At 47.3% G+C, this 70036-nt stretch overlaps 3 protein-coding genes and 1 long non-coding RNA gene across 4 annotated transcripts; 3 read left to right on the forward strand and 1 right to left on the reverse strand.

Moving 5' to 3' along the window:
- Positions 1–1304: 1304 nt before the first annotated feature.
- On the forward strand, positions 1305–24708 carry Lsm12 (LSM12 homolog). Its single transcript, XM_029484068.2, has 5 exons — positions 1305–1533; positions 3575–3708; positions 20002–20111; positions 21712–21838; positions 23029–24708. Exons 1-5 carry the CDS (start codon positions 1410–1412, stop codon positions 23119–23121), a joined length of 588 nt encoding a protein of 195 aa, XP_029339928.2. The 5' UTR covers positions 1305–1409; the 3' UTR covers positions 23122–24708.
- An 11784-nt stretch (positions 24709–36492) lies between these two features.
- Tmem101 (transmembrane protein 101) lies at positions 36493–40588 on the forward strand. The gene is made up of 4 exons (XM_021177312.2): positions 36493–36703; positions 37018–37198; positions 38235–38381; positions 39552–40588. Exons 1-4 carry the CDS (start codon positions 36567–36569, stop codon positions 39858–39860), a joined length of 774 nt encoding a protein of 257 aa, XP_021032971.1. The 5' UTR covers positions 36493–36566; the 3' UTR covers positions 39861–40588.
- A 3119-nt stretch (positions 40589–43707) lies between these two features.
- On the reverse strand, positions 43708–47581 carry Nags (N-acetylglutamate synthase). Its single transcript, XM_021177878.3, has 7 exons — positions 47177–47581; positions 46404–46678; positions 46092–46305; positions 45631–45811; positions 45195–45366; positions 44902–45084; positions 43708–44257 (listed from the first exon to the last, which is right to left on the reverse strand). The coding sequence occupies exons 1-7, from the start codon at positions 47579–47581 to the stop codon at positions 44104–44106; spliced, it is 1584 nt and encodes a 527-aa protein (XP_021033537.1). The 3' UTR covers positions 43708–44103.
- Positions 46890–58333, forward strand: LOC115032498 (uncharacterized). The gene is made up of 3 exons (XR_003838163.2): positions 46890–46954; positions 47087–47617; positions 56428–58333. It is a non-coding gene; the product is annotated as an uncharacterized LOC115032498 (long non-coding RNA).
- Positions 58334–70036: the final 11703 nt, after the last annotated feature.

Consider the following 70036-nt stretch of genomic DNA (forward strand, 5'->3'; position numbering starts at 1 on the left):
GTCCAGAATGACACAACATTCCTCTGAAACAGACAAAAGCATGGAGAAGAATTTTTATTCCCATTATAACGATTGCACCAATGCCCCCAACACAAGGAAGTTTTTGCCTGTTGGAGCACAAGGAAACACTTTTGAACTTTGTTCAGGCTCACTCAGTGCCAGAGCTGGCCCTTTGCCTCTCTGTAAACTAGAGAAAGGTCAACCTGTTTCTCCGATGATTTTTATATTGTGGGGAGGGGTGGGTGAAAGGATGGCAGCTGGTGCTGGGAGGTTTAAAAGTGCATGTGCACAGTTCCTTCCATAAGGTTAGTGAGTATTGTAATATCAAATGGATATCATTGGGATGGGACTTTGTCATTATTACCATTCCCTGTTCCTGGCTTCCCACCTCTCCCATGTATGTATGTGTGTATGTATGTATGTATGTTTCTACTGGTGCTGAGACTTGAACCCTATGTATGTATGTATGTATGTATGTATGTATGTATGTTTCTACTGGTGCTGAGACTTGAACCCAGGCCTTGAGAATGGATATGTGCTCTGTGACTAAGCAACATCCCCGAGCTGTTCTTCCTTTTACTCAGCTTTCTGAGATCACAGGGTTACTATTATTTACTTAGATACTATATGTCATGCATGTACTCATTACCTCACTTAAGCCTCCTTACTGCCTTAGGAGGCAAACGTTATTATCTGATAAAGGCCAGTAAGTAGTACCTTTGTTACAATCAAAACCATGGCTTTGCCAGTTTTGTGACCCTGACAATTTTAAGACTTCCTTTCTTTGTCTGTAAAATGAGGATATTGATTCCTTCCTTGAGGGGATGCCAGATGCTCACTAAGTAGTCTTTAGATCCCACCAAGGAAACATAAGTTTGCTAATTTGCTTAAGGTATTTGGTAAATGGCCTCAGATTCTAATTTGCCTAGCCCTACAGCTAACGTATTTTGTTCGACTACTTTATAATTGGTTATAATCATTTTGAGTGAGTCCTGGTAAGTCTTGTGAGCTTCTGGTTCTTCCTATGCAAATGAGGATAATATTTTATAGAGTTCATTCATTAAACGTTTTTGTGTAAGGTGTGGGCTTCAGCAAGACTCCAGTTGCTTTCCCTTTCTCCATCTTGTCCTACGTAAGTCATTTAGCCTTTATATTTATCTATTTCCTTAGCTTCCAACAGGGCTTTGCAGGCACTTGGCCGAGCAGACCCGCAGCCGCACATTTTTTACTGTATTCAAGATTCCTCTTTTATTTCCTCTTCTACCTAGGCTCCCGCCCCACCCAGCGCCAGGCCACGCCCCTGCGCATGACGTCAGCACGCCTCGCGCGTCGCGTCGCGGCGCTTGCTGGGGGCCCGGCTTTCGCCCGCTGCTGCCGCCGCCGCCGCCGGCCGCGGCTGCTCTCCCAAGATGGCGGCTCCTCCGGGCGAGTACTTCAGCGTTGGGAGCCAGGTGTCGTGCCGGACGTGCCAGGAGCAGCGGCTGCAGGGCGAGGTGGTAGCCTTCGACTACCAGTCCAAAATGCTGGCTCTAAGTATCCTTCTCTGCGTGGACCCCGAGGCCGGGCCGGCGTGTAGGTGCGGTGGTGGGGGGGCGGGGGACGGCGGCGGCAGCTAGGGCCCTCTCCCGGCCTAGGGGCGACCGGCTACCGCGGTGCCCCGGGCGCATGCGCATGGCCCTGAGTTTCCCATCCCCCTCCCGCGGGCCTTTTCGGTCCACTTTGGGGACCCTTGTCTCCCACCCCTTGTGGGAGCTGGGCCCCAACTGAGGGTTGGTGGGTGGAGCGGGGCTTGACACGCGGGTGTCTTTTCGGGAGGGGACGACGTCTTAAGGGGACTCCGTGATTGAGGGGAGGGGGTCGTGGTGGGGAGAGGGCTGGAGATTGGAGCCCGGATGGAGTCGGGAGGGGTGTGTAGGGTCAGGAACTGCTAGTAGGGTAAGGGTATGGACTTTACGAGTGGACTGTCTGCTGATGAGATTTGATTCAAGAAAGGGCGGTGGTGGGATGGTGGCCTTGCCGGTTTGGAGATGGGAAGTGCGGAACAGTTTGTATCTGAACTGGTGGCGAATTTTGCTGGGGTGGTGTATGCTTGGTGTCAGTGTGTGTGCTGACTTTGAAGGTTCTCAGTCATTTGAAAATTGCAGCTTAGGAGGTGTTGGAATTAGAAGCCTGGTCTAGAGAGGACTTGCCACGTTTTTCAGGGGCTTATGTATGACAGACAGTGTGGCCTTCGGTTTAGTTCAACACATTCCATAGAAACGTCCTCCTTTTTTCAAAGTACCAGTGTTAAACTGCATGGAAGAAGTGGCCCTGTTCCCTAATGGTTTCTGAATTACTTCACCAACTCACTGCTGGAAAACAAAACGCTTCCTGGTTGAAATAAATGAACCTCTGCCTCCCCCTTTATTTGAGCTACAGGTGGGTTTACTAGGATTATTTTTAGAAGGTAGCCTCTGTCTTTAAAATGAAGTTTCTTATGGAAACTTGTGCTGCCTTTTAATTGTGAGTTGTTGATTTCCAGCTCAGAAAGACTTCTTCATAAACGGCATGTGTGTGTTATTTTAAAAAGAGGAGAACATACTTTGGCCTAAAACCTCTCTTCCTTTGGTGACTTACTTGGAAGAGTCTTTTCTTTCTTTTTTTTTTTTTTTTTTTTAATGGTTTTTTGAGACAGGGTTTCTCTGTATAGCTCTGGCTGTCCTGGAACTCACTTTGTAGACCAGGCTGGCCTTGAACTCAGAAATCCGCCTGCCTCTGCCTCCCGAGTGCTGGGATTAAAGGCGTACAGAGTCTTAAGGAAGACTTACTCTTTTTATGTGACAAGTAGCAGAGTCTTAGTAAATGGTTGGAAAATGAATGAATGAATGGATGGATGAATGAATGAATAAGGTCTCATCTTGGGTAGTTTCCATCCCAAAGGTTAGTTTTTGCCTCTAAAAAATGGGAAATTTCAAGTGTGAAAAAGAAACTGAAAAAAGAAAGAACTCGAAACCTGAATAAGTGAGAAGCACTCTCTAGACTCAGGGAGACTCTAGTGCTACCCCAAACCTGACAGCACTGGTGCTTCTGTGTGGTTCTTAAGTTTAAGACAAAGACTTTTGCATCTGGCATCAAGACTGCATTTCTTCCCATACAACTCATGGAGAAAGTGATAGGAACTCTGTTAAGGCTATTTCTGGCTATATACGTACAGCATTGACAAATTTGACACCCTTTGCTTATGCATTTGGGCAGGAGCAAGCTGATGGAGGTTTATTGAGAGCTAAGATTCCTATGAGGTTTGCTTGGGGATGCTTTTCCTGTAGGTTGGTATCGTTTCTCCTGTGTGTGTGTGTGTGTGTGTGTGTGTGTGTGTGGTTTTGGAGACAGGGTTTCTCTGTGTAGCCCTGGCTGTCCTTTAACTCCCTCTATAGAGCTGCTGGCCTCAAACTCACAGAGATCCAGTTGCCTTTGCCTCCCCTGAGTACTGGAATTAAAGGTGCTGGACACCCCCTCCCTGCCACCTGGATTGTTGTGTATGATATTTATGCAATGTACCTTTGTCCTGTTTTCCTTAACTTTATTTTCTCACCAGAATGTCCCTCTTCTAGTGGAAAACCCAACCATGCAGACATCTTGCTTATAAACTTACAGTATGTTTCAGAAGTGGAAATAATTAATGATCGGACAGAAACCCCTCCTCCCCTAGCTTCACTCAATGTTAGTAAGGTAAGGCCTCCAGGACAGCTGTAGCTGTCTGAAATGTCGGGAAGGAGGGGAGGGTGCTCTCCGGCTTTTGGTGATGGACATTGTTCTTTTCTGCTTTTTTTAAAAATTGATTTACCATTGTGGTATTCTGCTTTTTTTCCCCTCGGGGTGGGGCAGGGACTACTCTTCTTCCCTTTTGAGTCAGGTTCTTGTGTATTTTATGCTAACCTTGAACTTAATATATAGCTAAGGGTGTCTTTGAACTTCAGATTTTCCTGACTCTGCCTCCCAAATGCTAGGATTACAGGCATGCTACCACACAGTTTTTGGAATGATAGGATCAAACACAGACCCTTTTTCCTGCATGCTAGGCAGGCACTCTACCAACTTACTTCTTCCCCAGCCTTTTTTTGGTTTGTATGAGACAGGGTCTCATGCAGCCTAGGCTGGCCTTGAACTTTGCTATGTAAACTTTGTAATAATTACTTTGAACTGAGATCTCCCTGACTACATCTCCTAAATGGTAAAATTACAAGTGAGTGCTACTATACCTGGTTTGGTATCTTTTCTAAAGTATATTTGTGTAACTCCTTCACACCCTTTTATTTCTGAACATTTTTGTTGCACCTTAAGAAATACCTTCAAACCAGGCATGGTGGTACACACCTTTAATCCCAACACTTGGGAGGCTGAGAAATGCAGTTCAAGGACAGTCTGGGCTCTGAAACACAGAGAAACCTTGTCTTGAAAAGAACTTGAAAAATAGGAAGGAAGAAAGAAAGAAAAGAAAAGAATAGGAAAGGAAAGAAAAGAAAAGAGAAAAATGGTGGTACAAGCCTGCAATCTCAGCCCTTGACAGATACAGGAAGTTCAGAGGTTTAGTTAGTAATCCTCAGCTGCAGAATGAGTTTGAGGCCAGTTTGGAGTATGTGAGACCTGACAAAGGGGGAAAATACAAGTATCTTGAAAGTTGGGCATAGTGGTACATGTTTGTAGTCCTAGCATGCAGGACGCAGAGGTAAGAGGATTGCTGAAAATTCAAGGCTAGTCTGGTTTATGTAGCAGACTCTAGATTGGTACAGTATACAAATAATAATATACATTATTTTGAGACAGGGTCTCACTGTGTATTGCTGATTGGCTCAAAACTTGCTAATATAGACCAACCTGCCCCTGAACTCATGGAGAGTGACCTGCCAAGTGTTTGGATTAAAGGCATGTGTCATCATACCCAACCTGTGTATATCCTATGTGTATGTGTTCAAGTGCTGGAGGCCAGAAGAGGGCATCAGATCCTTTGGAGCTGGACTGATAGGCAGCTGTGAGCCACCTGATGCTCAGATCCTCTGAAGAGCATCAAATGCTCTTAGCCACTAAACCATCTCGCCACCAGCCTCTACTCAATCTAATCTATTCTCAGATAGAGTTTAGAGCTAGCTTTTGTCCTTTATAAAGAACACCTGTGTAGATACATTTGGAGGCTAGAGGTTGACATAGAATGTCTTCCTTTTTTACTTTCATTTTAGTTTTGAGACAGCTTATTGAACCTGGTGATCACTAGACTGGCTGGCCAGAAAACTCCAGAGTTCTGTTTGTCTCTTCCTTAGAGCAACCACCACACCCAGCCTTTTACATAGGTCCTAAGAGTTGAAATCTCGGCCTCCTGTTTGTGTGGCGAGCACTTCAACCGATTCACCCCCCCCCCCTTTTTTTTTTTTGGTCACCCCCCTTTTAAACCCAGACTCTGTGTTAATTTTTGGTGGCATTGCTAGTAAGGGGTGTTGCCTGTTGACCTGTAGTTATGTGATGTGGGTATTTGTATATAATGGGTGAAAATTCAGGGTGTTTCATATATTAGGAGATTTGTGATATAAAACCTTTGAAAGCTATAACTCATATGTGGTGGCTCATGCCTTTAGTCCCAGTATTCAGGAGCCAGTCAGGTAGATCTCTTTTGAGTTCAAGGTCAGCTTGGTCTATATAGTTAAGTTTCAGGGCAGCCAAGGCTACAAGGAGAAATTTTGTATCAAATATTTGGGATATTTTAATCATTTTCATCTTGCATGTCCAAGTTGGTTTATGGGAACTCCAAGTCACATCTGTTGATCAGTAGTGATACCCCCAACCTAGCCTAGGAATGCTCTTCTAAAATAGCTGGAAATTTAACTACCAGGACTCAATAAACAGCACTTCTTGCAAGAACTCTGCTCAATTGGCCTAAAGTAATCTGCAGCCATGATTTCTTCTTGGGATAGGGTGTCTTCCCATCTGATAACTTTTAGCACAGTTGGGGCAGGTTGTGAGAGCGAAGGACATGCTTTTATTTTGATGTGGACAACAGTAGAGTAATGTGTCCTGGGTAAACTGTGCCCCATAACTACCTTCTGTATAGCTTTTTGTAATTACATGTTGTTCGTTTATTTGTCTAATGTCTGTCTTGTCAAAATTAATGCATATCATAACTGTTAGGCTCACTTTTTTTCCCCCTGATACACTACTGCTGTTTATTTTAGTACTGGGGCCTTGTGTATGTTCGGCAAGCACTCCAGCATTGAGCACACCCCTAGGTTCACTTTTGAGTATATTGCACAGAGTAGGTGCTTAATGGACAACGTGTTGGATGTGTGTTAGGCCTTCAGTTTAGTAGCAGCTGTCTGGGATTAGCTTGGTCTGCCTGAAGTTGTTCCCTGTAGAGGAGTCTTGTAATAGTGTGTGCTTTCTTGCCTCTCTGGGGAGTGTGGTGTGTTTGCTGCAGTTGAGCAAAGCAAGGAAACACTTAGGGAGCTGCAGCAGTAGATAGAGGCCAGGGAGTGGAGATTCCAGGGAGGTGCCACATGCTTGGCTTTGCTTTGCTTGCTGTCTTTCTTTCTGTCTTTCTTTCCTTCCTTCTTTCTTTTTTTAGTCATGGCTAAGGATAGAGTTGGAAGGGTCTTCGGTTTCATCTCAAGGGTAGTTATATTCTGGCTGTCCCAGATTTTGACGCTTGTAGATGTTTAAAGCCTTGGCTCAGTTAGATGCCTCCTACTAGGATATTGGAGCTCTTTAGGTGGCCTCTGTTACAGCTCATGAAATTTTAAATGATTTGAATGAAGTGATTTATTCCCAGGGTGTTAGAACTGCAGGCCGTTACCCTCTGTATGAAAAGTCTCTGCCGTGGACCTTACTGAATAGTAGTGATTATCGGAAAGAGGATGATTTTCTCAAAAGATAATGAAAAATAATAAGAGATTCCTGTCCTTGAGACCAAGTACCACCATTTAGAAGGGTTGGATGGTGTGTGTGGTGCTGTTCTGTGGATACCGAGAAGTAAGTCTTCGAGCACATAAACACATGCGCCATTACAGTAGAAGTCTTGATATTTAACCTCAGAGCGTAGCAGCTCTCACTTAGGTTTGTTTGTAGATCACCTTTGCTTTCAGTGCAGGCTTGGTGCTATTTAGTGTTGTTGGTTTGTTTTTGTTTTAAGTTATTTTGATTTTTTGAGGCAGGTTTTCATGGATCCCAGGTTGGCCTCAAACCCACTCTAGCTCAGGCGACCTTGAATTTCTGAGCTTTAACCTCCAAAGGCATGCACCACTACTTGGCTTTGCTGGTTACTCTTAATTATTTATTAACGTTGTTGTAAACTGGTTGATTACTGACTTTCATTTTAAAAAAGCAGCAAGAAGCACTTACTAGCTTGGGGAACACCGGAACTCTATTTTTTCTTATACCTGTACAGCTCATTTGCCTATTCTGGAAAAGATTTACTGGGAAGAGAAGTGAGGAACCAAAAGTTGGGTTAAGGGGTTTGGTTGTCTCTGGCTTCATGTCATTCTTCATATGCAGAGGTGTTTATGAGTAAGCTGTCTGCTTTTCTTCCAGACCGACCTTTCAGGATACTCTCCCATTCTACCTTGGAAACTGATTCAGATGGATTGCCCGCTGGGCTCTTACTGAACATGATCTGAGTGGCTGTTACACATTGCTTGAGTAACATGAAAAGCTGTGAGACTGAGCATGGAGCTCAGTGGTAGTGTGCTTACCTACCATGCACAAGGCACTGCTATTCGTTTGTTTTTAAGACAGGGACTCTTACTCTATTGTGTGGCTGTGTTGGAGCTTGCTCAGCAGACGAAGCTGGCCTTGAACTCAGATCGTCTTGCCTCTGCCTCCCATTTACTGGAATTAAAGATGTGTGTGCCACTACAGCCCAGCTTGTCTCATGTCTAAGAACACAGGTTTGGAGTTTCCCAATGTTAAAGGGTGTTTAAGCATGTGGGAGGGAAGTAATATTCTCTGAGGGGCCTGGAAGAAAGCCGATACAGTGCAGGGGGTCAGGGATCTATAGTCTAGGAAGCAGGTGCTATTTTGCATTTAACGACGTTAGTGGGAGTTAGTGGGAGATTCGTGTATGCTGGTTTATCTTCCTGACATAGCGCTCTACCTAAGTAAGTGCTCTCTACTTAAGTAAGCCTGTTGATACAAACCAGATAGCTGTTAGCATCAGTTGAGCAGGAAATGGAAGAGATGAGCTTTGAAAGGACATAATAGCTCACCTAGAGAAGGTATTAACTTGTGACTTCTGGAAATGAGCCAATTTGCTTTAGATCAACAGGTTCCTAGACGAAGAAGTCTTATGTCCAACCCTAGCAGTAGTATGGAAGAGGAAGCTTTGAGGTGACAGTGGAATTGTAGAAAGAAGTCTTGAAGGTCTTTGGGGGCCAGGCTGGATGGAGTTTGAATTTAGGGCCCAGAGAATGCTGGGCAAATGCTGAATTGCTAAGTGAGTCCTCCTTGTTATCTTCTCGATGGTAACAGACCCTGTTACGGTGTTCAGCGTTTCCTGATAGACTTTCAAGGAAAAGAACAAGAACATATACAAGTAATCATTATTTGCATTATAGCTCATTCTATTTTTTTCTTTTTTTTTTTGGTTTTTTGAGACAGGGTTTCTCTGTGTAGCCCTGGCTGTCCTAGAACTCACTCTGTAGACCAGGCTGGGCCTGGGAACTCAGAGATCCGCCTGCCTCTGCCTCCCGAGTGCTGGGATTAAAGGCGTGCGCCACCACGCCTGGCTCTTTTTTTTGGTCAGGGTCTTAGGTAAATCTTGACTGGTCTCCAACTCACTATATAGTTGAGGATGACTCTAAAACTTTTGATCCTCTTGTCTCTGCTTTCCAAGGATTTCAGGTATGTGCCAAAATGCCTGATTTAGGAATAATGGAGAATCAAATCTAGAGCTTTGAGCATGCTTCCATTCCTAGTCTCCTCTTCTACCCTTGGTATGGTTTCTTGTGTAGCCTAAGGTGGTCTGGCTTGGATTCATAATCTTTCTGGCTCAGCCTCTTGAACGATGAGCTTACAGGCATGCATCACAGTGCCAGGTTTTGGTCTTCAAATTGATTATTTCTTGGATTAATTTTTGGGACCAAGCTTGGAAAGGGAACAGAGTAGCAAAGGGAAGACAGCTGAGGGCAATGGTGTCTTTGTCATTCAGCTGGAGACTGGGGTTTGCCAGTTCAAGATTGAAGAGTATCAAGTCTGTACTAGCTACCACAAATAGCGTATAAATGATGGAGACATTTGCCTTTGGTAACTAGAACTAACTGGGATTTCTAGGACAGTGTTCTCACTTGGCGTGATTTATCAAGCATGTGCCTGAGTACTGAAGAACAGAGAGATCACAGAACCTGGGTGGCTGTGCTTTGCCAAAAGCCTGTGGGGTTCTTAAGAGACTTGACCCAGCCAAAGCCAACACACATTTTGTCAGGTGTCCAACCTTTTGACAATGTGATATGACATTATCTCCATATGTATTGGGCCCAATTCATAGTTGTTCTGGAAGACATGTAGCCCATGGGCTGAACACTGAACATGCCTGGAAAATGAGGGCATACGTGTGATATAAATCTCTTATACATCCTTGTGTGTTAGAGAGAAGATGGAAATGCACGGGTAATAAAGAAGTTACGGATTCACTTCCCTTCCCAAACCCTTGACTGTTTTGTTAGCTTTTTCAGATCTATTTTCCATGACTAGTAATCAGTTAGTGACCAAATCGGATCAGAGCCATGCAGATTGCATATTGGCCCCTGGCAGTAACGGTGAAAGAATAAATCTAGAGAGGTCAGTGAAAGTCAGGTTTGTTTGTTTCTTTCTTTCTTTCTTATTTCTGTTTTGTTTTGTTTTGAGACAGTTTTTCTTTATTGTCTTGACTATTCTAGAACTTGAAGACAAGGCTGGCATCAAATTTAGATCCCCCTGCCTCTGCTCAGCCCAGATTTCTTTTTATATATATATATAAAAAAAACTTATGCTCACTTTTTTTGTTTTGTTTTTGTTTTTCGAGACAGGGTTTCTCTGTGTAGCCCTGGCTGTCCTGGAACTCACTTTGTAGACCAGGCTGGCCTCGAACTCAGAAATCCGCCTGCCTCTGCCTCCCAAGTGCTGGGATTAAAGGCTTGTGCCACCACGCCCGGCCCTAAATTCACTTTTTAAGTGTGGTGAAGGACATACTGACTTAATTGTTATTTGAATTTTTCTAGCTACATAGCTAAGAATCAACATAACCTTGTAATTTTCTGGTGATTTGATGATTAAACTGGCAGATTTGAATACATTACTGGGCAGTTGATAGTTACTAGATTGTGGTCTGTTTGTGAGCCTAGCCCATTACCCCTTTATTGTATCTCTTTTTAAACATATAATTTGTTTTTATTTTATGTTCATTGGTGTTTGTCTGCATGTATGTCTGTGTGAGGGTGTCTCAAGCCCTGGAACTAGAGTTGCAAACAGTTGTGAGCTGGCACGTAGGGTGCTGGGAATTGGGCCGGGTCCTCTGGAAGAGCAGCTGATTCTCTTAATCACTGAGCCGCCCCTCCCCCACCGTTTTGACAGTGATATATTAAGGTATGGTGTCAATATCAAGTAGGATTAGAAGTATCCCTGGTCACCTTCCAGTTAGTTATGAGTATATAATTTTATTCCACAGTATTAGGGATCAAAACCATGGGCATACATATACTATGCAAGCACTGCACCCTCATCTCTTTGGTATGTGTATTTGGTAAATGGGGGAAGGTATATAAATGAAGGATGGGAAAAAGCCACAGGTTTTGAGCAATAAATAGTTTTCCCTCCTTTGAGTGCTGGGCATTGAACTAGGGTCTTTCATATATGCCTAGCATTTGCTTTCCCCTAACTAAGGAAACGTTTTCTGTTGGCTATAACTTTTTCTGGCTCCTAGAGGCTATAATCTTAGGCTGTAGTTTAGTCTGCCAGTAGGGTGGGTACCTGGCTGTAGGCAGATACTGTCATGCGTGAGTCGTGAGATGCAGTTGAGGAGTGGAGAGGAAGAGCTCCGCGATGCTGGATGGCAAGGGTTATGCCAAGTGAATGGTGCCAGACAGGTCAGTTTCCTATCATTGAGACTTGAGGGTCAACCTGACAGAGCCCTGGTAGAAGAGCCATTGCTCCAGATCAGAGCTGTGACTTTACCAGCTGACTCCAGGGCCCTTCTTAGACCACTAATTACCAAGGCACCTTCTCAGTGTCATGGGTGTGTGTGAGATGAAGAACTACCGCCTGCAGGAAAGACAAATTGCAAGCCAGTGTAATTGACAGAATTGGGCCATAAAATTTTATGTCACCTCTTTGACCCAGAGGTGACAGTTGACAGTATGGACTTTATGGTGGGTCCAGTGGTGGTATTGCTGTCAGTGTTAAGAGGATGGTCTAATTGGCTTAGTTTTCTGGCTAAGGACAACTAGCAGTGGGAGCTGTAGGCTAGCTTAGGGAAATGCTGGCCATTGCCCTGGAGATGAACAGTGAAGGATCCACACACTGTACCAAAAGTATGGTGTGGTAGAATGAGGAATATGAGTCTCAAATATGAATGTAAAGCCCAAGCCATCCTCCAATTTGTCTTGCTTCCTCAGTCTCCTAGTGCTGGGCTCAGATGTGTGCACCATGCTCTGGAAGGACTTGTAAGGAATTGTGTGACCATATAAGTCATTTAACTGCTGGGAACTATTAGCTTTAATTGGTTGTGTCTACCTTCTCTTTTGTTCTCCCTCCTTTCCAGGTACTGGGAAATGTCCTTTCCCCAAGGAATCTCACATTGGTTGGGAGTATTGAGGGATGGCAGCATTTTCGAGATGTATTCTGGTAATTGAATCCAGACTTTTGTGCATGCTAAGTGCACTGTCCCTTGTAGGTACAGATCTATGGTTATAACAGCATAGGGAAGGAGGCAACAATCCTTTTCCTGTAAAGAGTCAGGCAGGCACTCTTCTAGACCTTGTAACCATCCTGTAATAGACAAAGCTAGTCAGTGTTTCCTTTGTAGACCAAATCATAGCCAAAAAGCTATGATTGTGCTCCAGTAAAGTCTATCTCAAGCCGGTAGTTGGCTGGATTTGGCTCCTAGTTGTGGTTCATCGACCCTTGGCATACCGAGCTTAAGTGAAGGCTTTCCATGTGTGACCTTGGAAAGTCAGTGGCATTACTTAGCTTGTCTGTCTTTTCTGTCGCTGAGCTAAATTAGAAGTGTTGGAGAAGAAACTGGTCAAAGCTTTGGGAAGAAGCACTGAACACTGTGGTCCTGGAGGGGATGTAGGGCTTCATGCATGCTAGGCAAGTGCTGTACTGCTGAGCTCTGTCTGCAGCCCAGCACTGCCACATTGGACAAGAGTCCATGTGCATCCTGTGCTTCCTTCCTTGTAATTTGTGCGCATTGCTGTGGGTACAGGCTATGTGAGCGTGTGTGTGTGTGTGTGTGTGTGAAGACCGGATGACAGCTATGATGAGCAGTTGTCATTCCGCCATGGAGTCCTGGAACCTGCACCCAGGTCCTCAGGCTTGGTGATGATTGCTTTTACTTGCCCAGGTATGTTGCCAGTTTGGTGGTGGTGGTGGTATTGTTAGTGAGATGTTCCACTGTGTAGATAAGGCTGGCCTTGAACTCAAGATTCTTGTGCTTCCTTCATCCTGGTCACTGAGATTACATGTGTATGCTACCTCACCTGGTAGCTTTTTGTTGTTACATTATTATTTATTGGGTACATATCACATACACAATAAGCAATAATGTAACATTATGCTAGCTTGTTTGCATGCATGTGGAATTCAGAGGGCAACTTAGGGGAGTCAGTTCTCTCTACCATGTGGGTCCCAGAGATAGAACTTTTATTTGTTTGTTTGTTTGTTTTTGTTTTTCTTTTCTTTTTTTTTTTTTTTGGTTTTTCGACACCTGTCTCTAATTTCAATCTTTTTTTTTTTTTCTCTTGGAGACAGGGTTTCTCTGTGTAGCCCTGGCTGTCCTGGAACTCACTTTGTAGACCAAGCTGGCCTTGAACTCAGAAATCTGCCTGCCTCTGCCTCCCGAGTGCTGGGATTAAAGGCGTGCGCCACCATGCCTGGCGGTGAGATAGAACTTTTTATATATGTATAAATATATATTTATTTTGTCAGGTTTGCCACTAAATACATTTAGGAGCTGAGACACCTCCCTAGTCTTATTTGTTTTTTAACTCAGATATTTTTGGTCATCTTCTTCTTACTGTACAATATTTAGGGATTTTTTTTTTTAGAAGATACATTAGTGAACAAAAATAGGAATAAAATTTTATTAAAATCCAGCCTGGTGTACATCTGTAATTCCAGCTACTCAGGCTAAGGCTGGAAGACTTAGAGTTCAAGGTCAGCCTTGGCAGCTATGGGTCACACCCTCCCTCACACATGCCCCCAAGTCACTTTGGAGCCAACACTGGCCTTGAACTCTTGATCCTCCTGCCTCTACTTCCTGAGTGCTGGAATTACAGGCTTGAGTTCTCCTTAGCAGTTCATTTAGCAGGTATAAAATGGGTTTCTAATAGAGTGATGGCCACATGGTGGGTAATGTTTGGGGATGATTTTGCTGTTTAGCCCACGCTGGCTTGGAACTCATAATTGCCCTGCTTCCACCTTCTAAGGGCCAAGGTTATAGCTGTGCACTAGTAACTCTGGTTTGGATATGGGAACTTAGCCACTAATAGTGATCCTTTTTTACTATAATAAAATTTATATGAAAAGGGGGAAGAAGCAGTAAGCTCATTGGCTACAGGAAGGATTAGATTATATTTTTGTTATTGTTGTTTTTTTTTTTTTTTTTTTTAAGATTTATTTATTATTATATCTAAGTACACTGTAGTTGTCTTCAGATGCACCAGAAGAGGGCGTCAGATCTCATTACGGATGGTTGTGAGCCACCATGTGGTTGCTGGGATTTGAACTCAAGACCTTGGGAAGAGCAGTCGGTGCTCTTAACCACTGAGCCATCTCTCCAGCCCTATTGTTGTTGTTTTTAAAACAACCCATAAGCTGCCTTTTCTGTACCCATAATGTTAAAACAATATCTGATATCTGTGAGTGCGTTATAGCTCACCTGGAGCTATCTCAACTTCCTCACAGAGCTTCTTTAATGGCTCTGTGTTGAGCATCTGTTCTCTGAGAGAAGTTGTTGAGGTCACTTTCAGCTTGCATTCCACTTGGGTTTCTCTCTGACAAGAGACAGGGTTTGACAACAAACCTTGATTTCAGAACCTTAAGACTGGTAAATCAAAGGGTGGTGGCGCACGCCTTTAATCCCAGCACTTGGGAGGCAGAGGCAGGCGGATCTCTGAGGCCAGCCTGGTCTACAGAGTGAGTTCCAGGACAGCCAGGGCTACACAGAGAAACCCTGTCTTGAAAAAAAAAAAACAAAAAAAACAAAACTAAAGACTGGGAAATCATTGTCATTAGTACTTAAGAGCTGAAGTGGTTTCTGTTTCTGTAACTGCCAATGATGTTGGCAGAACCTGTGGCTTTGCTGTCACATGTTTGTGTTTTAAACCAATTAAAGATAGAATTTTGCCTGTAATATATATATTGACCGACTGGGCTCTGGTTCCCTGGGATGATTAGCAGTATATGGACTTCTTATTTTACTACTGTTGTGTGCATGATACTTGCATATGAGATTGTAGGTGTAGAGATCAGAGCACAGTTTTTTTCTTTTTAAAAATTTATTATTTATTTTTGTATGTAAGTACACTGTAGCTGTCTTCAGACACACCAGAAGAGGGCATCAGATGTCACTAAGGATGGTTGTAAGCCACCATGTGGTTGCTGGGATTTGAACTCAGGACCTTCAGGAAGAGCTGTCAGTGTTTGTAACCTCTGAGTCATCTCTCCAGCCCCAGAGCACAGTTTTGGGGGCATTTTTTTCCATTGTGGGTTCCAGGGATCAACCTCGGGTCACCAGGCTTTTAGAGCAAGCACTGTTACTCTCTCAGCCATCTTGCTGGATTCCAGATCTCTTATGTATCCAAATTTATAACCATTTCCAACAGTGATTTAGACTTAAGGAAAAAAATGGTACATTTTAAGAATTTATTTTCAGGATGTGTGAGTACTCTTTGTGGAGGTGAACGGTTTTCTGTTCCCACCATGTTAGTCCTACAGATTGAAACTCTAGCCAGCCTTAGAAACTCTCTTGTTTCGTTTGTTTTTGAGACAGGATTTTACTCTGTAGCCAAGCCGGCTTGGAATGCAGAACACTCCTGCTTTAGCTCCCAAGTGCTGAGATTGCAAGCATGGTTAGATTTAACTTTTTTTCTTTGTTTTCCTTTTCCTTTTTCTGTTTTAAAATTAGGCTAGATTTCACTTTCCTTGTTAAAGATAAATGTAGTTGTGTTTATTTATTTGTATGAATGTATTGGGGCATCCACGTGCCACAGCACTTATATGGAACTCAGAGGACAACTCAAGGGAGTCACTCTCTTCTTCCACACAGATCATCAGGTTTGGTGACAAGTATTTTTACCCATGGAGCCATTTGTCTCACTAGGTTGGTGAAACTGGGAGATAGAGTCTAGTGGTCAAGACACTTGCTGTGGGGTCTGCGCCCTCTGATTCAGCGTTATATTATATTCTAGGACACAGCTTCACGTGGAGGGCTGCAGCTTTTAGTTTCCAGCTGTCCAAGATTGTAAAGAGACCTCTCTCCCTCCCTCCCTCTCTCCCTCCTTCTCTCCCCCCTCTTTCCCTCTCTCTCCCCTCCCCCTTTGTCTGTCTGTCTGTCTGTCTCTAGCTTGCACATGTTTAAATAGACTGGGTCTTGCCATGTTGTTTAGTGATGCCACTTGAGCCTTCCTCCCAACAAACTGCGTCCACAGGTACCTGGCCCAGAGCAGTGGTTTACTGGAACTTTCAGGCCAGGAGCTCTCAGCTAGGAAAGTGAGGCCTGGGAATATTGATTTTGAGAGCATGTTTGTTGCTAGCTAAGAATGAGGATTTTCCAGCAGCTGTAGTAGCACAAGTCTGTAATCCCACCACGGAAGCAGAAGCAAGCATGAGGATTGCAAGCTCTGGGCCACCCTGAGCTACAAGTAGTGAAACCCTGCATCAAAAGGGTTTGGGGAGGGGGGGCTGGGGTGGAGAAAAGATGGCTCAGCTGTTAAGAACATTGGCTGGTCTTCCAGAGGACTCAGGTTCAATTCCTAGCACCTACATGGCAGCTTACACCTGTCTCTAATTTCAATCTTTTTTTTTTTTTCTCTTGGAGACAGGGTTTCTCTGTGTAGCCCTGGCTGTCCTGGAACTCACTTTGTAGACCAGGCTGGCCTGGAACTCAGAAATCCACCTGCCTCTGCCTCCCAAGTGCTGGGATTAATGGCGTGCGCCATCACCGCCCGGCTTCTAACTTAAATCTCAAGTGATCTGACACCCTCTTCTGGCCTATGAACACTAGGCATGCTTCTTGTGCACAACATATACGTGCATGCAAAACATCCATACACATAAAGATCAGTTACATTGAAAGGAGGAGGGGGTCCTATGACTGACTCCCATCTGAAGCATCCAGGAGTGAGGTTTTTAGCTACTCTGGTCTGCCCTTCTCCCTCTCAGACTTGCAGGCAGCACCAGCCATTGCAGGTGGCAGCTGCATTGCTGCCTGATCACTGTGCAGTGAAGTCAGGAGGTCACAGCAGCAGGTATTTTCCTGGCCTCTGCTTCTCTTGTCCTGTCAGCTGTCTCAGGCTGTTCATGCTTACAGTAAGAGTCCCCACAGCACCTGTGCTTTGTTGGGTGCATGAGTAAAGAAAGCTCAGCTAGGCCGGGCGGTGGTGGCGCACGCCTTTAATCCCAGCACTCGGGAGGCAGAGGCAGGCGGATTTCTGAGTTCTAGGCCAGCCTGGTCTACAGAGTGAGTTCCAGGACAGCCAGGGCTATACAGAGAAACCCTGTCTCGAAAAAACAACAAAACAAGAAAGCTCAGCTAGCAGCAATATGAAGTACACATTGCTTGGATTTTCTTGTTGTGATTTTCCCTTTCCCCTACATATCACCACAGGGTGTACAGAAGGTTCTGTGAACATCCTGGTGTTCACTAAAATCCCACGTTAGGAGCTACTTAGTGTGTATTTTAATCTTTTACATATTTTGTATGTGTGTGGGTACATATGCATGATGTGGCAGTCAGGACAGTTTGCAGGAGCTGGTTCTCCTTCCACCCCATGGATTCTGGTTATTGAACTCAGGTCAGTGGGGTTAGCAGCAAACGCTTTTACCCACTGAACCGTCTCACCAGGCCAGAGCCACTTAATACTGATGTTCTTTGTTTTGGCATCACGTTCATGTGGTTTTTCCTTTGCCCACATCAAGATGCTATTTATTATGAAGTGGCATCAGAAGGAAGCTCTGGTTTGTAGAAGTTACTTTGTTTTCCATGGGACTAATACACAGTGAGGTGGGGGGCACATTCAGGTTGACAGGTACATCACTTCAATTAAGCCACACACTACTAGTGACATGTACTTATGGTTTATGCTTTAAATTTGCCTGAGCCTGGTGTGCTCTTAAACATGGTGCTTTCTTATTTTTTTGAGGTGCTGACCGGCTCTTGTTTTGATTGGTAGCAAAGCCAGCAGCTAGCACTGATAATAATAAGCATAGGGTAGGTGGTACTCAAATGAACATTTTAAAATATACCAAAAACCTTATCTAGCTCCAGATTGTCGCTGGGCACCGTTGCTACTGAAGATTAGGACTCTCTTTAGTCGTGAACCATAAGTTTGCTAATTTGGAATACCTGGAACATAACGGTTTATAGTAGTGTAGGCATGTATAGATTTATTTGTAAACAAAGGTGAAAGAATGGTGTCCATTTGCTCTACAGAGGACTCCTCTGTAACCTCTGTGAGTGCCTTCCTGATGTTTGAGGAGCAAGATCATGATGATGTCTTCCCCCAACCCAACACGAAGGTTGATTGTTTCTTGTAGGAATAATCTCTATGCCTGATTGGGTCTTTTTGAGACAGGATCTCACAGATAGATCCCAGCCCCTGGAAGTTGCTATATAGCTGAGAATGACCTGGAACTTCTGATCCTAGCCTTTGTCACCTTACCCTGGTTTCTTCAGTGCTAGGGATCAAACCCGGTGCTTCAACTTACCGGGCCATTGCTGTATCAACTAAGATGCAGCCTCAGCCTTGTTGGGGCATCTTGAGAGAAGCTGACCTCATTGTACAGCTCTCCAGTGAAGGTGAGAGTTAAAGGCCTTTTCACATTGCCAGGAAACGCAGGTAAACTGCTGGCTGAAGGTGACAGGCTCTGGAGTAAGTGGAGGGCTCGGCAGCCTAATTGTAGGTATTGCGTCATAGAGTAGTTGAGTCCGTTGTCCAGGAGGTGAGGCATAGCTCAGGGAAGGAGCTGTGGCACTCAGGGGCTCTGGGAGGGGCCACTGCCCTCTGGTTTATTCTCCTTTCCTTGGAGACTTCATTTTCTGAGACATTGTTTGAAAAGTGAGATTCAAGGAAACCCCTCGTGGTTTGTTACCAGGGTTTTCTTGGTTCCTGAAAAGGCGTTGATTGTTGCTTAAAATACACACCAGCAGTTCTCTTTCCATAGAAGCTCTGTTTCCAAGCTGCAGGCTTTCTCACTTGAGTTGGAATTGACTTGCTCAGAGTACATTGACTCCTGTGAAGCTATAGTCTGCTGGGCCAGAACAGCAGCCAAGCCTGCCAAATAATTACTACACTGCTGTCATATTTGTACCTGTCTATATCTGGAGACCAGGTGATCTCTGGCTTCAAATCACAGGACAGGTTTGTCATGTTTCTGCTTTTACCTGGAGAGGCTAAAAATGAGAGCATGTGTGAGCGAGCCCTCTGTGATGACTTAAGTGTTCACTGTTACTGTGTGTACGTGGTGCCCTGCAGCTCTCTGACCTTTATATTGTATGTATGGGCTGTGTTCACTCTTGGCTTTCGGGTGCATTATTTGCCTGTCTTTCTTTTGTTGTTGTTGGCTTGTTTTTTGTTTTGTTGTGGTTTTTTTGAAACAGGGTTTCTCTAGTCCAGGCTGACCTGGAACTTGCTCTGTAAACCAGGCTGGCCTCAAACTCACAGAGATCCACCTGCCTCTGCCTCCTGAGTGCTGGGGTAAAGGTGTGCTCCACAACGCCCCCAAGCTGTGCCTGTTTTCCTTAACTGCCTTGTATAACACGGTTGCTTTGTCTTACACTGAAAATCTTTCTAGCAAGTAATATAGTGTAAGGTGGGACAATATAGGTTGACAGGGCACCCACCCTTGCCAGAAGGAGTCTGACATTTTAGTAGAATACCAGATTTTTCTAGAATTTCCTTTGTTCAGTTTGAGATTGATCCACCAGGGGGTAGTGAAGCAGCAGGCACAAGGTAGAATTCACACCATTCCTTTTTGTGCAGAGCAGAGTGGGGCAGAGCTGCCCCCAGCTCAGGTGAAAGTGGGTTAGGTTTACTCCGTCTTGGGCTATTAGATGAGCATATGGTGCTGGAGAAGCTGAGCATTGATTGCCAAGAGCTGGGTCTCAGCTCTTGTCTGTTAAAGTGCACATTGGTTTCTAAACCTGAGTTTAGTGCAGTAGTGGGTGACCTGTACTCTCTCTTCTTTAAGTAGAAGTGTGATAGTATTTCTCTCTGACTATCACTTCCCAGAGCCACCCCTGACCCTGTCACACTGCATGTCCCCATGCTCATTTTCCTGTTCTTTTTCACTGGAGTTGCCTGTGTTTTCACGCTCTCTTTGGGATGAATTTCTAACGTAGCACAGTACGTGTTTGGCACATAGGAAGCGCCCCCTCAGGAAGAATAGAAAAGAGGGGTGATGGCCAGGAACTGCATGCAGTAACTAGATGCTGTATTGGGGTGGGGGTGTTTCATTGGCTCTCAATCATGCTGACTCTAGACCAATCTTTGCTGACCTGCTTCCTCTGAGTTGGAAAGAATGAAGGGGAACACTTTTCTGAGTCTTTTCTTCTCTCCCTCACCCTAGCTTGCCAGCAAAGCACGGACGGAGAAGGAGGAGAAGCTGAGCCAGGCCTATGCAATCAGCGCTGGTGTCTCCCTGGAGGGCCAACAGCTCTTCCAGACCATTCACAAGACGTGAGTTGGGGGAGCATGGGTTCCTATTCCTAGAGCTGATACTGTCAGGCTGGCTGTTGGACAAAAGGCTTCTGGGTGGTTGTCTTGCTGAAAGTGTACCAGGGCAGCGAGGGTAGCTGTTGGCAGCATATTGGCATCCAGAGATGTGGTGCTTGGAGCTCCCTTTGCACAGAATACTGTGGTCCTAAATCAGTCACTGCAATCTTTCTGTTTGTGAAGACGTATTTGGGATTGCATTATTTTGTAAGGCTCTCTGTTAATAGTAATCCATAATTTAGAGCTCACAATTAGCTTCTTGTTTGTTGTTGCTACTGCCATCCTTGTCTCTAAGATAGCGTGTGGTTTTATTGAGGGAAGTTATATCACTTTCCCTACTTTGCCTTGGGACAAACACAGGGAGTTAGGAAGAACAGAAGGCAACCTTCTTACCTCCTCCTAAAACACATGTTGTCACAGCAGAAGTCATTGACTCTCTACTAGCTTCCCTAAGTGCTGAAAAGCTGGAACATTTGACACCCTCCTCAACCCCCCTTCCCCCACACACTGCCTTCTGTTACCCTGTTTAACCACCCAGTGTCTGATGCACAGATGGCAGCTGGCTGTAAAACTGTCTGGGGCCGGGTGTATCTGAGCATTTCCAGGTATGTGAAGGAATTCTCACAGTAGCATCAGCTGCCCTGGGATTCCCCATGTGTGAACTCAAATGGATCTTCCTGGTCTGGCAGGTGTTTACCTATGGTAATTGAGTGGGGCCAGTTGGAGTGCAGCTTGCATGGCTGAGGACAGAGGCTGGGTGGAAGCAAAGTACAGATCACTATTTCTAGAAGTGCTATTTTTCCCTAGGTCAAGGGTGAACAGATTATGCCGGCAAGACAGATCTGCCCCTTGTATATGTGTCATCTGTTGGCAGGTTTCTGTAGCTGCTTATGATCTGACACCGTCTAGAAAGCAGTTGGCAGCCTCTGCTCTAGACCTCTAAGTCGGTTCTAGTGGGTTAGGTCTGGTTGTTCATTTGTAACTTGGTTTGAGCTTCTGAGACTGCCACCAAATGTTTTATGATTCTCCAGGCCCTGGTGTTTCACACTAACACAGTTCTGGCCTCTCCCTAAGATAATGTGCATTAGTGATGTTGCTGTCCTGTCCACAGATGCCTGGGGGATGTTTGTTGTCTCCTCTCTGGCTCAGTAGTGAGCTGCGAACTTGGGGTCAGCCTGTTAGTCTAGTGGTGTTTTTTTCTCTCCTCCTCCTCTTCTTCTTCTTCTTCTTTTTTTTTTTTTTTTTTTTTTTTTTTGGTTTTTCGAGACAGGGTTTCTCTGTGTAGCCCACTTTGTAGACCAGGCTGGCCTCAAACTCAGAAATCTACCCATCTCTGCCTTTCTCTTCTTTTTCTAGACAGGGTTTCTCTGTGTAGCCCTGGCTGACCTAGAACTTGGTCTGTAGCCTGGTCTAGCTTTAAATTCATGTCCACCTGCTTCTGCCTGGCAAGGGCTGGGATTAAAGTTGTGGGCCACAGCGCCTGCCTCTGAAGTTAGTTCTTCATTAGATGAACTAATGGGGTGTCCCCAGGATGTCACAATTACCTGTATTCTTCTCCTTTCAGCATTAAAGACTGTAAATGGCAAGAAAAAAACATTGTAGTCATGGAAGAAGTTGTTATTACACCCCCATATCAAGTGGAAAATTGTAAAGGCAAAGAGGGGAGTGCACTGAGCCATGTACGCAAAATAGTAAGTAAAGCAGCCGTGGAGTTTCGGGTGTCTGTGTGTGTGTGTGTATCCCTTGGCCTTGGTTCTCCCTTGTCAGAGCAGGACACTCTGCTCCTGCAGTTGTGATGTCTCCTAGCAATGCTGCCTGATGCCCCTGCTCACTAGGCTCTGCAGCTGTGTCTTGGAAATGTGGGAGTAGAAACCTTGGTGGTATGGGATAGAGTGAGCAGTCAGCCCTGTGTCTTATAGCACATAATTGCAGAATTACAGCACAATTAATGATATAGGCTCTGAACCAGGTGGTTTCTTAACTGTAGGTCAAGAACTGTAGGTTCTGCTTTAGAGTGTAACAGTTGTAGAAAAACAACTTTTAATATCTGATGGTTTAAAGGCCACTGTTACAGCTCTTTGGTAGTTTTTTTTTTTTCCTCCAGTTTACTTCCTGGGTGTGTTTTGTATATGTATCCATCCATCCACCCGTGCATGGGAGTCTGTACACCATGTTTGTGTCTGGTGCCCATGGAGATCAGAAGTGGGCATTGGGATTCTAGGACACTGGAGCTTTAGCTGGCTGTGAGCTATCATGTGGGTGCTGGGAATGGAGTCAGGTCCTCTACAAGAACGAGTGCTCCTAAGCGCCAAGCCACCTCTCAGGCCTTCTCAGGCCTGCACTGTTGTGGATTTAGGGAGTACAGAGGACTGATCTTCCTACCCACTAGCTTTCCCTTCTGTATTCATGTCAGATAGGAAGGAGGGGCTTGAAGAGGTAGATGGCTCAGCAGTTAAGAGCACTTGCTGCTCATCAAGAAGACCTGAATTCTGTCCTTCGCATTTATGTAAGGCATCTCACAACTCTATTCTAAACTCCAGTGGACCCGAAGGCTTCTGACACCTGCACAGACATAACTAAACATAAGTAAAAATAAGATGGCGCAATTCATTGTTATAAAGGAAGGAGGAATTTTGGTGGTAATAATTACTCTATTTTATTACGTAGTAGTTTGTAGCTGCCCTATTAAGCCAGTCTTAGCTTAGCTGCCACACATGTGGCTGAAATAAGAGGTTTCTCCTGCCTGTCTTGCAGTTGGGGTGGGTGCAGGGAGCATTGGAGAGCAGCAAGCCAGGCAGCCAGGCCTGGGAAGCTTGGATCAGATTGTAGAGGAGAGGAGACCTTGTCTCCATTTCTGACTTGGCTGTTTGGTCTCTTGCAGGTTGAAAAACATTTTAGAGACGTGGAAAGCCAAAAGATACTGCAGCGTTCACAAGCCCAACAACCACAGAAGGAGGCTGCTCTGTCATCCTGAGTCCACAAACAGGGAGGACTCTTCCAGCATCCAGCCACAGCGATGGTGGTGGTGGCTTCAGTGGAGGCCGGCCGGGGGAGGGAAGGGATCCTATATTTCCTGCTGACTCTTATTAGGGTCAGTGTTTCAAAAAAAAACCTAGACTTGAACAAACACCCAACAAAAAAAGAGCAAGAGAATAATTTAAAAGTTGAATCATTACTTGACTAACAGACTTCGGCCCACCATGCCCTCCTCAGTCCTCTGAGCAGTCATCTTGTTAGTTTTATTTTTGCAAATTCCTTTTCACTCTGCCCTCCACCTGTGACTTTCCTTCCCTAGTCTGTGTCTGCCATCCTGATTTTATAAGTGGATATACTCGCCTTCTGAATGATTGAAAGAAACTTTTACATCTTTTCTTCCAAAATAAAAGTAACAAGCTGACTGTGATTCTGACGTTGAGACCAGAGCAGAAGAAAGAGGTCTCACTTTGAATTTTTCATTTTTTTTCTTTGATTTTTTTTCTTTCTTTTTTTGCACAGGGCATGGCTTGAATTAGTTTTATTTTTCTTAACTTTAAATATATATATGGAAATATATATTAAAATGTTCTCTAAGTATTTTCTGCTTCTTGCAGGTCTCTTTTTACTAGATCATGGCCACTCTTCCCACCTCATTCCTCTGAAAACAAAAATGTGTTGTCCTTTCTACCACCCGGCGATTAACTTGACTTAGTTCACAGCGAGGATCTCCTGCAGCCCTGCAGAGCCAGTGTGCAGTCGGGATTTGGCCTTGCGGGTCCTGATGGCTTTCTGGTCTTTAACTATATGTACCTGTCTCCCATTCGGTCCCAGCCTCAGGACTCCCTCTGCCCTTGTCTTCACGGTACTAGATGAACACTCAGCACTCTCCACCCGGGAGTCAGCCGCCCCTCCCCCCCTGTGCCTCTGCAGGAAGAACTTGCTTGCATGGCACATCTCAGCTCTCCTCCTCCTCCGGGCTGATTTTCTCTTCTAAGAACCTGGACTCCACCTACCCCAGTCTTTCTTAAGTCTATGTCCAGAGCCTCTAGCCCAGGAAAAAGCTTGAATAACTTCTAGTTTCTCTTCTGCCGTCCTCCTGCTCTTCTGCCCCCTCCTACCCCCTGAAATCTTACAAGCTGATGACAGTTTGTATGTGCTCAGCCAATGGGCAGAAAACCTGGAAAGAATTTCTGGACTTTAGCCCACCAGTTTGCCTGGTTTGATTAACCTGCTGAGAGCCGAAACTGGTACTTGTTGCCCCTGCACCTCCAGGGTAGTCTCCTGGGGCAGAGTGCCACCACCTGAGTATCAGGCACTGAGTGGGACGTGGGTGATGCTCATGTGACTGGCTAGAGCTTTGGGAGTAGGGTGGGGCTAATTTTTTTTTCTTTTTTCTTTTTTTTTTTTTTCTTTTTTTTCTTTTTTTTGGCCATGGTCTCGTTTCCCTTCCTTTTTTTTTTTTTTTAATTAAATAAATGGATCAAAATTAAATAATTCAAGCCCTGCCTTCAAAATGAAAAAAAAAAACTTTTTTTTTAAGTATTGTTTAGCAAAAACAATAAAACCCAAATTTTTTTAACCATCACTCATGTCTCAGGTTTGTGCATACTTTAGCACCCCAAATGAGGGGTCTGAAATGTAGAGGGGCGGGTGTGTCTGCTGAGCTCAGCCTTTGTATATTGCCTGCTTTTCTTTTTACCCACTCTTCTTACCCCCGAGAAGTCATTCAGAGGTGCGGGGTAAGGTGTGTTATAAAGAGCAGCTAGGGTCAGAGCGATGGATGCACAAGCCTGCTTACCCCTGTGTGAATCTTGGGAGGAGACCCAACTGCACATACAGACTGCGGTGTGCATGATTATGAACACACAAGTTTTAAAGGGGGGGGGACCCCAGGGTTTCTGTGTGTGTGTGTATGTGAGAGAGAGAGAGATTGATTGATTCATAGAGCTCCACGGTAGGTCGATTTATTGAGCAGCTGAAAAGAGAACCTGTGCCTCACTTGCTGTTGGCCAGATTCACAGAACAGCCTTTGATTTCATTCACACAGAAACGTAGACCTTAGGGAAGAGACCATGATAGATCCAGAGAGCCCAAGAAACACAGTTCAAGGTATTTGGACATGGTTGCGTGAACCTGTAATTTCAGCGCTCACGTGGCTGAGAAAGCAGGATTGAGAGCTCAAGGCCACTCAGGTTGTCTGTATAGTGAGTTACAGGCTAGCCTGGGCTATATAGGGAGTCCTGCTTCTCAAAATAGAAAGCCAACCCAAAAAGGGAGCAGTAGAGGCTTGACCATTGGGTATACCTGTCTTGGTCTTCTTTAGCCTGTAAGTCTGTGCCTGAAAGAAGTGTCAACTGGTGCGTGCTCCTTAGTTTCTAAAGGGAGGGAACTTTTCAGCCTCCATCCCAGAGGGGCCATCGTGAGGCTAGAGAGGCTAGGAGAAAGATTGAGAAGTGTGCAGTTAGAATCAACTCCTTACTCTTCTGTTCTTTGTAATTGGAGAGACATACCACCTACCCAAGACTTTTGCCAATTCTGAACATGGAAAATACTCAGCTAGAATTGGCAATAAATGCCTAGATGTTCTTTACAGGGTTTCTCTGTGTAGCCCTGGCTGTCCTGGAACTCTGTAGACCAGGCTGGCCTCGAACTCAGAAATCCACCTGCCTCTGCCTCCTGAGTGCTGGGATTAAAGGCGTGGGGCACCACTGCTCGGCTTAGATGTTCTTGATATAAATGCCCATGAAAAGGGCTTAGTCCTAAGATGTTTAAATTCAATGCTTGCTAGGTACTCAACTTCCATTTAGAATCGGGTATGGCATTGTATCACTAATCCAGCATTTGATAGGCTGAGGCACGATCATGAGTTCAAGGCCAGCCTGGGACATGTGATGAGACTCTACTTTAAACAAGGGTGGTGGTGAAACAAATAAAACCAAACTTTTTATTAAAAGTATGGGAGGGGAAGCAGAGCTGTTCATGTTAAGTGCCTGCATAGATGCTGGGAAACATAGTATATGCTTTTAACCCCTGAGCCATCACGCCAATGCCTTTTACTTTTGTTGTTGTTGTTGTTGTTTTTCGAGACAGGGTTTCTCTGTGTAGCCCTGGCTGTACTGGAACTCACTTTGTAGACCAGACTGGCCTCGATCTCAGAAATCGAACTCAGAAATCTGCCTGCCTCTGCCTCCAGAGTGCTGGGATTAAAGGCGTGCGCCACCACGCCCGGCTTCGGCTTTTACTTTTTAATTTATGTGAATGGGTGAGTTTGTGTATACCCCCTGTACGTGCATGTCTAGAAAGCAGGCCACAAAAGGGTATGAGGTTCTCAGGAATTGCAGCTAATATGATGACAAGCTACTGTGTGTGGGTTCTAGGGACCAAACCAGGTCCTCTGTGAGAAAAAAGTAAGCACTCTCAACTGCTAAGTCATCCCTCCAGCCCTTTGAAAAGGGCGTTTCAGGTGAGGCTCATAAGTGATCTGTTGGGGCAGATATGGTTCAGGCAGGGTAGGGGGCTCAGATCCCCACTCCTGTCCCTCATGGATTTTTCCTTTTGCTTTGAAGTCCCTGTGAAAGGAATTTGATTATTTGAAAAATAATGTGTGTTTCAACCCCCCACCCTCCACCAGCCCAGTGACTTGTCCACAGTGCCTCAGTTGTCTGTAATGTAGAACTGGGGCTGTCTCCAAGCCTTGATTAGTCTCATGGGCCCAAACTGTACTGTGAAGTTCCAAACTGACTCCCCGTGCATTGCTTTATTGGCTAGGTTTGGGGTACAGAGTCGTTGCCTTGTAGGTTGAGAGGACTTTGAAGTATTCAAGAATATTGTGCAGAAGTCTAGATCTGTGATGAAGTGTGTGCAGGCAACTTCACTGTGTCTCCTTGGCTTTGGGGCATTCATTTCCTCCTCACATAGACCCTGACATTTGATGATCATCCACTGCACACTGGTCTTTGGTGTGCTGGTAGTGTCCAAGGGTGATGCCCAGTCTGTTATGTTTGAGTCTGGGCACCTGATTTGTTTGTTATAAAGTTTGGAAACTTAGCCGGGCAGTGGTGGCGCTTGCCTTTAATCCCAGCACTTGGGAGGCAGAGGCAGGCAGATAGTTTGATACCAGCCTGGTCTACAGAGTGAGTTCCAGGACAGCCAGGGCTACACAGAGAAACCCTGTCTCGAAAAAAAAAAAAGTTTGGAAACTTAAACCAGCACCTTGACACTTTATTTATTTATTTTTTTTTTTGGTTTTTTGAGACAGGGTTTCTCTGTGTAGCCCTGGCTGTCCTGGAACTCACTCTGTAGACCAGGCTGGCCTCGAACTCAGAAATCCGCCTGCCTCTGCCTCCCGAGTGCTGGGATTAAAGGCGTGCGCCACCACGCCCGGCTTGACACTTTATTTTATTAAAGTTTTATTTATTGTATGTATGTGAGTATACTGTCGCTGTCTTCAGACACACCAGAAGGGGGCATCGGATCCCTTTACAGATGGTTGTGAGCCACCATGTGGTTGCTGGGAATTGAACTCAGGACCTGCTGTGCTCTTGACACTTTATATTTTCATAGTTTAGTTTTGCTTTGTTTTGTTTTTTTGAGACAGTTTCTCTGTATAGCCCTGGCTTGCCTAGAACTTGCTCTGTAGGCCAGGCTGGCCTGAAACTCAGGAGATCGGCCTGCTTCTCTCTCCTGAGCACTGAGATTAAAGGTATGTGCCACCACGGCCTGACTTAAGGCCTACTTTTTAAGACAGTGTATGTCTGCCTACTGAGGCCTAAAGATGGTAACAGATCTCTTGGAGCTCGAGGGGAGTTTGAGGTGTTTGTAAGTCACCCTTTGTGGGTGCTGAGAACCGACTTGGGTCCTCTGAAAGCCACTCTTAATCACTCGACCATCTTTCCAGTCCCCTCATTGACACAATTTTTTTTTTCCATTTTGTGTGTGTTGGGGGAGGGGGCACATGTGGGGATTAGAAGACAGCTTGCAGGAATTGGTTCTTTCTTTCCACAGTGTGCGTCCTGGGGTTAGAACTCAGATCATCAGGCTTGGGAATGGTCACCTTCGCATTCGGAGCCATATTGCTGGCTGCCCCTTAACACTTTAAAAAAAATTTTTTTAATTCGTACATGTGGTTGTGGGTGTGTACCTGCCATTGTGCAGCTGTGGAGGTTGGGGAACAAGAGTGTACCAGGAATCAAATTCAGATCGGCAAGCTTGGTGGCAACAGTCTACCCGCTGAACCATCTGACCAGTCCTTCCTAACAGCCCTTCCTAACGCTGCTGAAGCTAAGAAAGTCTGTTTCCGAATCTGTTCTTGGAGCAGGCCAAGTTTGTTTTCCCCACTGTCCTGGCATTCCAGTTGCACACATTGGTTCATTGTCTGCCTTGGTGCACACGCTCCTTGGTAAGGAAGAAATGACATAGTGGATGCTGCGGAGGTGCACTCCTATAGTTCCAGCACTAGGGAGGCAGAGGCAGGAGGATACCTGAGTCTGAGGCCAGCCAGGGCCTGTTTTTAGAGAAAAAAGCCATTTTCCCTGTGAACTACCAAGGATGGCACTGTGAAACGCTGGAACCTGGATGGATGCGGGTTCGATCTGGAGGGTGGTTACATCCACGTGATGAGCTTACCTTTTTCTGTCTGCATCAGAGTTCCCCCTAAAGAAACTTGAAATCTCCAGGCAGTGGCGGCACGTACCTTTAATGCCAGTGGAGGCAGAGGCAGGTGGGACCCGGTAAGTCTGAGGCCAGCCTGGTTGACAGAGTGAGTTCCAGGGCAGCCAGAGCTACACAGAGAAACCCTGTCTCAAAAAACCAAACCAAACGAGCTTGAAATTCCAGTGTGCTGCCTCAACTTTAGGAATCATGTAGTGATCAGTGATAGCACCTTACAGGGAAGAGGGCATCCATACTGCTCTGCTGTTCTAACCAAACCCACAAAAGTCATACATGGTGGCTTATACAGGAACTTAAGGCAAGTATTTTTCACCTGTCACCGCAAAGTATTAAACCTATTGTGTCCTTTGCCTTAAAGATTGAATTTCTAGAGGCTGGACAGATGGCTCTGGTTAAAAGCACCGACTGCTCTTCCAGAGGTCCTGATTTCAATTCCCAGCAACTAACTACATGGTGGCTCATAACCTTCTGTAATGGGATCCGATGCCCTCTTCTAGTCTGAAGACAGCTACAGGATACTCATATATATGAAATAAATAAAATCTTTTTTTTTTTAAGATTGATTTTTCTAGAGTCTTAAATAATCTTCCTGCCTTTTGCATTTCTGAAGATGCAGCCAACTTCACTGTCAAAAGAAACTTGCCAGTCCCGTCCCATCCCGTCCACTCCCCCACCCCCACCCCCCTCTGCCCAGGCACAGAGCCTATGACTGACTCAGTGGTGTGCTCTGCGTTTGTTTGGCTCCTTGTTATCCTATGAGCTGTGCTTAAGAGGCAGCTGCAAACCAGTGGTGGAGGCGGTGGCAGCGCACCCCTTTAATCCCAGGCACAGGCAGGATCTTTGTGAGTTTGAGGCCAACCTGGTCTACAAAGCGAATTCCAGGACAACCAGGGCTACACAAAGAAAACCTGTCTTGGAAAAAAAGGAAAAGAAAGAAAGTGATCCAAATATTTTAAACAAGATCTCTCTAGTCCTTGCTAGTATCAGACTCACAGGTATCCTGCCTCTGCCTCCCCAGTCATAGAATTGTAGGAGTGTACCGCCTGCCTGAAGAGGGCATCGGGTTTCCCTGTAACTGGTTGTGAGCCACCATGTGATTGTTGGGAATTGAACTCAGGACCTCTGGAAGAGCAGTCAGTGCTCTTAACATCTGAGCCATCTCTCCAGCCCCACACATTTGTTTTTAAGATCACCTTTTATGCAGCTAGGATGCAAGTTACTTCCAATTCCAGCTTGCATAATGCAAAATTTGAATTTTTTATTAGGTATTTTCCTCATTTACATTTTTTTTTTTTTAAGATTAGTTGATGTGTATAAGTGCTTTGCCTGCATGTGTGACTGTGTATCCTGCATGCTGGTGCTTGAGGAGGTGGTGAGCCTCCTTGTGGGACTAGGAATTGAACCCAGGTCCTTTGCAACAAGTGCACTCAACCGCTGAGCCAACTCTCTAGCCTTGGATTTTTTTTTTTTCTTTTGTGTGTATGGTTGTTGTGCCTGCATATATATCTGTCTGTACACCATGTGTATGCCTGGTTTCACGGAGGCCAGGCCAGATGGCTGTTGGATTTCCCTGGAAATGGAACTCTGGATAGTTGTGAGCTACCAATGGATGATAGGAATTGAACCTGGGCCTTCTAGAAGATCAACCAGTGATTTTAACCACGGAGCCAATCGTAGCCTCTGAGTTTGAGTTTCTTTCTTCCTTCCTTCTTTTCTTCCTTTCTTTCTTCCTTTCTTCCTTTCTTTCTTCCTTTCTTCCTTTCTTTCTTTCTTTCTTTCTTTCTTTCTTTCTTTCTTTCTTTCTTTCTTTCTTTCTTTCTTTCTTTCTTTCTTTCTTTCTTTCTTCCTTCCTTCCTTCCTTCCTTCCTTCCTTCCTTCCTTCCTTCCTTCCTTCCTTTCTTTCTTTCTTCCTTTCTTTCTTTCTATTTATTTCATTTATGTGAGTACACTGTAGCTGTATTCAGACACACCAGAAGAGGGCATCAGATCCCATTACAGAGGGTTGTGAGCCACCATGTGATTGCTGGGAATTGAACTTAGGACCTCTGGAAGAGCAGCCAGTGCTCTTAACCACTGAGCCATCTCTCCAGCGCAGACTTTAAGTTTCTAAATGCAGAGTTTTATATCTTTCTCTGTAAAATTGTTTGTTTAGCAGCAGAAGATTGAGGGTCTCACACATGCTCGGATAAGCTTTACCCCAGCTCCGAATATGTTGTAAACAGCCTATTGTAACCTAGTTTAAGAGCCGGAGACATGGCTCAGCAGTTAAGAGCACGGGCTGCTCTTCTAGAGGACCCAGATTTAATTCCCAGCATTCTCATGGTGGCTCACAACTACCTGTTGAATAACAGAAGTACAAAGTTTTAAGCTCTGCATGGCAGCATACAACTGCAATCTCATCAGGCCGAGGCAGGAAGATCATGAAGTTTGAAGTCATTCTGGGCTTTATATGTGTAGTGAAATACTATCCCAAAACAAAAGTTAAGCCGGACGTGGTGGCGCACGCCTTTGATCTCAGCACTCGGGAGGCAGAGGCAGGTGGATTTCTGAGTTCGTGGCCAGCCTGGTCTACAAAGTGAGTTCCAGGACAGCCAGGGCTACACAGAGAAACCCTGTCTTGAAAAAACAAACAACAACAACAACAAAAAGTTAAAAGGCTGGGTTTTGGATTTGTTATGCTAGTTTCCTATCAATGTAATATCTAATTTTGATAAACCTTTAAAAAATTTTATTTTGCTGTTTTGTTTTGTTTTGAGACAGGGTTTCTCTGTGTAGCCCTGGCTGTCCTGGAAATCACTATATAGACCAGGCTGGCCTTGAACTCAGAAATCCTCCTGCCTCTGCCTCCCAAGTGCTGGGATTACAGGCATACGCCATCACTGCCCCGCTGACAAACTCTTAATATTTTAGTGACCTTATCATAAAAGAAAATTGGGGCTTTGGAGATGGCTAAAGTGCATGTTGTTCAAGTGTGAGGTGGAGCTGAGTTTGGACATCCAGAACACAGAACCCATGTGAAATTCCGTACAGGTGCACTCAGAGGCCAAGGGAGATCATTGGATCTTCTGGGCCTGCAGTAACCACCAGTTTTGAGCTGCCTAATGTGATTCTGGGAACCAAAGTCTCTGTAAGAGCAACAAGTGCTCTTAACCACTGAGCTGTCTTTTCAGTGCCCCCCTGCACTGCCTTTCACCCTGATGTTGCTAAGGGAAAGGTAAACAGCTGTGGGGATCAGGATAGCAGCACCCCCATTGGAGATGGACTTTATTTTTTTTTAATGCAGGATCTCATATGTCTCAGGTTTGTGCATGGTCTTGAACTCACCATGTATGGGAGAATAACCTTGACCCTCTGATCTTTTCCTTGCCTCTACATCTCCAGGGCCAGGATTACAGGCCTGTGCAGCCATGCCTCATTTATGTGGTACTGGGGTTTGAACTCAGGGTCTTGTGCCTGCTAGGCAGTCATCCTCACAACTGGTTGTGTGAAAGGGTCACGATCTATAGCCTAGACTAGCTCTGAACTCATGGAGATTGTCCTGCTTCAGGCTCCCAGTGCTAGGATGATGATAGGCGTGGCCCACTGTATCCTGCTTAAAATTAGTTTTGCCAAGCCGGGCGCGGTGGCACATGCCTTTAATCCAAGCACTTGGGAGGCAGAGGCAGGCGGATTTCTGAGTTCGAAGACAGCCTGGTCTACAAAGCGAGTTCCAGGACAGCCAGAGCTACACAGAGAAACCCTGTCTTGAAAAAAAAAAAAAAAATTAGTCTTGCCAGGAGAAATTGAAGCCTGAGGGTCTCCCTATCCTCAACTCTCCAATGCCATCATTCAGATGAATCTCTCGCTGGACAGGAATGGGCCAAGGTGCAGCCACTCCTTGTTCACAATGACCATACCATAATAGTGGGATTAACCTTTCTTTGGAGTTTGACAGCAGCGTGCACTTGCCAAGCAGTAGAGTGAACTGTGGGAGCCTCAACCTGTTCTGCTTCCCTTCTGTGCTGTGAATCTGGTTCCTGGAGCCAAGCCACAGTAATCTTAACCACCTGCCACTTGGCATTTCCAGTGACCCTGGGGGCTCTGAGGGCTGCCTTTTTACAGTATCCTGTGGAGTCTGGCTAATGGGGTTTTGGGCAACCCAAGTTTCCTGGAGCTGCTAGATCTCTCTCGACAACCGACTGGGTCTCCTGCCTTAGATTTCTTTTCAGCTGCTCTGGGATTTCTACTATGGATCTTTTCCACAACTGCTCACCACCTGGACCTTTGCAGCCTGTAGCACTGGGGGAGCTTAGGCAGCTTAGCCAGAGTCACAACCAGCTGCCCGAATTGGACTGTAGAGGGCTCATGCCTCTTCCACCTCTGCTGGTTCTCAGAGGAACTACCCTGGCTGTCACATCAGGCCTGAAAGTAGTCTCTGGCTGGGAGGAGTAACAACAGCACACTGGAAGCCAAGGCCTTTGTGGCCTTGTGAGCAGTAATTTGTCTCTTGTGGTTAATTGGCTACAACACCTCAAATATAAAAGGGACAGATACATGCTTTCTGCTGGCCAGTTCCCCTCTACTGTCACCTGCAGTGGGTCTTTGGAAAGCTGAGGTGCTTGCACCTGTCTGGCCTGGGCAATTTGACATGCACTGGGCCTTCAGGGTGTGCAGAGCAGTGTGGAGACATTGCTCTGCCTGACTAAGACAGAGACTATGCTGGCCATCAAAGGTACCACACTGGCCTCTGTGACAATGGTTAAGGTCCTTTTTAAATACAGATTTTTCCAGGGCCTTGGTGGAGCCAGGCAAGAGCTGAAGAGCCTCTGGTGAGGTGAGGGAGCCTGTGGAAGTTCAAGGGAGATCTCTGAGAAAAAAAAGAAGTTCTTTGGATGTCCGTGAGGCTCTACTGTCAGGATGGGGCTAAATGATGGGTCGATGATGTGCAGATTTCTCAAGACATGCACAATCTATTTATCCCCTTCCCTTGACCTAATGGTATGATAACACCTGCCCTCAGCCCCAGACTAGGTTAGTCTATAGGGAAAAAGGGCAGAGTGGAGTGTGTATCAGAAAAGCTTCTGGGTTCCCAGAATTTTTTTTTTTTTTTTGGTTTTTCGAGACAGGGTTTCTCTGTGTAGCCCTGGCTGTCCTGGCACTCACTTTGTAGACCAGGCTGGCCTCGAACTCAGAAATCCGCCTGCCTCTGCCTCCCGAGTGCTGGGATTAAAGGCGTGCGCCACCACGCCCAGCTAGAATTTTTTTTTTTAAAGATTTATTTATTATATGTAAGTACACTGTAGCTGTCTTCAGACACTCCAGAAGAGGGCGCCAGATCTCGTTACGGATGGTTGTGAGCCACCATGTGGTTGCTGGGATTTGAACTCTGGACCTTCGGAAGAGCAGTCGGGTGCTCTTACCCACTGAGCCATCTCACCAGCCCGGTTCCCAGAATTTTCCCCTCACACATATTGATGGCTGAGGGAGACTCTGTTGAAATTGATTGCTAAGATTATGATGGGAAGGTGGGCAACTGCCAGGTAGGCTTGTAGGGACTCTTATGGACATAAGTAATCCTAGCATTTGGGAGGCAGGGGCAGGTGGATCTCTATGAATTTGAGGTCAACCTGGTCTACAGAGTGAGTTCCAGGACAGCCAGGGCTACACAGAGAAACACTGTCTCAAAAAAAAAAAAAAAAAAAAACCAAAAATAATAAATAAATAAATTAAAATCTAGCCATGTGGTAGTGAATGGTGCAAGTCTTTAATCCCAGTGTTTAGGAGGCAGAGGCAGGCAAATATCTTGAGTTCCAGGAGAGCCTGATCCACAGAGGGAATTCTAGAACACCCACAACTACACAGAGAAACCCTGTCTTGAAAAACTGAAAGAAAAGAAAGAAAGAGAGAGAGAGAGAGAGAGAGAGAGAGAGAGAGAGAGAGAGAGAGAGAGAGAAAGGAAGGAAGGAAGGAAGGAAGGAAGGAAGGAAGGAAGGAAGGAAGGAAGAGAGAAAGAAAGGAAGGAAGGAAGGAAGGAAGAGAGGAAGAAAGAAAGGAAGGAAGAAAGAAAGAAAGGAAGAAAGAAAGAAAGGAAGGAAGGAAGGAAGGAAGGAAGGAAGGAAGGAAGGAAGGAAGGAAGAGGAGAAAAATAATCAAAGTTCGGTTACTTCTAGCCCCTCAGCACTAGGCATCAGAGCACTGCATGAATCCGTGGTAGCTGAAGAGACTGGTAAAGTATAACTCGTTGGAAAGTGATTCTGTTCTGTGGACATGTCTTATGGCATATGACGGATAGATAGAGGTAGACAAAATAGCCTCTAACCCGGGCCTTTTTTCATTCCCCTTGTCTATTATCCATGCCCAATTTGTATCTATACATTCCTACTCCCTAGTTCTTTGATATACTTAGTCTTTGTTTAAAGAAAGAGGAGGAGGAGGAGGAGGAGGGATGTGAGATGAGCATGGTGACTTTAATTCTAGCATTCAGGAGGCACAGGCAGGCAGAGCTGTAGGTTTAATATTTAATGATGGTTCTGAAATGCTTTAACCTCCCTTTTAGCCAACCACCCACCAGAGTTAGTGGGAAAGAAAGGATATGGGGGAAGTGGACATGTTTAGAAAGGTTCTTGGGAGCAACTCCCATCTGTGTTGTATGGATACGTAGGTCTCTCTCTTTTCCTAGGAGACAAAAGCATCAAGATCAACAGGTGACTTAGAGACAAGAGGACTCCTTACTTTAAAAGTTCAGCCAAAGACAGAGAATTCTCTCTGGGGTCTGTATTACACCCTTTTATGGGACCCTTATTATCTGCCAAACCACCTTTGCTACATTTAAGTCTCCCAGCAGTGATGAGGTGGAAAGCCATTATCCCCATTTCACACTTGAGTCTCCATTTAGATGACACAGGTTCGGTTTTCAGCTTGGAGTCCAGGTCTGGTTACATCCAGAGTCAGTTGCTTCCATACATCAAGCTGTGTTCCAGGATTTCTGATGTTTCAACCCCATGCTCCTTGCTCCTGTCCCATCTTGAGAGTACAAAGAACACCGGCTTCTGTTTCAGAGATCCTGACTTCAATCCCCAGCAACCTTAGTGGCTCACAACCATCTATGATAGGATCTGATGCCTCTTTCTGTCATGCAGGCATACATGTAAATAGAATATTCATATACATAAATAAACAAATCAGAGCTGGAGAGATGGCTCAGCACTTAAGAGCACTAACTTCCAGAGGTCCTGAGTTCAATTCTCAGCAACCACATGATGGTATACAACCAACTGTAATGAGATCTGATGCCCTGATGGTGTGTCAGAAGACAGCGACAATACACTCATAAATAAAATAAATAAAATTTCTTAAAAAAATAAACAAGTGGTTTATATTTTGTTTTTAATGTATGAGTGTTCTGTCTTCACGTACACCGGTATGCCAGAAGAGGGCATCAGATCCCTTTATGGACAGTTGTAAACCGCCTTGTGGTTGCTGGGAATTGAACTCAGGAGCTCTGGAAGAGCAGCAGTGTCCTTAACCGCTGAAACATCTCACCAGCCCCTAAACAAATCTTTTTTTTTTTTAAGGGAAAGAAAGGGCAAAGAGAAGCTCTGAGTTCTCTCCATGGGGAGTGTTCAGAAAGGCTGACTGACTCCTAGAACACATTTTTCCCACCCGGAACTAGAGAGCAAGAGCTTTGTTTCCCGACGAAAAGAAAAATAGTCAGGGACCGGAAGTTGCCTGTATCATCCCCGCTGCTGGTCTCCCAGACCCGGCTGAGGCCGTAGCGGACTGCCCTTTCCCAAGATGGCTTCGAAGATTGGATCGAGACGCTGGATGCTGCAGCTGATCATGCAGCTGGGTTCCGTGCTGCTCACGCGCTGCCCCTTTTGGGGCTGCTTCAGCCAACTCATGTTGTACGCTGAAAGGGCCGAGGCGCGCCGGTGAGCGCGCCCACGAAGTCGTCGAATGCGGTGGGGGGCGGTCCGGCCTGTCCCAGGATCTGGGGTGCGGTGATGTTGGGGGGAAGTTGGGGCCCAGAAGTCGGGACACTTAGACTGGGAGGAATTGGTACTCAAACAGGTTGGAAGATGCTCTCTTTCGGTTGTACGGCCATTACTGATGTGGCGGCGGCTCCGGCAGTGAGAAGGATCTCGGGTTTCTGGGGAGCAGTGGCGATTGCAGGAACTTACAGAGGTCCCCAGATACTTACTCTCTATTCATTCTGTCCTCCTTGTTCCCTACACTCGATCCACAGGAAGCCGGACATCCCAGTGCCTTATCTATATTTCGACATGGGGGCAGCTGTGTTGTGTGCTAGCTTCATGTCCTTCGGAGTGAAGCGGCGTTGGTTTGCGTTGGGCGCCGCGCTGCAGCTAGCCATCAGCACCTACGCCGCTTACATCGGGGGCTATGTCCACTATGGGGACTGGCTAAAGGTGAGCACGGGAACTCTAGACGAGATTTAGCTATGGGGAAGGACCTGAAGGTTCCTGATGTATGTGGTGGGCATGTATGGTACTCCTGAACTTGAAGCCCGGGAAAACTGAGGTACTAGGTTTGTAGCAGTTTTGTGGCAATTATTACAGACCACAGACGGGTCAGACCCATGGAGACCACACAGACCTCCCTTGTAGAGTGTGAAAAGGGAGGTCGAGATGGAAAATGGACTCTCCCAAAATCATGCCACAGTGTATGGAAGGGATCGGTAACCCAGAGTTATCTGATTCTCAGAATCTTTTAAACCATTACTTTATTAGTGTCAGACTTGTAAAACAAAAGAGACCTTGGAGAATATCTGGTCTACCCATCAGGTTTTATGAAATGTGATTAATACTAGTGCAGAATTTGTGCCTTCAAATGCAGAAGCTTATACCGGCTACTGGGAGCCTGGAGGTGAGGTAGCTTGGAGGCAGGGTCCGAAAGGATCAGACTGTCAGTCTAGTAGGGGAGGCAGGTGTGAACAGCTATGGGATAGTGGGCCTATTTGTTTTGCTTTGTTTTGTTTCTAGACAGGGTTTCTCTGTAGACCTGCATGGCTCAAACACACACATACAGAGATCCATCTGCCTCTGTCTCCCAAGTGCTGGTATTAAAGGCATTCGCCGCCACCACCGCCACCACCACCACCACCACTGCCTGGCTGGCTGTTCTTGTTTTAGTTGGTATAGAGTCTATACTATATAGTGGGAAGAACCCTGCCATTAGGTTTCAGGCTAGGGGTGGAGGAGATGGCGATCTGTGGCAGCTGGGTTCTGCCACTTTCTGTAGGACCATGGACAGTTTCTTTACCCCTCTCAGCTCTCAGTTTCTGCCCTGTGTAGAGAATTCTCTCTCTCTGCAGACTACACTTGGAATAGGCAAAAGGGTTCATCAGATAGAACAGGACGTGGAGAAGTGGGCAGTTCTATGTTCTTGACAACCAAGAGACATGATGGCAGTTCTTGACTGGGGTTCCTTCCTCCCTGGCCTTAGGTCCGTATGTATTCCCGCACAGTTGCCATCATTGGCGGCTTTCTGGTGCTGGCCAGCGGGGCTGGGGAGCTGTACCGTCGAAAGCCCCGAAGCCGTTCCCTGCAGTCCACTGGCCAAGTGTTCCTGGGCATCTACCTCATTTGTGTGGTACGTTGGGGTTCTCTTGATTGGAGGCACTGTATGGGAGTGGCATGAGCTTAGGCCTGGCAGAATCCTGGCCACTGGGCAGAGCAAGGCCTTGTGAGTAATTTCACAAGGTGACTCCAAGAGATTGCCCTGGACAGCTGCTGGTTCCTTCTGAAGGGTGCTTCAAGTACTCAATACCTGCCTGAGGGTCCCTCATTTCAACATTATTGCTACCAGCTAGATAAGAAGTGGAACTGACCATTCAGTCCTAATCTTGAGAACCCAGCAAAGAAGATCAGGTGATTTTCTCATTGCTTCAGCCTCTAGAGGACTAAGAGAGGGGACAAAGAAGAGGCATGCTGCAAATGAGCTCTAGTTGTTGTTCTGCCACCTAGAGTTGATGGGGGTTATGTAGGATAGTCAGGGAGATCTCCCTGGTGCTTTGGAAGGCCGCTGTAGATGAGGGCAAAGATAGGCTTCAGGCTCTTGACCTCCTCCTAGGAACCAGGAATGACATCCTATGTGCAGAGTTCTGTGTGGGCTTCCATGGTGTGCATACTCAAAAGTCTGAGTCTCCATCTGCGTTCGTGGAGACGCACGTCCTTTCTTCAGAGGCTTCCAGGAGAGTAGAGGTCAGCCTTACCTTTCAGGACCCTATAATCAGAGCGGGAGACAGGCCCTACTTTCAGAGAGTCCCCATTCAGAGAAAGGACTTGGAAGCCCATTTGACAGGGGCTACCTTGTGGGTACCACCTTAGGTAGGCACTCATCTGCTGCTGTCTTTTTTTTTTTTTAATTTATTTATTTGTTTTATGTAAGTACACTGTCACTGTCTTCATCTTCACACACCAGAGCAGGGCATCAGATTTCATTAAAGATGATTGTGAGCCACCATGTGGTTGCTGGGACTTGAACTCAGGACCTCTGGAAGAGCAGTCAGTGCTCTTAACCACTGAGCCATCTCTCCAGCCCCATCTGCTGCAGTCTTTTTTTTTTTTTTTTTTTTTTTTTTGGTTTTTTTCGAGACAGGGTTTCTCTGTATAGCCCTGGCTGTCCTGGCACTCACTTTGTAGACCAGGCTGGCCTCGAACTCAGAAATCCGCCTGCCTCTGCCTCCTGAGTGCTGGGATTAAAGGCGTGCACCACCACGCCCGGCTGCTGCAGTCTTAAAAGGATGCTGTGTGTCTCTAGGCCTACTCGCTGCAGCACAGCAAGGAGGACCGGCTGGCGTACCTGAACCATCTTCCAGGAGGGGAGCTGATGGTCCAGCTATTCTTCGTGCTTTATGGGGTCCTGGCCCTGGCCTTCTTGTCGGGTTACTATGTGACGCTGGCCGCCCAGATCCTGGCCGTGTTGTTACCTCCTGTCATGCTGCTTATCGACGGCAACGTCTCCTATTGGCACAACACACGACGCGTCGAGTTCTGGAACCAGATGAAGCTACTTGGCGAGAGTGTGGGCATCTTCGGGGCTGCCGTCATCTTGGCTACTGATGGCTGAGTTCCATGGGGAGAGCCTGGTTTAGGCTCAGGAGGCCACTGCCGAAGGCCACCTTACCTTCCTCCTTGCTGGCCCAGTTGTTGTTTATTTATGCTTCTTGGTTTGTTTGTTTACTTTCTTGTTTTTTGATTTTAATAGTTACATTTTTTGGGGGGGAAGATGGGAGCCCTTGCGCTAAAGCTTCATAGGGTTTTGTTGTTGTTTTCTTGCCTGTTTTAGGGGCGAGCTGAGGCCAGCTGCCCCTCCCCCAAATGGCCAGGGAGGGAGGAGTCCCTGAGAAAGGAGTAAGGCAGAGCTGGGGTGCAGGTAGGAGTCGGGGACAGAGGAAGATTTGGAAGTAAGCAAATGTGAAAATTTCTTTTGGAACCTGACAGATGCAGCTAAACTAAACAGTGCTTTTCAGACTAGTGTGTGTGTGTTCACACATGTGTGTCTTCACACGTATAGAAGGAGCCCTGTAAGGAGGGGCAGAGTGGCTGGTGCTACAGACATCACATGGGCCCTTTGGGGGTCTGACTGCTGGGGCAGGAACAATCCCAGTTCTCTGACTCTTCTTGCTCTAGAGTTGAGAACAGGCAGGGCCTGGTGTGCTCTGGGATGTGCAAGGTGGAGCAGGCCTGTCAGTCAGCCGGCTGCTGCATCTGTTCTCAGCTTCTTGGTTGGCTGGCTGAGTGGAGCACCCACCCAAACACCAGACCACACTGTCCTCCGAAAATAAACATTTTATACAGACATTGTGTCTTTGCTTCTGTCTTCCCCGTGGGCACTTTGCCATTGGCTGAGGTTGATCTGGGGGCTCTTGAAAGATCATCTTGGGTTGTACTCCATTCTGGTCCCCTATGATTCCCATCACCACCCCAGTTCTAAGAGTTCCCACAGTTCTTCAACTATCTTAAAAGAAAAAAACAAAAAAAACAAAAAATCCACACACTTCCTGTCAGACGTCATTAATCCCAGCACTTGGGAGAGAGAGGGAGGCACATCTCTGTGAGTTTGAGGCCAGCCTGGATTACAGAGTGAGATCCAGGACAGCCAGGGCTACACAGAGAAACCCTGTCTTAACCTCTTTCCCAATAATAAGTAATTAAATAAAAAAAAAGTCTTAAAACATCAGCTAGCGTTGGCTTGCTTGAGCACAGGCCTAAAAGCCCCAGGCCCCAGGTCCCATTGATAGCATTGAAGAGAGATCCTGTCACATCCCAAAACCTTACTATACATTAGGTTTTCTTAGGGTTGGTTTTGGTTTTTTTGAGACAGGGTTTCTCTGTGTAGCCCTGGCTGTTGTGGAATTCACTCTGGAGACCAGGCTAGCCTGGAACTTGGAGATTCATCTGCCTGTTTCCGAGTGCTGAGATGAATGGTGCGTGCCACCACGCCCAGCTTCATCCCAGTTTTTGAGGCAGCATCTCACTCTACTCCAGCCTGCTCTCAAGCTCCCATTGCCCCACCCCCACTCCCTGGATGCCGAGGTTACAGGCATGTCTCTATGTCCCACTTAGTGTATGTTTTTGGTTTCTCCCTCCATCCCTTTTATGGCCCATTTTTTCCCTCTCTGCCTGTTTGGGGGGGGCAGGTCTTTTGAAGAAATCTTTGGCAAGGGCAGCTGGAGCAAGAACTGATGTCATATTACATATAGGGAAATGGGAGACTCAGAGAAGGTAAGCAACTTGCCTCAAACCACAGACCAAACCTAGCTAGAACTAGCTGGCTAGTCAGGTCTATTGAATGTCCAAACCCAGATGTATCCTTGATACACATAATCCCTAGGGAAGTCAGGCTGCTCCTGGGCCTGTCACAGTCCCTAGTGTGCCATGATGGTCTTATAAAGGCACCTGGCATATCAAACATTATTTGAAAAGTGTTGAAGGGCTGGAGATGTAGCTCAGTTGGTAGCCCTGAGTTCAGTCCCCATCTGGTGGGAATTAATCTGACATGAAGGCACACGCTTGTAATCTCAGCGCTTCGGGAAGCAAAGGCAGGAAGATAACAAGGTCGTCAGCTATTTAGTGAATTTCAAGCCAGCCTGGGCCACACTAGATTGTGTGTGTTTGTGTGTGTGTGTGTGTGTGTGTGTGTGTGTGTGTGTGTGTGTGTGTGTGTGTGAGAGAGAGAGAGAGAGAGAGAGAGAGAGAGAGAGAGAGAGGGAGGGAGGGAGGGAGGAGCTGGAGAGATGAGTGGTGAAGGGCACTTGTTCAGTCATGAGGACTAGAGTTCAAATCCCAGCACTCACATCAGGTGACTCACGAATGCCTGTAATTCCAGCTCCAAGAGATCTAATACTCCTTTGCTTTTCATTCGTGCTTGCATGAACTCTCACACGCACATATAACATGTTTTTAAATGTGTGAGGGTATTTTGCCTGCATGTACATCTTTGTACCATGTTCATGCCTGGTACCCATTAAGATCAGGAAAGGGCATCAGATCGCATGGAGCAGGAGTTAGGGACAATTGTGAGTCACCATGTGGATACCGGGACTAAAATCTGGATGCTATGGCGGAGTAACCAATATTTTTAACCACTGGGCCATTTGACTATCTCCCATAATAAAATCAAGAAAATGTTTAGGGCTCAGTGACTATCCTCTCCTCTCCCAAGAGGCTAGTCCTGGCTGTCCTTTCAAGAGTCATAGTTTGGGACTGGAGAGATGGCTCAGCAGTTAACAGCACTGACTGCTCTTCCAGAGGTCCTGAGTTCAATTTCCAGCAACTACGTGGTGGCTCACAACCACCTGCAATGTCTGATGCCCTCTTTTGGTGTGTCTGAAGAGAGCAATGGTGTACTCATATACATAAAATAAAGAAATAAATCTTTAAAAAACCAACACCAACCCATAGTTTGGTGCCCAATGTCCATGTCAGGTGGCTCACAACCACTGTAACTCCAGCTCCAGGGGATCTTAGGTTCTTTGTGGGTACCCATACACACACACACATAAAAAATCATTTGAAAAAAAATACTCAAAAAGCACTGCATGCCGGGCGTGGTGGCGCACACCTTTAATCCCAGCACTCGGGAGGCAGAGGCAGGCGGATTTCTGAGTTCGAGGCCAGCCTGGTCTACAAAGTAACAGCCAGCACAGCCAGGGCTATACAAAGAAACCCTGTCTCAAAAAACCAAAAAAAAAAAAAAAAAAAAAAAAAGCATTGCTGAGGTGTATCAGTCTCATAAAGATAACATAGAATCCTATAGTGGGAGAATGGTTAAGTCTGGGCTAACAAGCCAAGGCCATCCTGTGATTTCTCTTGAGTTCTTTTTTCTTTTTAAAAATTTTTATATATGTGAGTACACTGTCACTGTTTTCAGACACATCAGATCTTATTACAGTTGGTTGTGAGCCACCATGTGGTTGCTGGGAATTGAACTCAGGCCCTGTGAAAGAGCAGTCAGTGTTCTGAAGCACTGAGCCATTTCTCCAGCCCCTTCTCTGTGTAAACAGGTAAATATGCCATGGCTGTTAGCTGGGATTTTCGTCCTTATGGGCAGCGTGTGTGTGTGTGTGTGTGTGTGTGTGTGTGTGTACAGTGACAGGCAACCGTATAGTTTGTAGAGGAGGACTCCTGACCTAGGAGTAGAAGAGCCCCTCTAGGGGTTGCTGATCCCCAAGTGAGGAGACAGTAGGAGTGCTTACCCTCAGGGTCTTCCATCCTTAAGCACCTGTTCCCAGAGGATTACTATCTTTAAAAGGAATCTTAAAACATCAACTGTGGGTTTAGCTCAGTAGTAGAGCACTTGCCTAGAAAGGCCCAGGCCCTAGGTGCTAGATCTGGTATTGAAAAAAGATTACCCCATACCCTGAAGTCCTTGCTGTAATTAAACTTTTCTTAGATGGTTTTTGAGACAAGTGTGACTCAGACAAGCATTGGCGGTTTAATCAAGGCCTCCTGAAGAATTTTGAGACCCAAAATGAGTGGAAGACCAGGCAGGCTTGGATGCTATGTAAGACAACGGAGCCTCAAGACAGCACAGAGGCCATGGAAACTGGCCTGCCCTTAAGGTTACCTTCGGTAAAGCCCTGAGGGCAATCCCAGCCCGGTTTCCCAGGCTGGACTTTGAAGGCCGTCTGGTTTGACTTTGGAGCAGAGTCCTTAGCTGGCTTCACTTCCGTGTTTGTTCTGCTCCGGGGCCCCCGAGCAGACAATGCTGCTGCAGCTTCTCTTCAGCTGCCTGGGGTCACCCCCAGTAGGCATGGCTTTTGGTCCATCCTGGCTGTCCCAGGATTTACAGGGCCGGAGATCGTGGGTCAGCTGCCTGGGTCAGAAGCTGGCTTGCAGAAAGAGTCCGGCAGCCCCTTGGCGTGATTGACTAGTTCGTAGGAGTCTCGGATGTCCGCCAGGCCGAACCAGAAGAAGATCCATTGCTTGTTGGAGAAGCTACCGTCGCTGTGCTTGAAGTACCTGGGCGTGGAGGCAAAGGGGTCAGCTTTGGAATGAGGCTGGTGCTCACTGCTCACTCTGGGGTTTTCAGGATAGTTGCCTACTCCAGGATGCCCCACTAGGACCAGATGCCGGTTCTTTTATCTTAGCAGGAGCAGCCAGAGTGACTCATGAAACCTATATTGCCATTTTCCCCAAACAGCAGCCTAGGTTCAGGCAAGTTAAGTCATTTGCCAGGATCTCACAGCTAGGAAGGTGAGATTAGGGACATCCCTGCGTATCCCCCACCCCCCACTCCCTGCCTAGTGTAGCAAAGGAGCTGCGGTCCTTTGTCACCTTCTAGTGAGTGGAGGCTGAGGGTGTGGTTGCTGAATGGAAGGAGTGGGTGCTTCTTAGAGACACAGACCTGAAGTTAGAAGCTTGGCAACAAAGCCTGAGAAGAGCTGGGTCAAAGCTTATCAGAATCCTAATAGTGTGCCACTGGCTTTGCAGAAATGTGGGGTTGAAGAATGTCACTAGGTGACCTTGACTCTAGAGGAGCCTCGGCCTTGATCTCACAGAGATCCACCCGTCTCTGCCTCCTGAGCACTTTTCTCTAATAGTGAAAGGAGGGAATGCCCAGCTACGCTGCTGGTGAACCCCGGGGCATGGCTGGCTGGGCTTACCAGGGATTGATGGGATTGGTGACCCTTGAGCGCCAGAACAACGTTTGCAGGTCTCTCCGAAGGCATTCCCACAGCATCTGTCCAGAACCTTGGCCCTGGCGGCTGGAGCTCACCACAAATTTGTCCAGATATGGGGTGCCCCCTAGTACAGGTTCCACTGTCAGAATGGCTGCCGCGTTGTACCTGGCACAGCGGGAGAGAGGCAGGTTAGGACCTCTCCTTGCCCTCCTAAAGCTGCCTCCCCACCCCGGCTCAGGACCTCCGGTCCTGCCCTCTGGGGCCTGGAGGCTCACCCCTCAGAGACATAGATCGAGTGCAACCGGGGGCGCAGTGAATCCAGATAGTCTTCTCGGAGCTTCTTGCCGAAGCTGGCGTTGACTAGGTTCACTAGGCGGCCCTGGTCCAGGCTGTCCAGGTTGCGCACTCGCAGCATCCGCTCAGCATTTTTAAACAGGGTGCCACAGCCTGGGAGATTGGAAAGAGCGCGTAGGTTGGGCCAGAGTCGGGTCCACCGCTAGGTGCGCTTTCTGCCCATCTCCCTAGTTCTCAAGTTCTTTATTCCAGTCTCCACTGTCTGAGTTCTCTTGCCTCTCTCAGGTCTCCCGATAGCTTTCAGCCGAGGTGGGGGTGGGGGATGAGTGGGCGGGGCACTCCTGCTGTCCCTCAGCCGGGCACTGCCCGGTGCTCACCTTTGGGACTCAGCCCAGCCCACCTTCTTACATATCTCACCCTTGTTACTAAAGAGTTCCGTGAGCAGCGTGCTAGCGGCTGTAATGACTGCGGAGGAGTAGTGCGGCAGGCGGCTCAGCACGTCCACGATGAGCCGAATCTGCTGCCGCTCTTTGATGCTCAGCCACTCAGCGTTGGTAACAAGGTCAAGGTCAGCGGGCAGGTTCACGTTGCTCAGGATCTAAGTCCCAGGAAGAAGATGAACCTCTAGCAGATTCACACCGGTACCAAACTGAGCCCAGTCCTGTAGACCTCTCCGTGACCACTTAACTTTTATCTTCTCTGCTGGGAAGCGCTCAGATCTGGGCACCGAGGAACACCCCCCCCCCCCATCTTCTATTAGCTCTTCCTACTCTATTGAATTGAGAGTGACTGTAGCCTGTTATGGGTTTAGGTAGGGTCACAGGGCCGGGGACTCAGTCTTGCTTAGTGTTAGGACGTGGCACAGGAGAGGGGCGCACCTTCTGACTGCTATTCCGCAGGCCGCCTGAATTATTGAGGAAGATGATTTTGGTGGGCTGCAGAGCCTTGGCCAGAGATGCAGTCACCTCCAGCGAGTCAAGGAGCACGGAACGGCGCGCAGCCGTTTCCCCAATGGGGCACAGGATGGGGATGCTGTTGGATTCCAGACACCACTGCAACAGGTCTGTCTCCACCGCGACGATGCCACCGTAGCTGTGGGCCAGATGTGGTGCTCGAGCGGGACCAGGGCAGGGCCAGCAGAGTGGTCCGCCCTCTCTGAGGATGCCGGGGCGGGTTGGGCTGACACTAACCTGGCATGGGGAGCTGGCTCCGCAGCGCTCAGTACTGATCCGCCGCCAAAAAAGGGCACAGCAGTAGCCGCGTTATGCCGTAGTTCATCCACCAGCACCTTGCAGCTCTGAGCAAGCTGCGCCTTAGCTTCCCAGAAGGAAAGACAGCCGGAAGGTGCTGTGGGGGTCGGCAGCCCCAGGACCACCAGCGGCTTCATGTCCATGCGTTGCAAGAAGGCCAGGGCGAAAGCCAGGCGGGATACCGCCTGCGGGCACCGGATCACCTCCTCATCGACCTGTACAGAAGTGGACTTTCAGGGACGCGACACTGGCTCTAAGCCGCTTGCTCCTACTCGGGCTTTAGGACCCTCAGTGACCACATTCTACTTAGGAGCCATTGGGCCCCACTTTTGGCCAACTGCTCCGCCCTTTGCCCGTTGGGTCTTAGCCACCCCCTTATCTAGCACTAATGTTCCTCCCTCAGCTCCTCCCAGCGGCCTTGGACTCTGGGACACCTTGGGGGGAGGGGTAGTGCGACAGCTCAGCCGACTGAACCCCTAACTGCTTCCACGGTGAGAGGCCTTTGTCAGACACCACTTCTGGAGGCCCGGGCTTCCCAGCCTTCTCATTAGCGCCAAGGGCGGTTTTCGTAGCCTTATGGCTTTCTTCATCCCCAGCACTAACTCAGCGTCTCTGCTCTCCAGATTCACAGTTAGGCGTGCCGAGACCTACGGCGTGCTATTGAACAGTCACCATCTCCTGGTAGTGATACGACGACACCGGAATTGGCTTACCTCCATGACGGCGAAGGGCTTGTCCACCGAATGGTAGCAGGTCTGGAATTGTGTGAGCCAGTGGCGTGCTTCCCCCGGGCTGGCACCACACTGGTTCAGGAAGGCCTGGATGTCCCGCTGCACCAGTGATCTGCCGGCGGGAGGCGCAGGGGATTCGAGGGGCGTTGGAAGAGGTGTCCACGACGGCTCCTCGACCGCAGGAGACTGGACACGACCCTTAGCGCCCTCGGCGTCCTCTGCGTGAGCCCTGGCGGTGCTGAGCCGGCGTCCCGGGCTGGCGCTCTTTGCTCCGCGCCGCCGCGCGCTGCCACTCAGTCTCCGTGAGCCCCCAGGACCTCCTGGGCTGCGCAACCTTCTGGCCGCTGCAGCAGACCGCAGGGCTGTGGCCACCCACGCCGTCGCCATGACGACAACCAAACCCACTCGTCCCCCCACCCACAGGTGACGGTCGGTCTGGAGCGCACAGCACTAGGGGTTCTTAACTTGCCGCTGATCTGGGCTGGATCAGACTCGGGGCGGGACGGGATAGGAGGCCCGGAATGGCTTCTGGGTGCGTTTGGGGTGTGGCAAGTCACGGACCAGAGGGTGGCGCCTCTAGACTTCTCCGCCCCTTGTGTATGGGGATACGGAACCGTTAGCGAGGGTCACGAAGGTCAGATTTAGAGTGGTGGAGCTTGTTGATCTGCTACCAAAATGCTGGATCTAGAAAGCGCTCAGATGTCCTAGGTGTGCGTGCGAATTTTCAGGGTCGTGCAAATGACTTGAGTTAGATGGAGTCTGGGAAAGTTGAACATAGGGGGTGTGGTCCTCACTGCAGCATATGGATACAAAGTCCTGTTGTCAAGCAGGACTTGGTGTGACATATTTGTACTCTCAGTTCCTTGGAGGTCCCAGCAGGAGGATTGCTTTGAGTTCTAGGAGAACATAGGCTACATAGCGGGGGGGGGGGGGGGGGAGCCTTGTCTCAAAAGATAAAACCCAGAACTCCTGAGGCAGAGGCAGGCCTGTATCCACGAGTTCAAGGTCAGTCTGGTCTACATTGAGAGTTCCAGGACAACCAAGGGTCTACATATTATAGAGAGATGATCCCACTTCAAAAAACAAGAAACACAACAACAACAACAAAACAAAACAAAATGAACGGGGTGTGATGGCCACATTCGGGAATGTCCTCCACATCCCCGAAGAGGAATCAGAAGGATCAGACTCAAGGTCATCCTTGACTTTATAAGCAATTCAAGGCCAGCCTAAGCTAAGGGAACCCTGCTCTTTTTCTTTTAAGGAACAGGGTTTCTCTGTGTAGTCCTGGCTGTCTTAGAACTCACTCTGTAGACTGGGCTGGCCTTGAACTCAGAGATCTGCTTGCCTCTGCCTCCAAGTGCTGAGATTGAAGGCGTGCGCCACCACTGCTTGGCCTAAACCCTGTCTTAAGAAAATCTCGTTTGGGCTGGTGAGATGGCTCAGCGGGTAAGAGTACTGACTGCTCTCCTGAAGGTCCTGAGTTCAAATCCCAGCAACCACATGGTAGCTCACAACCACCCACAGTGAGATCTGATGCCATCTTCTGGTGTGTCTAAATACAGCTGCAGCATACTTATTTATAATAATAAATAAATCTTTGGGCCAGAGTGAGTCAGGACCTGAGCAAGCAGAATTGACCAGAGCGAGCAGAGGTCCTAAATTCAATTCCCAACAACCACATGAAGGCTCACAACCAACTGTACAGCTACAGTGTATAGATGTTTGTATACATTAAATAAATAAAAAAATCTTTAAAAAAAAAAAAAGAAGAAGAAGAAGAAAAGAAAATCTTGTCTGAGTTCATGATCAGGTTAGCCAGGGTTTGTCACCTGCAGAACGCTGGAGCCACCCTGAGGAAGCACTGTCACAGCCTGAAATGCTCCTCTGCTCCTGCTAATGCTTTAGGTTGTTTACAGCTAAAATCTATGCCTATGAGCCTTGTGATTGAAGGCTTCTGTTACTTGCCAGAGACAGAAAAAAAAATGCCTAAGAATAAGAAGAGAATAGCCGGGCGTGGTGGCGCATGCCTTTAATCCCAGCACTTGGGAGGCAGAGGCAGGCGGATTTCTGAGTTCGAGGCCAGCCTGGTCTACAGAGTGAGTTCCAGGACAGCCAGGGCTATACAGAGAAACCCTGTCTCGAAAAACCAAAAAAAAAAAAAAAAAAAAAAAAGAAGAGAACAAAAACAAACCTATTACATTTCAGATGGAGGATACTAGGTGACATGTCCCAGGTAGAATGCTGGCCTCTGTGAAACCCCTTTCCGTCATCCTCAAGGTGACCCCAGGGGAGGTGTTGTATCAATCACCCCATTTGCAGCCCAGGACCTTGAGACCCAGAACTAGATAGGAGCAGAGGATCCTTGGTTCATCAGCAGGGATGCTCAGGGCGGCGTGTGCCTGTGAACCTCCCCCCATCTGCTCCCTGTTAATCCTGTCCTGCCCTGTGTACCCTCTATCCAGTCCAGGCCCCTGTTGTTATAGAGGAGGAAATGGGATTCTGTCATTGTAACGGGAAGGTGACTTAGCCAAGGTCACGCAGCTCAGACACCAGCCATCGTATCTTCCCTAATGGTTTTGATGTCTCGCTGATCTCCTGCCTGATTTGAAAAGGTGCTTTGCTTTATAGACCAGGCTGTCTTGGAACTCACCTCAGCATCTTGAGTTCAGGGAGTACAGGCATGTGTCACCTACCTCTTAGTGTGGATCACCCCCCCCTCAGGCCAGACTCCCCAGGGTACCACCTAAAAGAGGTGCAGTGGCCACCTGAGAATTCTGGATTATTTCCAGGATGCTGGACTGGGGGTGCAGTCCTGTGGTATATGTGAGAGATTCTGGGTCGGACCATGAAGGAAAAAAAAAATCCAGAGGCTGCTGGGTGAGTGTGTTGACCCTTTCCTGGAAACTGTCCCTTCAAACACACCCACACATACTGGCCCGGGAGTCTGGAGTGGGAGGAGAGTCTGACCTTTGGGTCTTTCCTCATTGGTATTTCCATTCTCCAACTTAGAAAACTAGACAGGCAGTGCTGTAAGGCTGGTCAGGTCTGTGTGTGGCACTGGCACCTGTGTTCACACACACACACACACACACACACACAGACACACACACACAGACACACACACACACACAGGCATGCAGCATGCATGCATACATTCATGATGTGGGCCCCCTAGAGCCGTTTTTCTCTTTCCTCTGTACACCCGGCCACTGTGCCCCTGTCACATACACTTCTCAAGGTCCCCGGAGGAGGTGGGCCTATCCCTTGAGCTATAACTTTCACCCTAAAACTCCTCCCTGACTTCAGGGTCTCCAGCCTTCAATAAGCTGCCCCTCCCTACTGGCTGTCCTGCATCTGAGAGCTCTCCCTTCCAAACATCTCTTCCTCTTCCTGATCTTGTGCCCTTCACCTTTGTCCCAGACTGGAGGTCCCTGGAGACAGGGCTGCTGCCTCCTACCTCGGACTAGGGGATTCCTGAGTGTCCACCTACCCGTTCAGTTCAGGAAGTGTCATCAGTGTAACCCCATTGCCCCTGACAGATACTGGCTGGGCTCCCACCTAGAGGGCTGTGTCCCCAGGCAGCCAATGGGACCCAGGTATACCTGAGTGAATGATTAACACCAAGCTCATGGACCTGGGGCCACTGGGTCCCAGCTGCTTCCTACTTAGGGAAGGCCAGCCTCTACATGAATACAATGTATATGAACAGCGACCTGACCTTCCAACAAAGCAAAAGCCTCCCATGGCAGACTCCTCAGCCCTAAGAGTGGCGGCTCTCCTTCTCTCCCCACTCCTTAGCTTTTCCTATTATTTTGATTGTTTTTGAGACACAGTCTCAATGCCATTGCCCCCCACCCCAATCCTAGGATCTTAGTGTCTTCACCCCTCCCCCAATGCTGGGATTTTAGGCATGCACCTCCACCAGGTTCCAAACTCAGATTCCCTTAATTCTGCAACAAGCATTTTGCTAACTGAGCCATCTCTCAAGAGCTTCTGTATCTTAATTTCTTTTTTAAATGTACATTGGGGGACTGGCTAGATGGCTCAGCTGATAAGAGCACTGACTACTCTACCGAAGGTCCTGAGTTCAAATCCCAGCAACCACATGGTGGCTCACAACCACCCGTAATGAGATCTGATGCCCTCTTCTGGTTTTTCTGAAGACAGCAACAGTGTACTTATATATAATAATAAGTAAATCTTTGGGCTTGAGCTAGCGGGGCCAACTGGAGTGAGCAGAGGTCTTAAATACAATTCCCAACAACCGCATGAAGGCTCACAACCATCTGTACAGCTACAGTGTACTCATATACATTAAATAAATAAATAATTCTTTAAATGTGCATTGGTGATTTGCCTGCATGCATGTCTGTGTGAGAGCATCAGATTCCCTGAAACTGGAGTCACAGACAGGTGTGAACTGCCACGTGGGTGCTGAATTGAACCCGGGTCCTCTGGAAGAGCAGCCAGTGCTCTTTACCAGCGAGCCATCTCTCCAGCTCCTGGCATACTTTCAAACTAGAAAAAAACAAAACAAACTAAACAAATGCTTTTGTGTATGTTATGGATGGAGACACTGATATACACAGGTTTCATTTTTTCTCTAAGTGTAGTTTTCCTCCAAGCCATAAATATATAAAAAAACTTTTTTTTTGAGGCAGGGTGTTGATGTGTATCCCAGGCTGTTTTGAGGTGTTTGTTTGTTTCTTTGTTTGTTTTGAGGTTTTTGATACTCCTGCTTATGCTTCACAAGTGCTGGGTTTAAAGGTAAAATATTCACGTAAATTCTGAATGCAAATACCTAACACGTGTCCGGTGAAAAACCAAGTGAGTTTTTGGACTGAAGAATTTCAGTTTCGGGGGTTGGAGAGATGGCTCAGTGGTTAAGAGCACTGGCTGTTCTTCCAGAGGTCCTGAGTTCAATTCCCAGCACCCACATGGTGGCTCACAACCATCTGTAATGGGATCTGATGCCTTCTTCTGTGCATGTAGCTGAGCACTCATACTCAAAAGTAAACAAATAAAAAAATAAATCTAAAAAAAAAAAAAAAAAGAATACCAGTGCCAGGGGACTGGAGAGACGGGACAGCCGCTAAAAGCGCATACTGTGCAGGCTTCTGCATGTCCAAGGCACACATAAACTTCCTCAAGGCCTCTCATACACACATGCAAATAACGGCTTAATCAATTTCAGTTCCAAGTGTTCTACCGCTGGATTCCAGCAGGGGGTGCAAAATGCGTTGTTTTTCCCTACTACCCTGGGCTTTTGTGGAATGATAGATGATCAGAAGTGGCACTGACCTTCAGTTTTGAGACTTTTTGATGGTGAGAAGGAGGGTGGGAAGAAGAAGATGAGAAAGAGGAGGATGGGGGTGGAAAGAGGGAGGAGAGAATCTGGGGAATCTGGGAACTTAAGAAAAATCTGTTGTCTGGAAAACAGTAGGGAACTCCCCTGGGCACGATTTGAAACATTTGCCAGGCATTTGCTTTCTTTTCTTTTCCTTTTTCTTTTCTTTTCTTTTTTTTTTTTTAAGATTTATTTATTTATTATATGTAAGTACACTGTAGCTGTCTTCAGACACTCCAGAAGAGGGCGTCAGATCTCGTTACGGATGATTGTTAGCCACCATGTGGTTGCCGGGATTTGAACTCTGGACCTTTGGAAGAGCAGTCGGGTGCTCTTACCCACTGAGCCATCTCACCAGCCCCCCTTTTTCTTTTCTTATTTGCTTTGTTTCTTTCTTTTTCCCTTTGCTTCTTTTTTGTTTTGTTTTGTTTTTGTTTTGTATTTTTTGTTTTTCTCTGTGTAGCCCTAGCTGTCCCGGAACTCACTCTGTAGACCAGGCTGGCCTCAAACTCAGAAATCCACCTGCCTCTGCCTCCCAAGTGCTGGGATTAAAGGCGTGCGCCACCACTGCCCAACATTCCCTTTGCTTCTTTTATTTGACAGAGTCTCATGTAATCCAGTGTAGCCATGTTTGCTTCTTTTATATTTCTGTACTTGTTATGTGTTTGTGCATGCGTGCCCATGAGTACCATAGCACACACAGTCAGGTTGTGCACACACAAGCACAGCTTGCCTGGAGTCAGCTCCTTCTACCTTGCTAATTCTGGGGCTCCAACTCAGGTCTTTAGCTTGGTAGTGAGTGCCTTTAGTCACTGAACCATCTTAGTTCTGACCTCCTGCCTTCACCTCCCAAAGGCTAAGACTGTGTGTGCTGAGCATTGGTGGTGCCAGCCTTTAATCCCGGTACTTGTGATGTAGAGGCAGGCGACTCTCAATGAGTATGAGGCCAACCTGGTCTACACAGTGAGTTCCAGGACAGCCAGGGCTACACAGAGAAACCCTGTTTAATTAAAGATTTATTTTATTTATATGAGAGCTCTGTCTTCAGACACACCAGAAGTGGGCATTAGATCACATTACAGATGGTTGTGAGCCACCATGTGGTTTCTGGAAATCGAACTCAGGACCTCTGGAAGAGCAGCCAGTGCTCTTAACTGCTGAGCCATCTCTCCAGCACCCCCTCGAAACCCTATCTTGAACACACGCCCTAGCAAAAAATAAAAAATAAAAAAGATTGTAAGGTGTATTGCACCTAGTTTCAGCATGGGGTACTAGAGACGAGGGCCACAGTATTTCAGGCTTGCTGGGCAAGCACAGTATCAATTCAGTCCTGTGCGATATCAGTCTTCCCACTGATTCCTTGAAGCAGGCATTATCATTAAAGAGTTCCTAGGAGGCTGGATTCAGACACATGTTGGTGAGGTGTTTTCTAGAAGGTGGTTGGAAATGAGGCCTGTCATTTAAGAGAGAGGATCTATCTGGAGAGGTCCCTGGGATTTGACAGTTGAAGCTCACTTCATGTGACAGATGATACACATTTAATGTGTCCCTTGAGTGGGTATCAGCTGTCCCGAGGGACTGTAGAAACATGAGCCCGTGGTAGACCAGGAGTTGGAAGTATGCCAGAAGTGGGGTTCCCCCAGGAATCACTCAGAATTCATGGTTGGGACATCTCAAGCAGGAACAGTCCACAGTGTGAATACCTCAGTGACTGAGAAGAGCCCTTGAATTCACCCACTAGTGACTTCCAGAGGGCCGGGGAAGCCAGATAGCCAGGATAGGGGAAGGGCCTCGAACAACCGTAGGCTTGGAACTCCTAAAGAAGCTATAAGTCATGGTTGAAATGTGGGGTGTGTTTGGCTGTGTGTGTGTTATATGTACGAGTTTGGGCACATTAGTGCTGTGGCATCTGTGTGGGGTCAGAGGATAACCTTGGATATTGGTTCTCACCTTCTACCTTATTTTTGAGACAATGCCTCTTGTTCAACACAGTAAGCTCCTGTGGGTAAATTCATGTATGTCTTTGTGTTACAATGTTACAGATGGTCAATTAGTGGGTGTTTCGGAAGTTTCTGTGGGAAATGAACGTGTGAAGGGAAGGCCTGCGGAGTGTCAGGGTTTATGACCATGTCCTTAAAATGAATATTCATTTATTCATTTTAAGTAGTGTCTGCTACTTGAGAACGCACTAAATGTATTACGTGTAGTTACAAGTAATGGCCACCAGAGGGAGACGCCGACTCGCGGCTCCGTCCGAGGACGTGGCGCGTTCTCGTTCAGGAGCGCAGTGCCGAATCCGCGGAGGGACCCCGCAAGGGGGCCTAGCGGGACCCCGGGACCCTAGTGCTCGAGTTTACCACCCCGCCTGTATTAGGAGTCAGAGCCTGGAGGATGGAGCCCTCTTTATTATTTTTCTGGGCACCATGTCAGATCTCAGCCCAGAAGGGGACCTGAGTGATGACTTGCGTGGAGTGGGCTGCGGTGGGGTACGGTGTGGTGGCTAGGGAATGGGGTGCCCTGAAAGCAATTTGGAGAACCACTGCAGGAGTTTGGGAGGTTGGCGCTTGAGAGCAGATGGTGTAGAAACCCAAGGTGGGCCGCTGGGGTGGTTACAATAGGGTGACTTACTTTTTAAAAATAAAATACATTTTTGTTATAAAAGTAATTTAGGAAAATTCCTGGAAAACTTGAAACTTGGTTAAACAAAACTTACAGTCTACAAATGTATTGCATTTGATCTGTTTCCTTCGACGTTCTTCTTTTTATTTCATGAAATTTCTTAAAAATTGAAACAGGGTCTTGCTCTGTAGCTTAGGCTGGCCACATCCTGGCAACGCTCTTCAGTTTCTTCTTCTGCACTTTAAAACCAAGCAAGCAACCAACAACAAAAATCCCCACATCATCTCAAGCCAGTGAGATGGCTCAGTGGGTAGAAGCCCTTGCTGCCAAATGGCTGCCCAGAACACGCACAGTGGAAGCAAAGAACCGACTTCCTCGAAATGTTCTCTGACCTCCACAGGGACTCTGTGACGTGCACATACACTGATGCACACAAATAGATAATGTAATTAAAAGTAAAAATAAAGGGGCTGGTGAGATGGCTCAGTGGGTAAGAGCACTGACTGCTCTTCCAAAGGACCTGAGTTCAAATCCCAGAAACCACATGGTGGTTCTCAACCACCCATAATGAGATCTGATGCCCTCTTCTGGTGCATCTGAAGACAGCTATAGTGTACTTATTTATAATAATAAATACATCTTTAAAAAAAAAAGTAGCCGGGCAGTGGTGGCGCATGCCTTTAATCCCAGCACTTGGGAGGCAGAGACAGGTGGATTTCTGAGTTCGAGGCCAGCCTGGTCTACAAAGTGAGTTCCAGGACAGCCAAGACTATACAGAGAAACCCTGTCTCGAAAAAACAACAACAACAAAAACAAAAACAAAACAAAAAAAAAAGTAAAAATAAGGGCCAGGCTTGGTGTCACACACTTTTAATCCCAGCACTTGGGAGGCAGAGTCATGCAGATCTCTGTGAGTTCGAGGCCAGCCTAGTCTACAGAATGAGTTCCAGGACAGCCAGGGCTACACAGAGAAACCCTGTCTGGAAAACAAAACAAACAAACAAACAAACAAAAAATCAAAAAGAAAGAAGGAAAAAAATAAACAAATTAAAAAACAACTTGAAAACAAAGGATGAAAGAAAGAGTCTTACTAGGTGGGCTTTATGGTCTAACCATGTAATCTGAGCTTTTGGAGGTAAAAGCTGAAGGGTCAGGCGTTCAAGGTCACCCTTTACTATGTATTGAATTTGAGCTAGCCTGGACTACATGAGATTCTGTCTACAAATGAACAGATATTATCTTCATCTTTTTTTTTTTTTTTCAGGGTCATGAACAACTGAATCAGGAGAGGCTCAGTGCACCTGGCTGACAGCAGCAGTGGGAACTGCAGTTCTGGCTCATCCTCTAGTGCGTGCTTCTGGGCACCAGGCCCTCAGCCTCTCTCTGCGGTGCTTCTGGGCACCAGGCCTCTCTCTGTGGTTTCTCCTGTGACTTTTCACTTGTCAAGATCTCTTCCCAAAACAGCTGGATTATTTTTCTTCTTATTTTTCCATGGTTTGACTTATTTTTCCATTTAACTGTTGAAGTAGACTTCGTTACATCTATTAATTTCATGTGTACACACACACACACACACACACACACACACACGTGTACACGCACACACGCACGCACACACACGCACACGCACGCACACACACACACACGCGCGCACACACACGCCCACACGCACACACGCACGCACACACACACTCACACACGCACACATGCACACACACGCACACACACGCACACACGCATGTCACAGAGCTTGTGCAATCAGAAGACAACTTTGCTTGTCAGCTCTCACCTTCCTCCAGGTGGATCTTGCGGATCAAACTCAGGTCCTCAGGCATGGCGTGTTTACCAGCTGAGCCGCCCTGCCTCACCTCTGACTCTCTAATCTACCTGGGTCCCCGGGTATGCCGGGTACCAAGCTGGCATTTAATTCACCTGAATTAGTGGGGCTGGCCATTTTGGACGGTGCCCGCTCGTCATCATCCAGCCCCATATCTCCTGACTGATGTAGGAGTGGGGTGTAGGGTACCCACTCCTTACCCTGTCTCTTTCCTGTGACTGTTTTAGTGATGGGCAGGTCATTGCATGGATGATCCAATAATAATACATTGGCTTTGAAGCATGAAGGATTCAAAGTTGACTTCTTGGAGCCAGTGACATGGCTCAGTGGGTAAAGAGACTGTTGCTGAGCCTGGCAGCCTGAGATTGACTTCCAGGGCCTACCTAGTGGAAGGTGAACTGACTCCTACAAGCTGTAAGCTCTCTCTGTCTCTGTCTCTGTCTCTCTCTGTCTCTCTCTGTCTCTCTCTGTCTCTCTGTCTGTCTGTCTGTCTGTCTCTCTCTCTCTCTCTCTCTCTCTCTCTCTCTCTCACACACACACACACACACACACACACACACACACACACACACACACGGCTGTAAGACCTAAGTAGCATGGGATAGGGGAGGATGAGTCATTTTCCCTTTTCCACGCCCCACAGCTCCAGCTGTTACTCTCTCTCAGATCCACTTTCTCCATTTAAACTACAGGTATCTGTGTGTAAGGGTTGGGGTGCAGTGGGGCAGGGGCAGCAGTGTAAAAGGGCGAGTGGAGGTAGAGGGCGGGGGATGGGGATGGGGAGATGGCTCAGAAGTTAAGAGTATTGACTGCTCACTGCTCTTGCACAGGACCTGAGTTTGGTTCCCCTGCACCCACAAGGTGTCTCACAAACATCTGAAACTCCAGTTCCAGGGCATCTGATGCATTTTCTGATCTTGTCAGAGACCAGACAGGCACGGGGCACACAGACACACATGCAGGCAAAAACACTCATCCACAGACAAATAAAAATTTAAGGGCTGGTGAGATGGCTCAGTGGGTAAGAGCACCCGACTGCTCTTCTGAAGGTCCAGAGTTCAACTCCCAGCAACCACATGGTGGCTCACAACCATCCGTAACAAGATCTGGCGCCCTCTTCTGGAGTGTCTGAAGACAGCTACAGTGTACTTATATATAATAAATAAATAAATCTTTAAAAAAAAAAAATTTAAACGACAGGTGGTGCTACTCAGTCCAAATCCCAGGATTCAGGAGGCTGAGGCAGGGGAATCAGACCTTGAAGGCTGGGCTACTTAGTGAGATCCAGTTGCAAAATAAATTGAAGAATAAAAAAGAAAACATAACAACGAAAGTCAAATTGCGTTGTTTGCTTGTGTGGGCTCTGGGGGGCACACAGTGTCTTGTGACAGGCCCTGGAGCAGGGATGGGCACACAGGTGGCCTATGTTGATGGGGACTGCTGAGTGCAGCCAGTGGGGAGGGAGTGGTCTGTGTTGATTTCTCATGAACCTAAGTCTGGCCAGTGTTAGGCTGGAACCCCTGCTTACCCCTCAACTCCTCACAAGCTTGGGGAGGGGGGTGCCTTCCTCTCAACCCCTCCTACACAGAAGAACTCCCACACCTCTCAGAGAAAACTCTGGGCTAACACTGTCATCACTGCTCATGTCCCCATCTCCCGCATCCTCATCTCCCCATTTCTGGCAGCCCACCCAAGAGTGCCCGCCCAGGGCTCAGTTTTTGACAATGTATGGACACAATCCGAGCTCCTAGATGGCACAAGCTATGTAAAACCCTCTTGCTTTACCCTGGATGGGTGACCTTGCCTACCTCCATCTGTGAGATCAGTAAACCCACCTGAGAGGCGCCTCCTAATAAAACTGCCTTTATCTGCTTTCAATCTGGTCTAATCTGGCCTATATCTGAGTCACCTAGGGAGAGGAAAAGAATTTCAGTCGGCTTGAGGCAGGAGCAGCTGTCCTTGAGAGAGACCTGCTCAATCCCCCAGGGTGGATAGAGACTTGGATATACAACTCGGTCTGAGCCAAGCCTTCTCTGGTCTGTTCTCAGCCTGTATCACCCCCACACCCCACACCCATGCCCCCACCCCTTGTTCTCCCAAGGGTGTTCGTTGTGGCAGAAATCTGCAGCTGGTTTAGAAACAGGGACAGGCCTGGGACCCAAATAAACCAGTCTGGGGAGGGGTGAGAGGAGAGGAGGGAAAAGGAAGGGAGGGGAGGGGAAGAAAGGGGAGGACTGGAGACAGGCTCAGGATGAAGCTTGGGTCTCAGGGGCTCAGGCATTCATTACAGCCAGGAGTAATTAAAGGAGGAGTGGGGTGGGGTAGCTCCTCTCAGGGGACTCTGGGTGTGATTAAAAGATAAAGGTGAGAGCCGTGAATACTTTACCATCCAGGAAGATTGGAGATCTGACTCTGGGCCAGCCAGACCACCCATTTCTGTGCTGACCACCAGAGGACCCCCACTGACAAAAGCTGCGGGATGTGCTGGCATCTGTCTTCCTCTTGGTGGCCTGGCTTTGCAAGGCTGGGTTACACTAGCCCGAGCTAGTATTGCCTTCTCTGTGTTGTGGGATCTTAGGCTGGTCACTTCACCTCTTTGAGCTCCATTCTGCGTGGGCCTGGAAGGATTGGTGTTGGGATTAAATGCAAAAACACATTGAAATGAGCTGAGTTTGCAGCAAACACATGAAGAGCTGGCATTAAAAAAACAGTCGGGGGCTGGTGAGATGGCTCAGTGGGTAAGAGCACCCGACTGCTCTTCCGAAGGTCCAGAGTTCAAATCCCAGCAACCACATGGTGGCTCATAACCATCCGTAACAAGATCTGGCGCCCTCTTCTGGAGTGTCTGAAGACAGCTACAGTGTACTTACATATAATAAATAAATAAATCTTAAAAAAAAAAAAAAAACAAAAAAACAAAAAAACAGTCGGAGGGGCAGAGGATGATGTAAATTCAATACTTAAGGATGTGTGCTGGGTTTATTCGTTTGTTTGTTGTTTTTGGATTGGATTTTTTGTTTGTTGGGTTGTTGGTTTTTTTTTTTTTGGTCAACTTCACATAAACCCTTTATTTTTTATTTTTTTATTTTTTTGTGTTTTCAAGACAGGATTTCTCTGTGTATCCCTAGCTGTCCTGGAACTCACTTTGTAGACCAGGCTGACCTCGAACTCAGAAATACGCCTGCCACTGCCTCCCAAGTGCTGGGATCAAAGGCGTGCACCACCACTGCCCGGTCAGACATATCTTTTAAGAGGGAATCTTAGGGGCTGGAGAGATGGTCCTTCCAAAGGACCCAGGTTTGATTCCTAGCACCCACGTGGCAGCTCACAACTGTCTGTAATCCCAGTTCCAGCGGGTCTAACACCCTCACACAGACAGGCGTGCAGGCAAAACACCAATGTACATGGAATGAAAATAAATAAATCATAAAAAGAATCTTAATCAAGAAATTCCTCCATAAGACTGACCTACAAGCAGAGCAGTGGGGGCACTTTCTTGATTAATGATTGATTGGGACCTGTGATGGGGTCCTGGGCAGTGGGCAATAGAATAAGAATTCAAATTGAGCAAGCCAGTAAGCAGCGTCCTTCTATGGTCTCTGCATTAGCTCTTGCCTTCAGTTCCTGCCCTATTTGAGTTCCTGCCCTGACTTTCTGCAGTGATGTCTGGGATGTTAAATGTAAACAAAACAAACTCTTGCCTCCCCAAGTTGGTCATGGTGCATTCGCTCAGCCACAGAAACTCTAAGACAGTATGGGAAAAAAGAAGTTCGCAGCCTCGGGGCTTGAGTCCATGGTGAGCCAAGGGATGCTGAAAGAGGACATGCAGGCCACCCTCACCACAGACCACAACTGCACCTCAGCGGGCGCAGACATCATTAAAGTCTCAGGTAAAGACAAGACCTCATGTAGACCAGGTTGGCCTCAAAATCACTATGTACCCAACCAAGGCTGGCTCTGAACCACCAATCCTCCTGGCCAAACCTCCTGACCGTGGGTGTGCAGCCCCCACTCACCTTAAAGTGTTTGCAACTTTATCATTAAAAAAGTTAAAGGTCAGGCATGGTGGTGCGTGCTTTAATCTCAGCACTCGGGAAGCAGAGGCAGGCAGATCTCTGAGTTCAAGACCAGCCTGGTCTATAGAGCAAGTTCCAGGACAGCCAGGGCTACACAGAGAGACCCTGTCTCAAAATAAAATAAAATAAAATAAAAATCACATACTGAAGTTAACCAGAGCCAAAGACTATACAGCTCAATTTGGAATGGAAACTGTAGTGTGTGTGTGTGTATGTGTGTGTGTACGTGTGTATATGTGTGTGTATGTGTGTGTATGTATGTGTGTATATGTGTGTATGTATGTGTGTGTATATGTGTGTGTATGTGTGTATATGTGTGTATATGTGTGTGTATGTGTGTGTATGTGTATGTGTGTGTATGTGTGTATATGTGTGTATATGTGTATATGTGTGTGTATGTGTGTGTATGTGTGTATATGTGTGTGTATATGTGTGTGTATGTGTGTATGTGTGTGCATGTATGTGTGTGTATGTGTATGTTTGTATGTGTGTGTATATGTGTGTGTATGTGTGTGTATGTGTGTGTATGTGTCTGTGTGTGTATGTGTGTGTATGTGTATATGTGTGTGTGTATGTGTGTGTATGTGTCTGTGTGTGTATGTGTGTGTGTGTGTACACATGTGGGTACAGTGTGACTTGTACAAAGGGGAGCAGGAAGGGGTGAGTATTAGGGGTGAGTAAGGACTGAGTGCAGGCAAGGCTCAGCTCCCAGATGCTGGGGTTAGGGTGTGAGCCAGCGCACCTGGTTGGGTACTTTCATACATTTTTACTGTTTTGTTTTGTGTTGTGTTTTTTTTCCCTATTTATCTTATCCTTTGACTGTCCATGTAAGGCAGCCCCTTTCTTCCAACATCTACAGATGCTGAACCCCGAAGGGCCAGAGAGAAAGATCAAGCAGCTTGCTAAAGATCAGTGTGCTGTAGGCAGGAGGCAGGATTCAGGGTCAGACTGGTGTGAGGCTATAGGGCATGCATACATGTACACGTACACACACATACCGCATAGCACACACGCACACATCACATACATACCACATAGTACACACACACACATCACACACATACCACATAGCACACACACACACATCACAACATAACACATAGCACACACACACACACCACACACACATACCACATAGCACACACACACACATCACACACATACCACACACACACACATCACACACATCCCACATAGCACATACACACATCACACACATACCACATAGCACACATACACACACATACATACATACATCACACACATACCACATAGCACACACACGCACACACACACATCACACACATCCCATATAGCACACACACACACATCACACACATACCACACACACACACACATCACACACATCCCACATAGCACATACACACATCACACACATACCACATAGCACACACACACACACATCACACACATACCACATAGCACACACACACACATCACATACATACCACATAGCACACACACACACATCACACACATACCACATAGCACACACACACACACACACACACACACACACACACACACACAGAGTACTCTTATTAGCTGACATGCACAGAATCCTGGTGAGCAGGTCAGGGCACTCGAGGTAACTCAGGCCCAGGGAAACTTCGGGAAGAAAGGGCACCAATACCTCTCAGGTACCTCCATGCCCTCACCTGAACATATACCTAACTATTCATCCCAGGGGAGGGCCTGACACTCACCTCTCCCTCCGTGGGTCGTAAGGTGCTGCCACCCTGCCGTGGAATCCTAGCAATCTCTCAGGCTCTGCTCCTCCCCTCATCCCTAGGCTTGGGCCTGGCTCTGCTCCTCCCTGTTGGACAGCAGTCCCTTGGGGCTCTGGTCCTTCCCCATCCCTCCTCCCTGGAAGGAGGCTGGACACATGACCAGAGGGTCCAGGGGGAGCTGAGAGGCAGAGCACGTCTGAGGACATTAAGCTTTAGAAAGGGTCCCAGTGTGTGCAGCCCACGATGGTTCAAGAACTTGCTGTGTGGTTCAAGCAGACCCTGAACCTGGGTCCTCTTGCCTCAGATACCCAGGTCTAGGATTACAAGTAGAGCCACCATGCCCCATGACAGAGTTTTTTTTTTTTTTTTTTTTTTTTTTTTTTTTTGGACAGGGTTTCTCTGTGTAGCCCTGGCTGTCCTGGAACTCACTCTGTAGACGCTGGCCTCGAACTCAGGAATTCGCCTCCCTCTGCCTCCCAAATGCTGGGATTAAAGGCGTGCACCGCCATGCTGGGGCAGAGTATTATATTTTAATGTAGTCGAATGTATAACTTTTATTTGCTTGTTGATTTTGTATTTAGAAAGAACACCCCTTTCTCATTACAGAACTCATGGTGCTCTGTCTTCTGTGTGTTCAGAAAGGAAACAAAGTCCTGGCTGGTTCTTCCCCCTTCTGCAACCAGACGGGATTTAATTAAGAGCAAATTGAGATTTAATGAGCCTTCAGGCCCTGGTCTAGACTTAGAAAAAATCGATTTCTGTAACCTGGGTGTGTGGGGTGAGGTAATATGTCTGACACCCAGACAGAGTGCACAGGAGGGCACAGAGAGACAGCCTGGGGCTAACCTAGGCTCAGTTTCTCTATCTGGGAAGGCAGGGGGTGGCACTAACTTGGTGGCATCCTAGGATGAACAGGTGCAGGATCTATAAAGGAGTGAGGGTCTTGTGACCTCTGATCAGCTCTATCAACCGGGCGTTTTCACCTTCCCATGTCCACAGCTGCCCTCTGAGGCAGGGCCCGAGCCTTCACATCAGGACAGGGGAAATCAGATGGCAGGTCCCTCTGACACACCTGCCTCCTGCTCGGTCTCAATTGGTGTGGGCTGTTAGTAGTGGCAGTAGCTGGCTGGTAGAGTCTAGGAATTTCCAAAGAAGCCCCAGGTATCGACCGAAGGGGCAGGAGACAGACAAGTGCTTCTTGGGGACCACAGGAGGGGTCCTGACTCTGGTGTTGGAAAGTGTCATGTCCTATCCTGTACCCTCCTCTCTACTCCCCCTCCCCTCTTGGTACCCCTGTCAGCGACCCTGTCACTTCTCGGATTCAGGGGTGATGGAAGGTGGGAGGGGAGCCAGGAGTTACCGCCCCTCCGGTCCTTATCAGCTATGGGCAGATATGCTCTGGCCTAATGGAGGCCTCACAGGAGGATCCGGCGGATCTGAGGTGTTTGCGGAGATAAGAGAGGGCAAGCACCTGGGCTGGGTACACAGAAGCCACTTAGCTGGGCAAACAGCCCAGCTGCCCGAGGATGCTCAGCCAGGGCTGGCACCTACGACCTACTCACTTGGGTCTGCCTGTGGCTCTGGAAAGCGAGACCCCAGGAGACCAGGAAGGGGGAGTACGGGTGTGTGTGTGACAGGTGACAGGTGACAGTAGCAGTCACTGCTGGACCCATGGGTGGCTGGGGCTGAGCTGGGGGAGGGGTCATGTCAAGGGCATGAGTATGCCAACAGGCACAGAAGTCAGAAGTGTGTGTATGTGTGTATGTGTGTGTGTGTGTGTGTATGTATGTGTGTGTATGTATGTGTGTATGTATATGTGTGTGTGTGTATGTGTGTGTATGTGTGTGTGTATGTGTGTGTATATGTATGTATGTGTGTGTATATGCGTGTGTGTATGTATGTGTGTGTGTATATATGCGTGTGTGTATGTATGTGTGTGTGTGTGTGTATGTATATGTGTATGTATGTGTGTATGTGTGTGTGTGCTGTGCTCCCGCACACCTGTGTGTGTTGTCTTTGGCCAATGTGAAGCCTGAGCTGGAGGCAGTGGGTTTCTATGGAGAATTAACTGTTCCTGCTAAATTCGCCTTGGAGGTTTCCAGTAGGATTCACACTCTGTGAACAGTTGAGTCTAGCTAGCCTGAACATGCTCACAGATCTGTGGCAGGCCTCCACCCTCCTTTCCTAGGGCCAATCACCCACAGACCAGAGTCCTCAGAAGTGAGAGGCTCAGTCAGTGTCACACTGTGCCTGGGACACAGACCAGGCTTCAGAGCTGGGAGCTACCCCTGCACCCGGCTGATGCAGGGCAGGAGAGGCCCTGGGAAGGAATGCAGACTCTCACAGCTTCCTTCATCCTCTTCTCTTCTACTCCAGTAACCCTACCATGCCTGCCACTGGAGGCTACAGACTCAGGGCCACCCTCCTCATCCTCTCTTTAGATCTCACTTACCAAAACACGTCTGAGGTAAGGATGACGTTAGCAGAGAGGCCCACGGAATGTAGCATGATAGAGAGGCATGATAGAGAGGCATCAGGCTCACACCACCAGCTTGGCCCAGTACTGCACACAGCTTTGCTACCCTTTCCTTAAATTTGCCCTTGTCCCATCTTGTATCCTGTGTAGTCACACACCCAGATAACCTTGGCTATCTTTCCCCATGGGTTTGGCCTGCAATCTAGAAGCGCTTAGGTTGCCCACACACTGGCACATTTCATCTCAAGCACGCGCTTGGACACACATGTGTTAATGGTCCCATCCCTGCCGACCTGTGCTTCCGTCCCCCGAGATGGATTCTTTTCCACCCAACATTCGCAGAGGTGGGCTTCCCCTCCTGGGAATGGGGTGCCTGTTACCTGCCATTCACAGTTAGGGGTCATGTATACGACTGAGGGTGTTGGTCCAAGTGTGCGGATGTGCGGAGTTCTAGAGAGTTCCCCTGTGGGAGAGCTCAAAGAGCTTAAAAATGTCCAGAAAGTGGCAGTTTTGTTAAATTTAAAATGATGTTTGTTTATGTGTGCGTGTGTGTGTGCGTGTGTGTGTGTGTGCGTGTGTGTGTGTGTGTGTGTGTGTGCATGTGTGTGTGTGTGTAGAATGTTTCTTTCCTTCTATCATGTGGTCCCAGGTATTGAACTGAGGCCATCAAGATTGGCGACAAGTGCCTGCACCTGCTGAGCCATCTTGCTAGTCCAGCAACCGACCCCTCCCCCTCTCCTTCCTTCCTTCCTTTTCTTGTTTTAAAAACAATGTCTCACTGTGTAGTCCTGCCTTACATGGAACTCACTATGTAGGCCATGTTGCCCTTTAACCCTTTAACTTGCAGAGATCTGCTTGCCTCTGCTTCCCAAGATCTGGGGTTAAAAGTGTGTCTGTCCTGATGTTCCCACCACACCCCCAGTTGTGCCAACAGTGATCTTGTGAGTGGAAACCTGCGCAGCTACTTTGGAAAACTCGTCATGTTTGCCACAGGGTGACATAAGCCATTTTATAAGTCAGCATGCCCATCCCAGCTGTATACACTCACAAAAATGTGTGCCCAGACTCACCAAAAGACACTTCCAAGTATCTATAACCCTGGGGACAGGAGGATCTGGCTAGCAGCCCAGGCTAGCAGGATTGGTGAGTTCCAGGTTCAGTAAGAGACCCAATCTCAAAAAAATAAGGTTAAGTGGGACTGGAGAGGTCTCACGTGCACATGTGCACATAGTATCTGGACCAGACTACTCCACCGATACACTAGAGAACAATACCCCGGGCAGAGAATAAGTAAGCAGGGCTGCAGAAGAGTCTTGTAGTGGGACCTGTTTCCTGTGCTGGGTGCTGGTTCTGTGGCCGTGTGCAGGTTGTGAAAAGCCACTCAGCTAAACATTTACAATCCTTGTGCTTTAATGGGTGTACAGTAGTCTTCAATAAAAAACTGAAAATGGTTTTTAAACATTTATGGAGCTAGCTTTTAGATGAACTCATGCCACATTAAACTCTTGGCTCCATGGCGCTCTCCCTTGTCTGTCTTCTGCTCCCTCTTCTAATCCTGGGTCTCATCCAGCACCCCCACTCCCCTCTCCCCCAGGGTGGCCTGCATCTGGAAACTGAGGCTGTGCAAAGAGTATTTTATACATTAAAAACAAAATTTCAAGGCCGGGCGTGGTGGCGCACGCCTTTAATCCCAGCACTCGGGAGGCAGAGGCAGGCGGATTTCTGAGTTCGAAGCCAGCCTGGTCTACAGAGTGAGTTCCAGGACAGCCAGGGCTACACAGAAAAACCCTGTCTCAAAAACCAAAACCAAAACAAACAAACAAAAAAAACCCCCAAAATTTCAAAGTTTTGTTTTTGTTATTGTTAATTATGTGTGTGTGGGGGGGACAGATATGTAGATTTGAGTGCAGGTGACCCCAGAGGCCAGAGGCATCAAATCTCCTATTGCTGGAGTTACAGTTGGTTGTGAGCTGCCCAACATGTGTGCTGGGAATAGAACTTGAGTCCTCTGCCAGAGCAGTATAAAATCTTGACTGCTGAGCCATCTCTTTAGGCTCCATTATTATTTTGATAGCTTATGGTACTGAAATTTTGGCCATCCTGTCTATATTACTTTCTTGTCCCACTGCTATCACAACTATCACAGCTGATGGAAGGCAACTTAAGCAGGTAAAGCTACTGCTGACCAAGTGCGAGCCCTCTGCAAGAGCACTGATGTGCCTTAGCCACCAAGCCATCGAGTGTGAGCCGGAACTCCCCAGGGAGCCAAGACTCATCTTGAATGGTCAGTCATCCATGCTTATCAGCTTCATGTGTGCTGGCATTACAGGTGAGCCACCCTGCCCAAGGAGTTCAAAATCATCCTCAGCTACTTAAGACATTCAAGACCAGCTTGGGATACATAAGACCCTCAAAAAAAAAAAAAAAAAAAAAAAAAAAAAAAAAAAAAAAAAGAGGGGAGAGGCTGGATGGCTCAGTGGTTAAGGGCTCTTGCCTTTCTTCCAGAGGACCTGAGTTCAGTTCCCACCATCCAAGTCAGGAGATTCCCAGTCATCAGTGATTCCAGTCGCAGGAGGATCTGATGACCTCTTCCGGTTTCTGTGGGCACTTGAACACACATCACACACACACACACACACACACACACACACACACACACACACACACTTATAGAACAAAACAAACCCAGTGAAGTGATACATACCTGTAGTCCCAGCACTCTGATCTCTTGTGAGTTCAAGGCTAGCCTAGTCTCCATAGTGAGTTTCAAAACAGCCAGGATTATCTAGGAAGAGTCTGTCTTAAAAATCAACTAGCCAAACTACCTAAAACTCCAAAAAGGTGGGTGGCTTCCAAGGAATGGTAACCAAGGCTGACTGCTGGTCTCCACATGCATACACACGTAGCTGTACATGCATCCTCCCTCATCCCCAGACACCCCAAAAGTTAGTGTTCTCAAACTTAAGCATGCACCAGAATCACTATATGGTTCACTAAACATAAGCTGGTGGCTGGGCTTGTGGGGTACACCTGACCCCCAGCACCTGAGACACTGAAGCTACATTATATGAAAACAGTGTGTGTGCATGTGTGCGTGTATATACATGCATGTGTGCATATGTGTATCGTGTGTGTATACGTGTGTCTCTGTGCTTACAGGCCCTGGATGGGTCTGTAAGCTGTGATTCTAACCAGTTACCAGGAGCTGCTATTGCTGATCTGGGAACCACACCAGAGAATAACTGTTATACAGTTTTTATTCTCTCCAGTAAGAAGTCCAGAGGATGGAGGCTTAGGGATATTGTGGGAGGGACTTGTCCGGAATCTAGAATCCTTCATGTTTTTCACTCTGGATTCCAAAGGCATGGCTGGCCATCGCCTTCTGGGCCAACGTGGCGGTTTGAGCTTCAGCCACCTGAACAGATAGAAAGATACGACAGACAGCGTATCTTCAAGGCACCTCCAAAAACATCTCATAGAAATATAATTAATCCTCGACTGGCGATGTAGCTCAGGTGGGAGAGTGTTTGTCTGGATTTCAAACTCTTGGATAAATGGGGGTGACAGTGTGTGCCTGTAATACCAGAATGTGGGAGGTCAAAGCAAGAGAATTAGAAGTTCAAGGTCATTCTTGATTGCTCCCTGAGCCTCATTTGAGGCTAGCTTGGATTCACTGGCCGTAGCTCAGTGACATGCAAATGGTCCTGAGGGAGGCTGGGGTACGGGATATTTATTTCAGAATGGCCAGGTGTTAGCTATATCAAGGTTTATCTGACCAATCAATTGGGAAGACATTAGGGACAATCAGGAGAAGCCAGAAAGCGCACCCAGTCATACTATCTACTCAGGGTCAAGGAGGCGGCTCTCTCAGCATCCCAGGTAGATCAAGTCACAGTCATGTGACCTGATATAAAGCAAGGCCCTTGTCTTTTTTGTTTGTCCCTTCCTGTGAGTTGAGGGTTGTTCACATCTTCCCTCAGTACAGCTTAGCAAGTCCCTTCCGTGGCCTGGAACTTAGAGCCTTGGACTTGGGTCCCAGAGCAGAGGGACATGTGTTGGGACACTGCCAGTGCTCTTGAGAATCCACAGTAAGGAGCACAGACAGAGGAGGTGACAGCCCAGTAACAATTCCCAGTTACCCACCATTGCCATTTTGGGGATTCAATTTTTAAAATGGATGTGAGGGGTTGGCAAGATTGCTTGCCACCAAGTCTGATGACCTGAGTTTGATCCCCATGACATACACGGTGGAAGGGAGGAACTAATTTCTGTAAGTTGTCCTCTGACTTCCAAGTGCATGCCATATTCATCACACACACACACAAACACACACGCACACACGCACACACACGTATAAAAATGGACATAAGTATGAATTATAAATGCCTTTCCCCTCTGGGGCACAGAGCCCTAGGGTCTCCTAAGGGACTGTCTGTGGAGATGTCCTGCCTGGCTGCTTCTTTGACTTGGATATCCTCGGGCTGTGGTTTCAGAGCTTTTCATGAATAGCCCAAACCTGGCACAGAAACTCAGGAAGATGACCCCCCCCCCCACAGGGAGAGTGGCAGAGATGGTTTGTAGACTGGCCTGCAGGACCTAGGGACCTTAGAGCCACACCTCGGAGACAGAACAGGGTGAGGGAGGTGCACAGGATAGACCCAGAGAGTCATAAATGAGTGGCACCAAAGGTCAGAGGTCACAGGAGGAAGCATCAGAATAGGTCACAGGGCATC

The sequence above is a fragment of the Mus caroli genome, unplaced genomic scaffold (genome assembly GCF_978045245.1).
Source record: "Mus caroli unplaced genomic scaffold, Mus_caroli_1 scaffold_13, whole genome shotgun sequence".
Taxonomy (NCBI): domain Eukaryota; kingdom Metazoa; phylum Chordata; class Mammalia; order Rodentia; family Muridae; genus Mus; species Mus caroli.

Coding starts and splice junctions, on each gene's coding strand:
- Lsm12 (XM_029484068.2), top strand. CDS start 1,410: ATGGCGGCTCCTCCGGGCGAGTACTTCAGCGTTGGGAGCCAGGTGTCG. Junction 1,534..3,574: donor GTCCAAAATGCTGGCTCTAA/GTATCCTTCTCT, acceptor TTTTCTCACCAG/AATGTCCCTCTTCTAGTGGA. Junction 3,709..20,001: donor CTTCACTCAATGTTAGTAAG/GTAAGGCCTCCA, acceptor CCCTCACCCTAG/CTTGCCAGCAAAGCACGGAC.
- Tmem101 (XM_021177312.2), top strand. CDS start 36,567: ATGGCTTCGAAGATTGGATCGAGACGCTGGATGCTGCAGCTGATCATG. Junction 36,704..37,017: donor GAAAGGGCCGAGGCGCGCCG/GTGAGCGCGCCC, acceptor CTCGATCCACAG/GAAGCCGGACATCCCAGTGC. Junction 37,199..38,234: donor ACTATGGGGACTGGCTAAAG/GTGAGCACGGGA, acceptor CCCTGGCCTTAG/GTCCGTATGTATTCCCGCAC.
- Nags (XM_021177878.3), bottom strand. CDS start 47,581: ATGGCGACGGCGTGGGTGGCCACAGCCCTGCGGTCTGCTGCAGCGGCC. Junction 45,812..46,091: donor TGCGGAATAGCAGTCAGAAG/GTGCGCCCCTCT, acceptor CCTGGGACTTAG/ATCCTGAGCAACGTGAACCT. Junction 44,258..44,901: donor ACCAATCCCATCAATCCCTG/GTAAGCCCAGCC, acceptor CTCCACGCCCAG/GTACTTCAAGCACAGCGACG.